Source organism: Agelaius tricolor, unplaced genomic scaffold (assembly GCF_023055355.1).
Source record: "Agelaius tricolor isolate 1412-34295 unplaced genomic scaffold, bAgeTri1.0.p SCAF_4, whole genome shotgun sequence".
Classification (NCBI taxonomy): Eukaryota; Metazoa; Chordata; class Aves; order Passeriformes; family Icteridae; genus Agelaius; species Agelaius tricolor.
Window position 1 is genome coordinate 39115709 of NW_027269264.1, and position 71811 is coordinate 39187519.

General features: G+C 38.6%; 2 protein-coding genes across 3 annotated transcripts; both read left to right on the forward strand.

Annotated features, from left to right (window-relative positions):
- Positions 1-910: 910 nt before the first annotated feature.
- ELOVL7 (ELOVL fatty acid elongase 7) lies at positions 911-32697 on the forward strand. Of its 2 annotated transcripts, XM_071425359.1 has the most exons (9): positions 8092-9291; positions 11231-11345; positions 20382-20470; positions 22413-22603; positions 24801-24881; positions 25382-25438; positions 27122-27227; positions 30146-30282; positions 31565-32697. In XM_071425359.1, exons 3-9 carry the CDS (start codon positions 20407-20409, stop codon positions 31766-31768), a joined length of 840 nt encoding a protein of 279 aa, XP_071281460.1. In that variant the 5' UTR covers positions 8092-9291; positions 11231-11345; positions 20382-20406; the 3' UTR covers positions 31769-32697. The 2 variants fall into 2 exon arrangements, with proteins under 2 accessions (XP_071281459.1, XP_071281460.1); XM_071425358.1 differs by lacking the exons at positions 8092-9291; positions 11231-11345 and adding an exon at positions 911-1083.
- A 3068-nt stretch (positions 32698-35765) lies between these two features.
- Positions 35766-54250, forward strand: DEPDC1B (DEP domain containing 1B). Its single transcript, XM_071425360.1, has 11 exons — positions 35766-35813; positions 36256-36521; positions 40386-40521; positions 42744-42871; positions 45593-45723; positions 46761-46808; positions 47250-47390; positions 49566-49732; positions 51217-51393; positions 52063-52248; positions 52564-54250. Exons 1-11 carry the CDS (start codon positions 35766-35768, stop codon positions 52723-52725), a joined length of 1590 nt encoding a protein of 529 aa, XP_071281461.1. The 3' UTR covers positions 52726-54250.
- The last annotated feature ends 17561 nt before the right edge of the window (positions 54251-71811 follow it).

Genomic DNA, 71811 nt, shown 5'->3' on the forward strand with positions numbered 1-71811 from the left:
TTCTTTGTGCCCCATACTTGTCTAGATGGGAGTCACTGGGGACAGTTACTGTCACGCTGAACACTCTCTAAGAGAGGAGTACTGCATTTTTTGGGGTGGGAGTGTTCCCAAAAGCAGCGAGCCAAAGCTGGCTGCTTGTGTTTTGTTTTTAAAAAGGAATTTTTACACTTTCCTGGTGTTGCCTTGGGTGACACTTAGCTGCCATGGATCCCAAAGCAACACCAAGAAGCCACATTGCAGTTTTCACTCCTCCATGCTAGTGAGATTGAGATCTAAGGGCATTTGGAGAACCCCTTAACACCACACCAGTACCACAACAGTTAAAAAACCAGTTGTCACAGGACCACCAAACAGTTTAGCTTGGAAGGGTCCTTGAAGAGCACCTATTTCCAGCCACCTTGCTGTGGGGAAGGACAGCATTCCCTAGACAAGGTTGTTCAGAAGCCCTCTCTGGGCTGGCGTTGAACACTGCCAGAAATGGGACATCCACAGCTTCTCTAGGCAAGGTGTGCCAGTGCCTAAACACCCTCACAATGGTGAACTTATTCCTAATATCCAATCTAAAGTTACCCTCTTTCAGTTTAAAGCCGTTCCCCCTTGTCATATCACTACATGCCCTTGTTAAAAGTCCCTCCCCATCTTTCCTATAGCCCTGCTGAGGCTGTAAAAGGGACTATAAGATCTCCCTGAAGACTTCTCTTCAGGCTGAACAGTCCCAATTCCCTCTGCTTTTGCTCACAGGGGAAGTGCTCCAACTCTCGGATCGCACTTGCGGCCTTCTCTGGTCTCGCTCACGCAGGTTCCCAACCCTCAGCCCTGAGCGCCGGTCGGTGCGGGGCGGAGCGGGGCGGGGCAGTGCAGGGGCGGCCCGGGGGCGGTGCCGGGGCGGGGCGGGCGGTGGGGCCCGCCCCCTCCGCGCCCTCCCGCGGGCCGCGCGGTGCCGCCGCGCAGTTGCCGCCCGGCGGTGCGGGGACAGGTGGGGCGCGCTGCTGCCGCGTGAGTGGGTCCGGCGGGAGCGGGAAACCGGAGCGCGGGGCAGTGCGGCGATCTTGGGAGCAGGAGCCTTCGGCGTTCTTCCGCAGGGTCTGTCCCGCGCTGGGGCGTGCAGGGCTGGGCGGGGCGGGACGGGACGGGACGGGACGGGTCTGGGGCTGCCTCCTGCCTACCTTCCTTACAAACTCCCTGGTTGCTCCCGCGTACCTCTTCTCTCTTCCGCAACCCCTGGCTGTTCCGCGCTGATCTTTTTTTGCTCCGCAACTTCGTCCTCTGGGTGCACCTGCATCCCTGGTCCCTCTCCCTGTCCGCACCCTCCTGTGCCATACTGCCAGACTCTCAGGCAGTGCCCTGTGGTGCTTCCTCCTCCAACCCCACTGAGTGTACTTCACCCTGCGGTGCCTTGCCTCCAAGCTTTCTCACTGTGCCCTATACCGCACCGCGTCTGTGCTTCTAAACCCTTTCACCCGGTCTGGCACTAAGCAGGACTTGTTCCTCTAAACCCTCTGGCTGTGCCCCACACCTCCCGGTGCCTGTCTCTCAAGGACCTGTGGCTATGCCTCCCATAAACAGAGCTCTTCTTCCTGTCATGAAGAACAAGTTACATCGTGGCATGTGCATGGCCCCACTGCATCAGGGACCTTATTGTTGAAAAATGCTTTTTTCTTCCCACACCTTTTGATCCCATAGGGTGATCTCAGGCAGCAAGAAACGGAGGTTTTTCTCTTCAAGGGTGAAGGCTGGAGACAGTCAGGGGAGAGGTGTGGCCCATGTGCTTAAGATGGTGATATTAAAATGTAGGGCTGGAGGGGTGATGTCTAGCCAGGGGTTGTCTGGCAAGCTGGAAGGGTGGCTGACTGGCTTGCTGCCTTCCTCGTCTTTGGAGACAGGTCATCTTTGCTGCCATGTGGGGCAGGTCTGTCCTTAAGGACTGGCCACATAGGCAGTGAGGCCAGGAGCCAAGGAGGCAGGTCAGTGCCAGCTAGGGGGGGTTGATGAGGCTACATTGGAGCTGCCTCTTAGACTTACTTGTCCTTTGCAACTGTAGCTGTCATGTATATTGTTATAGAATTGTAAGTTTGTGGATACTTAATTTGTAAATACGTTTTGAATTGAAACTTTGGTTGGGTCTTGGGTGTCGCTTCACCAAGACAGAATAGTGTGATGCTTGAAAAGTCATAGTGAGGCAGCAAACCAGCTCTTACTGATTTTTTTTTTTTTTTTTTTTTTGCTTGCATAGGAAATCAAGGTATGTCAATTAAAGTTGTTCAGACAAACAAGAAAACTTACAGGCATGTATGGATACTCTCTTACTTCATTGTAATTCAGTTCTTCCCAGACCCATGTGTAGGTCTGTAGTGAGCACTACTACCATGTGGGAGAAGTTTCAACAAGTATTTCTGGTTGTTGGGAGCAGCCTGGGAACATGCTGCCTGATTTATTCTGCTGCTCAACACTTGGGGTGCTGCCTGGAATGCACTCAGGCTGCCTTGGAGCTGCCTCAGGTAGAGGTGGAATCATGGTGTATTGACATGGCATTAGGCAGTGTGGATGTACCCTGAAAACACTTCCCTGAAGAGTGGGAGCACTTGTACTCACAGGTTTACCTGAAGAAAATGTACAAAGACCTAGAATTTGAAAACCTAGAGAAAATAGGCTTAAAGTAAGGTGCTGGAAGAGTTTGCCCAGTGAGGCACTGGAAGAGAAGCTGTGGATGCCCCATCCCTGAAAGGCCCAGGCTGGATGAAGCTCTGAACAACATGGTCTAGTGAAAGGTGTCCCTGGCCATGGCAGGAATTTGGAACTAGGTGATCTTTTCAACCCAGGCCATTCTATGATTCTTTGAAATTCTTGCTAGGCAACACCTCTGTTGATAATACAGAATAATGCAACTTTATGGTATTTCAATATAATGTGATCTTTCTACTTAGAACTTATTGGTAGAGCAAGACAGGTTCTGGTACAGGAAGCAATATTCATGGAATGTGTTGGGAAAGATGCCACAGCATTAGTCAAGTAATACGAGCCAAATAGGATTTAACTCATTATGAAACTCAGGAAATACCATGAAATGCCTATCAACTAGTGGCATATCAGTAAAAGAACTAGTCAGGGCATTTTTGTATCTTGACATGACTTGATGGCATTTGCCAAGTGTGCACCCCGTCCTCTCTTTGCCTTTCCTGACTTTGTTTCTCTCTGCTGCAATAAATTGGCAAACTTCCCCCCCCCCCCCCGCCCTTCCACTGTGGACTTCTGCTCTTCCTCTTGAAACTGCTTCTGCACAGTGTGTCTGCTTCCTCTGGTCTGCCCGTATCTGGTTGCCTAACACACAAATTTCTGGAGGTGTGGGCAGCTGCAGAGTGAGGCAGAGGCACAAGCAGTGCATGGGATGGGCATGTGTGGGGTGAGGGAAGTGGGAGAATGTCACCTCTGTGCCATGTTCAAGGACAGGAGATGGAAGGGAGCCAAGATCCCTTTATGGATCTTCATTAGCTGCTTGTGAAATTGTGTTTGTTGTACTGTGGATCTAGGTTGGCAGACTTCATGTGGCATCTCTCCCTGCCTGACGACTGCCTCAGCATGGCTGTCAGAGGCTGCTGCCCCATAATTTTCCTGGTGAAGGCTGGTGTGCTGAAATAAGATGGTGTAGATATCAGTTATGGGTTTAGACCAACTGTGTTGTTCTGCCTGGAGTGGCTCAAGGACAACTTGTAAAATAGGGATAGTAGAGCTATAGTATATAGGCAAATATGAATAGATAGGGTGTTGACATCTTCAGTGGCACGGCATATTTTATACAAATAATGTCATAGCCCAACACTCATATTCTCTTCAGGCTAATGGATGTCTGAAACTTTAAGCTGCTTCTCAAAGCCTGGGCAGCTGGAAAGGAAGAAATACTTCCTTTCTGTCCCTTACTGCAGGTCTTCACTATTCTTGTTTTCTTTCATGAAGTCACAGCATGTGACACACAGGCAGTGTTTTTATCAGTTTCTTGTTTCCCAAGTATGTATTAAATTCAAGAAATGGCAGACTTAGGTGTGTTTTTGTCTACTGCAGTATATGGATTGTTAATTTCAAATAGCAGTTTTGGTAGGCCTGAGTACTTAAAGGAAAGTTGGTCTTTGCTTGACAGCTGCTCTGAAAGCTGAGTGGTTACTCTGCATTGTTCCACAGTGCTAGGGAGCAAGTCCCATGTGCTTGCCCTGGGACCTCACCCACTACTGAGGCTCACTGCTGCATGTAAAGGGCAAATGCAGCCTAAAGGGTGGAAACAAAACCTTTTACTCCTCAAAAAGATGAGATTATTAGAACAAAAGAATTAGCAAATGTAGTAGTTAATTTTGTAAACCGATTGTACTTTTTTTTAAACAGCTCAGTTTAAAGGGTACCTCTAAAGCTAGAGGGAAATGCAGAAATTTAAGTGCCTGTTGTCACATTTCCAATTTTCCAAAAGTTTGGCAAAGTTGCCAGTGAAGTAGCAATTAAGATTTTTTTCTATGTATATGACATTTAGTTGAAATTCAAAACATAAAAAGTTAAGTATATGAGTTTACACTGATGAGAGACACTAGAATAACTCAGGTGTTTCTTATCGTTACTTGTCTTTGGTTTCACTGTTTAATACTGACCATTGACATGCAAATATTGAATAGTTAGTTGGTTTTCATTTTGTTTTTTGGTAATTTTTTTCTATTTTTAATGAATTCACAAAGTAAAATGCTTTCAATGTGTCTGTCAAGATGTCTTTTTTTCTTCTGCATGTTTTTTGTTTTTTCATTCTGTCTGCTTATGTTGGCTACACAAAGCAATTTATCACTGAAGATGTTGATTAGAAAACACCTATAAGTGGTTCATGAATGGAGTAATGTGAGATGAATAAACAGTTTAGAGAACCACAGATTTAAGTGTCTTTAAGTGTTATCTTGGTTCTTGATGAGAGTCTGAGGAATTGAATTTCAGTAGCATTTAATTTCAAAATCCTGAGGTAGCACACAAATCTCTTAAAAACTACTTGTGAAGCTTATGCAGCCCAAAGCAGACTCTGGCTTCCACCTGCAGAGAGGCACAGATGTCACAAGGAAGACAAATATGGGTGTCAGTAAACTCTATGAATCACCTTATTTCCTAGGAGCAATGGTATCCAGATTGCCCCTTTACACTGTGCCAGGATAAAAGCAGCAAACACATGAACCCTTGTCTCCACTCTGCTCATGATACCTACTTAGGCTGATGCTGCAGTTTCATCAACATTTCTCTTATTCCACGTGCTTTTCTTTGCATGTGCTTCTTGTGTCACTTTTCTTTTGGGCTGGAGTATTTCTTGGTGAAAGCTGGTACTAAGAAGCACTGAGGAAACAGTCTGGGTTAAAAAAAACCCTTTCTTTTTCTGTGAGGCCTGCTCTCCTGCGCTGGGTCTGTTTCCCAATCTGTTTTATTATGCAGCCAGAAAAATGGTTGTTCCAGCAGAAGTCAAGGGTGACCTAGGAGCAGCTATGAGTAATGGGGAGAGAGGTTGATTAAAATTACATTGCTACTATTAAAAGTGCTCTTTTAATTGCAAACTTTCCCTGTAAACAACCAGACTTGCTCTGCTTGAGCAGGCTGTGCTCAAGAGAAGCTGCTTGTAGCAGCTTTATGAATTCCTACATGCTGCCTGCCGGTGTTTAATTGTATTGTGAAATTCTTTGTAGTTTGGATTATGTTTTATATTGATATGGGCCTTGCACATTGGGCTCTGTGCCTGGAACCTCTATTCAAAGACTTTTTTTTTTTTTTAAAGCAATGCCTCACTGAATGCATGTGAATGTGAGCATAAGTTTCTCTAGTGCACTGCAAAACCCTGTGCAAAGAAATAGGATGTACTGTGCAAAAAGCTGCTAAGTTTCAACAGGCATCTCATGGGCTGGAATTCAAGAGAATGCTCCTATCCCAGTGATGGCATTCAGGGTTTATGGCTATGCCTGAGATAAAAATATAGCTTACTCTATTCCTTTTATTCTTTGTTTTCTAACAAAAGAAGGGGAGGACTCTTGCTGGACTCTGACTCACAAAGATCAGTTTGTTGATTTGGAAATAATTTGCATTGTATCATCAGTACTGAAATGACTTAAAGCCAAGTCACAAAAACCTGATTCAGTGGTTCTCTGTATGCTTTTAGAGTATGGGAATGGTTCACATTGGTACTGTGTTCTTTCTTTCAGGAAAGTTGTGGCATTATGAATAGATGGAGATGGGCATTTGGAAATGTCTGTAGTCAGTTCAGAGAAGTAGTAGCTGGCAAGGTTTCCTTTTATACAGGTGAAAATTACTTGGATTCAAGTATATTGCAAGAGAACAGTGTGTTTTTCAGTATTTGCATTCTTAACATCCACAATAATCCCTTTTGTATTTGTTTAAATGTACAGTTGGAAAAATCTAGATTAAATACATTCTTTATCATTTTGTAGTCAGAGTTCTAGCTTGTTAGTTCAGTGTTGAAGAAAAAAAATCACTTTTTAGTCTTTAACTCTACAGAAGGGGTGTGACAAGCTTAATTAAATTATTATCACCACTATTATTATTACTTTGGAAGTGCCCCTGTCCCCCTTTGTCTCTTGTGAATGAGAATTGTAGAATATACAGTTGATCAAAGCCAAGAGGATAATGAAGTAAACTCAAATGTTCACTGTCGACTTTGAAATGAAACCTTTCATAAAATTACTTGTAAGTGCACTTCTCAAAAGCCTTGTTACAATCACGGTCATTATTTCTGCTGTGCTGACAATATTGTTTCTGTAGCACCTGTTGTTCTGTAACAAGTCAGGTTGTTAGGGAATTTGCTTAAGATTGTTTTTACATGAAAAAGGAAAAAAAAATTAAGACAAGACTGTAAATAACCTCATGCCATAGCTTTAGATGTTTAAGAAGTTCACTCAGTTTAACTTCTAACTAGGAGCATGGCAGATTTTAGAAAGAGAAGAGGGAATGTAAAATACAGGTGCCATTGGAATATTCTGTGCCTCTCTTCAACTAGTCCTTTAATAACTGCTTGAAATCTTAAGGGGTAAGTATACTCCATCTGAATTTCAGATCATCCTGAAACAGCTTTCTGTAAACTGAAATGATCCACTTAATCAGTCAGTGAAACTTATCAGAAAGTTGTGGAGAAATTGTTCCTGAACATGGACCATGTTGAGTTCTGGTTTGCTCTGGAATTTTTCTCAGTTTTGAAATGAGGTTGCTATTTTATTTTGAAACTGAACATCTCATGTACCCCATTTGAACTACATTTAAAAGTACGGAATGGAAAATTGCCTCTGGAGGTGTAGAAATTGTGCAATCTGGTGTTCTTGCTTTTATGCTGTAGAGAGTTTACGCATATTGTTGTAAAATGTGATATTTCATCAGTTGCTTTCATCCAAGGTGCTGAAGCATCACACTTGATTGAATCTAGAAAGACTTCTGTGATAAGTGAGGGAGTCACTTTTACAGAGCATGAAATTGTATGACCTTGGCTCATTCTTTGAGATTACTTCAGTGGGAAGAGATCCAGTCTTCCTTTCCAGTCAGTGGGATGGCATCACACTTTTTGGATATGGTCAGCTGGATGAACCTGCACCTGAATAATGTATATGTAAGACAAAGAATATGTGCAAAAGCAAATTGTTTGGCTTAAGTGTGAGCAATAGAGTCATTGTGAAGTGAGGCAGAAGAAGAGTAGAAGCAAACCAGGTTTGCTTTCATGATGAGGGCTATGGTGTTGCTTTAGGTTCAGAAAGGGGGGGTGTGGCCCACTAGTTTTGCATATTAACTGGAGTATTGAACCAGCACAAAACACTTTGGCTTTGTTTACAGCTTTGTTATGTTAATTGGTAGAAGACATGCCCCTTTTTCTCTGGGGGCTGAGAACTTCAAACAGAGTGAACCAAACCCACTGATGGACCTCTCCTGCAAGGCATTGAAACCTGTATGTCAAAAATACTATTTTTGATAACTTAAATGCATAGCTAGACATAAGTCTAATTTTTTGTATTGGAGACAGTCCAGTTTTATTCTGTTATACTGCTGTAGCATGCTGAGTAGACTGTTAGACACTTGTCTGTTTCTAGTACACTGGTGTTTTAAAGGAACATTAGTATTAGGCTGAGTACTCTGCTGCTTGCCAAGCTTCTTTATTGGAAGTATTATTGTCTCCTGTGTTATTCTGATGTTGCATTTCCATTGCCTAATGCACTTTGTTGATAGGATCTCTTTTTTTTTTTTTTTTAAGCTATTTATATTTGGCAATCTTTCAGGATCGAAAAGAGGACAAAAAAAGTGCAGTTGCCTTGCCCAGAGATAGCTGGTTCATCCCTCCATGCTGTCTGGATGAACTGTTGTATTTTAAACTGCCGAGATGTCTTGTGATCCTGGGTGGTCTCCAAGTGATTGGAAAGATGGTTAAAAGTACATTCTATTGTGGTAGTGGAAAATATTGATAGAAGATGGAAAAATCCTTACATACCTGTGATCAAATTTGTGCAGGGATGTATTGTTTGATTCTGCTTCTCTGTGAAGTTACTGTTTGATGTTCCAGCTCTGAGTTACAAACTCATGGTCTGCACAGTGCTGCTTTTTGTGCTGTTCTTGAGCTTCCAGGAAGTGCAAAATAATGAAGACTTTTAGAAATCACTATTAGCAGGGAACTAAGGTCTAGATAACTAGATCTGGAGCAGAAGTATGCCTTCATCGCTGTGTATTGTCATTAATGTATCTTTGCCCACAATATCAACCTCTATTTTGCATTTTGTTCTGTAAACTCTTGCATATTGATTTCTTGGAATTTGAATGAAAAATCTATATATTTTAAAGCTGAATTTTCATAACAAGATCTGGTTTTAAAAAATCTTTGCAGATCAAACCAGTTAATGTTTTTAGGTAATGCATGATTTTGCTTTCATGTGAGCTGTTGAGGTTAGGCTGTCTTCTGAATACTGTCCCTGCAACATTGTGTTGCCCACGCAGCCTTTTTCTTTAGTTCCTACAGGCCTTTGCCTGCCCTAGGTCACTGTGTCTGGATGTTTCCTCACTCCAATGCTTACAGGCAAACATGAATATTCCTATTCCATACTGTTTCTTGAGTTCTGACCTCCAAGTCGGTCACAAGAAGCCTTTGAAAGTCCAGCACTTCCATAGTCCTTAGAAGGTTATCTGCATAGCAAGTGGAAAAGAGTATTTTGGAACTGCTGCTAGCACTGTCTGAAAGCAAAGGTGCTCCCATTCTTGTGTTCACCCCGTGTGCCCAAGCTGCCAAACTGGATCTGCCTCCGACAGGTGAGTCATCTCAAAAGCAAAAGTTACTGGGGAAAGTTATCAGGCAAGTAGTGTAAGCAACATGCAGGATGACTAGAGTGGTACCCAAAAACTTACTCAAATTTTAAATAGAATCAAGTGGGAGTTTATAATGTACTAATTTCCATGCATTCATCTCTGGATTCAACATATAATCACAATGCAAGTGGCTTTGACTTCAGGATGAGCCTGTGCGATAATTTCCTCCAGTTATCCTTAAACTTCAGATGCCTATTTGCTGTCTATTTCCATTCTCCACCCCGTTGTGATTCCTCCATTGAGTAAGAGGTATAATAGAAACATCTGGCTTTTCCATTTCAGAAAATTGTATTTCACTTTTTCCCTTCCATAGTAACTTTGGTCATGTGTAAGTGTAAGCTAATTACCTTTTTTTTTTTTTTTTTTAAAGTGGAGGTCTTCTTTGGGATGTAGAAATAAAAAATTGAGTGCCATCAGAAATTGACTTTATTGCTCTATTTAGTTGTTCTGACTGAGAGGCCTGTGTCTCCAAACAGTGGTATAATGTGCCTTCATGGGTTGCCTGATACTAATACTCTTGAGTGTGCTTCATACTGATTAACCAAACCTTTCATCATGCTGAAGAATGTTAATTTAAACAACAACAACCTAAGTCCTGTATACCTCCCTGCATAACCCTCAGTGATTTGAAACTTCCAGCTGCAGCTGTATAAATTACCAGCTCTGGACTGGGAGGATTTAGGATGTGGCAGTGTAGTTGCTTCCTGGAGTGCTCCAAAAAATACATGTGCCAAGACTGGACATGGGAGCGGCAGCTTTTTAATGATACGGTCAGCATGCTTTCTTGGGTAGGAGGAGTGTTCTGAGACTTTAGTTTAAAAAGCACTTAGGACATTTCCTTTAAAATGGCTTTTGTCACCCCAAAGTTCTGCCACCACCTGTCACTGTGCCCGTGTCACACCTCCTCGAGCTGACGTTGCGCTGCACGGGTCACTGCCAAAGGTGCCAGCACAGCTGGTTCCCGCTCTCTTGGAAGAGCTTCCCAGGCAGGGTGCAGTTGCTGATGTTTACAATGCTCAGCAGCATGTCCACTATGGTGCATGGAAGCTTAAAAAGAGGGGGAGGGAAGGGAGGGTGTCAGTTCTAGGTCAGCTGCCTTTAAAATTTATGCCTGCCTACTGCAATGCAAGCAAAATAGGAGCAGAAGGAATGCATTATTTTGCTGCCTAGGATATCGGCCCAGGACCCAGAGGGTGGGTAGGTTGAGCAAGTGCAAGCCAGTGGGAAACAATGGTAAAGCAAATTAGCTCACGTCAGCATGGGAGAGTGGTGTGGGAGCAGTTCAACTACTGTAAATTGCTGCGTTAGAGGGTGTACAAAATAGTATGTTGCAACTCTGCACGGGTGTTATCAGTGTTACTACTTACTAATATTCTGAACCCAGCAAGGGTAGAGCTGGTGCAATAAAAATTCCATAAAATGGCATTGATTTTGCAATGTTGTTTTGCCATGGCAACTACAGTGACAAGAGCTGAGTGTATGCTATACACAAGATGTAACTGTGGAAAAACACCTCTTCCTTTAATAATTACGAATATTTTTCACTTTAGTTGCTTACCTCTTCTTTCTTAAGGTGAATATTGTGTTCTTAAGGTAATTATTTACTTTTCTTTTTCCATATTCTCTTTCTATGAAACTCTTTTCTGATGTATTTTCGTGTTACAAAGACAGCTCAATCTACCTGTCTTTGTCTACTGCAAGTGAAAATTATGGTCTAATTTTTTTCCCCTAGTGCTGAATACCAGCTGGTATATTACCATTGATTACTTGGTTATGACATGTCTTCGGAAATAAAAAAGCTTGTCTACTTTTTTTCCATTGGCATTGGCTAGGTTAGCAAGTTACTACCTATGTAATGAGTCCTGTTCCCTTTATTTTTAAGGAGTCTTCTCTGGAAGCTGAAGTCTAGCTCTGCTTTTCTGTTTCTGTTTAGCTTCCATGGAGTGACCCCCACTGTGACTATTTAATGACAATTTTTGCTGTTGTTCTACTAAGAGGTGGGTAAACACAAACCAAGTCCTTGGTAGCAAACTGCTTCTATTGTGATTAATTCAATGTATGAGAGCGTTATATTCGGTTAATTCTTATGCATTAGCTCTTAACTGTAAATTAGGGTAGACGATATGGTGGAGTGACTCAGTGACTCAGCTTGCTGCTAAGAGAAGGGGACAGTCTCAGACATTTGACATCTTTGATCCCTTTCATTCAAAGTATTTAGTTGGCACTTGCACTCCCTCTCTCTTTTTAGAGCTTACCTATAAACTGAGTATTAAAAATGTGCTTCCAAGGCAGCTTAAAAAACCCAGTCTGTGTTATCTTTTGCAGTGCATGTAAATAGCAGTCCTTACCCCTCTAGTTCAGTACAGAGCTCTATATTCTGTTTTGCTTGGTTACTAATGATGTGTATGCACTTTAGAAACACCACAGCTGTAAATAATTCTTACATATCCTTATCAGAACTGTCTCTGCTATAGCTGTTTGTAGAGGAAAAACAAACAGAATGGGTAAGAGCTCTGTATGTTAGGGAGATGTTGGCTTGTAGATGAACGAGCAGGGAGCACAGGGGGTATGAGTTAGCATGATTGCACAGCACAGCTGAAAATACTAGATTGTGTTACTGCTTCCTAGCCTTTAGTTCATGTTTTGTGAAAGTCTGCTTAAAATGACCTAAAGCTTAGTTGATCTGGTCTTTCAAGTAAATCTGAAATGGTGCTTTCCTAGTTGTACAATAAGGTAAGGAGGAAGCAGGCGAGTCTAAATCCTTTGGGAAAGGAGGATATTAACCTGGGTTGGATATGGCCCAGTTACTAAATCAATGCATTACCAAAGGCCTTTGATAAGTGTAATGATATACCACTATCTAATGGAAGTGAGGTTGCATTAGCAGCCTTATTTTGACTTCTAAGTGAAAGTTGTCATGCTGCGTGTGCCTCAGGAGTCACTGTGTATGCAGGTCTAGGTGACACTGTGAGCAGGTGTCACTGAGCTAGAACCAAACTCAAAGGGGCCGAGGGTAAATAATGCACTGGGGCACCAAGGAGAAGAGCTGCTGCTCTAAGCTCTATGAGGAGCCACTCACTGCACTAGAGTAGGGAGGTGAGACTGGTTGGCTGAAGGATGGCTGACATTTAAATGCTCAATAAAGAGCTTTTGTTAAAGGAAGGGGAGCACTGAAAACAAGTTGAAATCTTAGGAACTTTACGCCTGCTAATGTTGTTTGTTTTCTCTGAAACATTGAAAGTATGGGGAGAGAAAGTTGGTGAAGATACAGTGATGTCAATGGTGCTCAAGTCCTAAGTGAAACTAAGGACATTTTCAGGGATGTGCCCAGAGTGTTATACTTGATTTAACCTGATAAGTAGATTCAGACTTGCAAAGAAACTTCCTTTCAGGCTATGGTTGCAAGAACTATTTAGACTTGATAAGTCTTTCTATTGATGTAGAAGATTAGTCCCTAGGATCATTTCACATGTATCCCTGCAACCTCAGGTGATATGTTTAAGATATTTAAGATACTGGTGATGACAGATCTTTTCCTGCCTTACTGTAGCACAATGTAATTTTTGTGGTTTCACATCTCATCTTGTAGAGTGTCCTGGTGGACAGTGGGATGACTTTCTGAGGTGGAGCATGTGAAGTGCTTGACTAGCAATCAAGCCCAGGAGTGTCTATGAGTAGGTGGGACTGGATGATGATGTGGCCTCCCTACATGACTTCATTATCAGCTTAAAGGGATCCATGACAGGGCTGTTATTCCCACTTTTCTCCCTTTCTATGGCATTTCAGTTTGTGAATTTTAATGTTTCCTTTGCACAAGCCAGTTCAGCCTTTCAAGTCCGAGTTGACTGAGAAATAATAACTTTTTTTCATTCTCAAAGCCTAAGCTTTAATTTAGATTGGTGAACTGCTGTGGCTTATCTTGCAGCTGCCTGGAGCAGCCCCACTGGCAGTGGTGCTGTGGGACTGGACTGCACAGGGGGCCTTCCTCATTCAGACACTGGTGATTGGTTCAGGGTGTGTGATCCAGGAGAGTGCCCGTGTAATTCTGGCTGGGAGCTGGGGTACAAAGCAGGGCTATACTCCTGAAATTGTTCCCATAAGAAGGGGATTTTCTGTGCCTGTTGTTACTGTTCAGCTTTGCCATGGAGTTTTCAGTATCTGTTCCTTTAACTATTTATCGAGAGGTGTGGAAGCAAGTCCAAACTGGTCATTATTTTACACAGCAGCAGAGTGGGAAATGCATTGGACAGACAAAAAACCAGTGAGAAGTGTAGTTGAAATGAAAGCTGTTTTCACTAGTTGTGCTACTTAAAGTACTTTAGTCACATAGGTGAATAACAGATTTGATGCTAGTTTAAAAAGTAAAGGATTAAATAATGAAGTGCTATGTAAAAAGATCAGTAAGAGTGACTATACAAGATAAACATCAGATATCTTATTGAATAGTTCCAATGAGGAATTTTAGAAAATGTTCTAATAAAGCTTCTTAAGCCTCAGTAATCTGTTTTTAGGATGTCCACTGTCATCTAGCAGGGGCAGTGTTTATAAGCAATATTATCAAAGAGGAAAAAGCCATATAATTTTAAGCAAGATGCATGTGAGATGAATCTCTCACCAAATGCATGTGAGATGAATCTCTCACAAACTGGGCTGGATGGTTGAGAGAAGGCATAAAAATGGAGAAGGTGACAGAAACTTTTCTCAGCAAAATCCGTAACAACAGGTGACACCCAGCTGAAGTTTAAAACTTTGTTGCAGAACATGGGTGAGTAATCGGTGTAATATAATAGGCAGTTTGTAGTTGCTTGCCATGTGACATAAGGGAGTAGTGTAGTTAAAATAACTGCAATTATGTAACACACAGCCTTGGGAAATAGGAAGGGCAGAGCTGGTATTTCCCAGGTAAATCTTAAGATACCATCTGCGAAACGTCCTAATTTAATTACCTTCTGAACTTCAAGAGCAGAATTAACAACAGTATACAAAGTGATTCTGAAACATGAAAGTTTCATAATTGTGCCTGAATATGTAAGCCAGTATTACTGCCATTTCTTAAGCTATAATTTTGAAATTAGGCCTGCATGTGTCAATGTTGCTGTAGGCTCTCCCCCTCTTCCACTGGGGTCTGCAGGGTGGATGATCCTCCGGTCATCACTGGGCGAGGTGTGATACTCCAGAAGCTTTGTTTTTGAGACCCATCCTGGGTGTAAATTAGACCACTGAATTCTGCCCTGGGTTGTCATAATCTCCAGACATTTTCTAAAGGATCATTGTAAAAGTATCTTGTCTGTCTTTTTAGAAATAAGTTTTTTTCTCTAATGTTTATTTTTAATGTTAAGTGTTTTAAGTTGATGTGAATTGAAAATTGTTTTTTGGAGTGACAGAGCTTATATTAGATTGTTTCATTCTGAGGGGTTTTTTGTTTGGGTTTTTTTTTGTGCATTTTTTTGTGAAGTTCTTTTATGTGCATATTTTATATAGTACCCATTAAGATAAAACAATTTTTGTAAAATTACTATTTAAAAGTAAATCTTGATATCTGTTTTATTATTTAAAAGCTATGTAGGGGGAATAAATGAGCATAAAGAATGGTAAATATCTTTCATGTGGGTTAACCAAAGGAATGTGAGAAACTTCTTGTTCTCATTTAAAAATTAAGAATATTTCAGGCATACCAGTAATTCCCATTACAAAAATCACTAATAGTTTTGTGAGCTAAGTGAACTTGAGCGCTTCCAACAGCTTGTTTCCTTACCATTTCTCATCAGACATTCTCATATGGTTTGCTGTAGCATTTGTGGCATTTCTGTTGGTGTAAACAATCTTATCTGCCCTTGTCTCTCCAGTAAAGGTAATGGTCCAACATGGAACTGGTTCTGCCAAGCTGTATGCCTTAGCTGAGCTGCAGTTAGTGGGCTCTTCCAGCTGTCTGCTGAGCTGCAGGCAAGCAGAGCACAGCAGATTACTTTGCTCTTTAATACAAAACTTTTTCTCCTTTGCCTCACTTATATCTCCTTTTCTTACAATGGTGGAGGCACATTTGTTTTAAGATACCTTCAGAAATTATGCTGCTACACTGACTTGAACTTAGGTACACAGTATTATTTCCATTGACAAAAACAAAAGTAATGCTTATTTCTTTTGAAGAGCTGAATATCTTGCATATGTTTTTTTAGGGGGTTTTGAAAGTTGTTTTGCAACTTTCATGTGCTTTGCATGTGTTTGAGAGGACTGTCTCTGTTATTTAGAAATTTTCAAGCTGGCCAGACTCCTTATATGACTGTATTTTTGAGTTTATGTAAATTGTTTGCAATATATTGTTTAAAATGACCCAATTTTGAAAATGAGTCTGCTTGTGTTACCTAATTTTGAGAGAGTTTGCTACCAACGGGTAGGAAATCGATTGTGCATTTTAATGGCATTTTAAAATTTTGATATGAGCAGAAAAGGGAGGATTGGAAATAAAAATGCTGATGCACTGACGCTGTAAGTACATTAGCAGGTAGATAAACCACATGTATGTTTTCCTGACTCAACTAGGGCTATACAAATGCGTAACGGGCAGATGAGTTTATAGTATGAAGAACTAAGCTCTGCATTTAACAAATGGCCTTCTCTGGCCCCAACTCTTCGACCCCTTAGGTGAACTCTTTCCAGTCTCTTAGAAGATAATTTCTGTAGCCTACTGCCAAACATTTTGGAAGATTGCATTACGGTCAAAGCATTATCAGTTTACTGCTTAACAACACAGTTTTACTATTAAAAACCAGTCTTTCAGAAATGGTTTGGTTTCTTTGGTGAATTACAAGCTAGTTGTTTATCTTGTGTGTAGGTATGTGATTTCCTTTTTTTTCCACTCTTCCATTAAAAAAAGCAGGCCTTGATCATATCATTTTCCAGTGTTTATGAATATGTGTGAAGTAAGTGTAACAAGGTAAGACAAAATATTTTTCATGCTGCCATTAACTCTCCTTTTGTAGGTGGTAAAGAAAAAATTATCCTGAGAACCTAACATTCTGTTCACAGAATTGGATTTATGAAGGAAAACTGTAGCTAGGTAAGAAAATAGGTAGAATTGTAAAGCAAATTGAAAGTGAAATAGTAATGTCATATATAAAAGTTGGTTTTAAATAAACCTTTTAACTGTAGGAAAGTTCTGAACAGCACTGTCTTTCTTGCAGACATTATTTCTTAAAGTAATTGGAGTTAACTTACTATATTTTGCTTACCTTCAGATTCAGATCAGTCACTATTGAGTGGTTAGGCTGGGGCTGCTTTCTGTGTAAATCCTTCTCTGTTTACTGAACTTACCCTTTTCTGAGTTACTGAACTCCAGCGTTACTGAACTCCAGAAACTTTCAGAACAAGTTTGCTGACTGTAATGGAGTTGTTTCTTGCTTGACTATGAACAGAAGAGAAATCTTGAAGGCTGAGAGCCTCTGCTGTCTAAATTTTTGAGGACTTTTAAAGGAAGAGGAGCTGTGAGTGCTGGGGTCAGGAGAGTTGGGACAAATCCCTCACCATCAGTATGGCAAGGGCCAGTTTCACTATTTTCATCATCTGCCTTTCTACTGGAGCTAGAAGAAATCTATTGGAAATAGTCAGATTCCAGATAAAAGTCTTGCATTTGGCCTCAATGCCTAGCAGGCATAAGAGCTGCATTTAAACGCTGACAGCACGTTTGTCTGACTTCTGATATAAAAACTAAAGTGGAGGAGTCAAGTGGGTAAATGTAAAGAATTGTCTATTTGTGAGTTTGCAGTTGTTGAATGACAACTGTAAGAGTGTCATGATCAACACCCCAAGGCCATTGTAGTGGGTTGACCCTGTCTGGGTGCCACATGCCCACCAAAGCCTCTCTCTCACTCCCCTTCACAGCTGGACAGGGGAGAAAAAATACAACAGAGGGTTCATGGGTTAAGATAAGGATTGGGAAAGATCACTCACTAAATAACATCACAGGCAGAACAGACTTGAATTAAAGGTAATAATTGAATTTATTACTAACTAAACCAGAGCATGACAATGACAAGTAAAATGAGACCTGAAAACACCTTCCCCCCACCCCCCACTCCTTCCCACCTCTGCCTCGTCCCCCCATGAGTGGTGCAGGGAGGTGGCACATGGGGGTTGTGGTCAGTTCATCACATATCCCTGACGCTGCTCAGGGAGAGGAGTCCTTCCCCTGCTCCAGCATGGAGTCTCCCTAGTGGGAGAACTTCTCCAGTGTGAGTGCATCCCATGGGCAACAGTTCTCCATGAACTGCTGCAATGTCAGTCACTCTTCCACGGGTGCAGTCCTTCAGCCACAGCCTACTCCAGTGTGGCCTTCTCTCTCCATGGGTTCACAGCCTCCTCTCAGGCATCCACCTGCTCCAGCATGGGTCTCCTCCAGAGGCTGCAGGTGGACCTCTGCATTCCAGGGCCCTCCAGGGGCTGCAGGGCCACAGCTGCTCCCCATGTCTGCACCAGGGGCTGCAGGGGAACCTCAGCTCTGGCCCCTGGAGCATCTCCTGCCCTTCCTTCTGTGCTGACTTGGGTGTCTGTGGGGCTGTTCCTCTCACATCTTCTCACTCTGCTCTTCTCTGGTGGCAATTACAACTGCACAAACATCGGGTGTTTTTTTTTTCTTACATCTGTTACCACAGAGGCATTGCCACAATTTCTAATTTCTAATTGGCCCAGCCTTAGCCAGTGGCACATACATCTTTGAAACCACCAGAGACTGGCTCTGTTGGACACTGAGGAAGCTTCTCAGGCTCTCACAGAAGCCACCTGTAGCCCCCCCACCACCAAAGCCTGGCTATGCAAACCAAATACACTGATACTATATGGCAATTGTTTTAGTGCCAGAATCTACACTGAATTTTCTGGATTTTTAAGAGCATGTCTTGAAGCAGATTTCTTGTTTAACTTTAGTCTTGGTCAGCATATTGAGCTAGACAGTCTGAGTTCCAGTAATGCAAGGGTGAGAAAACTGGGTGGCAGTGAAATCAGGACGCTACTTTTCTTACCAAAGAACCAGTTAAACATAATATGATTATTTGTACTCAGTGAATATATTTGTTGAAAAATTGAGCCATGCTCTGCACAAGATTTCTGTGGGCTTTGGCAGAATTCTATTATAACCTCTGCATGAAGTACAGTTCAGTTTGCCATGCCTTTTCTCTTGACATACTGTTCTCATGTGTCTGAACTGAAAGTATACTGGATTAAAAGGAGAATTTATTGTAATCAGTCTAGCAATTTAATACAATAGTTATTTATAAAGTAAACATTTTTAATGGTTCCTCCCCAGCACCAGTTATGGCTGAATTGCTTGGCTGTCACAGTTGAGCACTCTGAAGTACCTGGTGTTCAGGACAGGGCTGGATTTATGTGTGTTTGATATTGTCCATAGTTGGCTTATGGAGCAAGGTGACAATAATATTTATAATTTGCCTCTAACCATAAAATGCTTTCTCTCATGTGATTGCTAGTGTCAAATGCAAGAGTGCTCCTTATGCTTACGTTAGTAAAGAAAGAGGATGCCCCCTACTTCTTGTTTTGTCAGCATCTTAATAAGCATAGAGTGCTGAAGCAAATACTGTAATATGAATACAGGATGCATGAAAATGCTCAGCGTGAAGGCAGTGACATTGAATTGCGAAATGCTGATGCTGGAGGATGATATTTCTGGAAAATGTGAACTTAAAAGAGACTTGCAGAGGGAATATTTTCCAAACCTGAAATTGGTGATGGTTTCAGATATTCAGAGACACAGGACAGAAGTGCAACCAGGAAAACAAGTGGGCAGCAAAATGAGAATGGAGATGAAATAGATCAGTTGAACTCTAATGGAGGCAGGCTTGTCTGTGTTGCATCTTGCAATGAAGGGTGATTGTAGTGGCTAAAAATTCCTGTGAAATGGCAGTGAACAGGATGTACTTGCAGAAGTGGAAATAAGGGTGAAATTGTTTTTCTGGACTGTTAAGGTGAAGATAAATGAGAAGATGATAGTGGAGAGATCTGAGGAGAGCAATGCATTACCATCATGAGGGAAGAACTGGCTCTCTCAACTTGCAGCTGGCTTAGCTGGAGGAGATGCAGAAGGGCTGCTAGAGGAAGTGAGCTGGTTATCAAGGTGTGCTGCAGCCTGAAATAATAAATAAATACTACTAATAAAGGTGAATACAGTGTGAAGATTGTGCAGAGATATTGAGAGAATTCATATGGTAAAGTGAAACACTAAGTGGGGTACGAGAAAAACATCATCAAATGTGCTGGGATTTTTAAAAGTTATTTTCTAAGGGAAATGAGGCAAGGGAAGGGCTGATGAGTGCTTGATTGTGGAGCAAAAATCAGTATTCATATAGGAATACTTCTCTGAAAAGTTTTACATAAGTAGGAGGTACTGCATGCAAAATGGATGTGCTGGATAATTTTTGGGTTAATGGTGCTGCCGTTGGTACTATGACATTCCATGATTCTGGTGTGGAAACAGTTGATTCATCAGAGTGGGATTTGCATACTAATTATAACTTGGCTAATTATTGTATTTAAAAGGAGTATGCTGACTTATTGGTACCTTTTCTCCTTCCCACATACCTTAGAAATACTTATTATTTAGAGTTTTTTTTCCAATAATAAATATTGCAAAGCTGAACTTCCTCATATATCAGCCGCTTGGACTTTAAGTGGAGATGGTGATAAAAAATAATTTAAGCATCTATTGTTTATTCATATTTACCTCTTAACTGTAATGGTTAACCACAGCACAGTTTCTTGAGATAACACTTTATGGCACGGAAGCACCTGGTTTGTATGTAGAGATTGCAAAATCATATTGTTGTGCATAACAGCTATAAATTAGACCCAAGGATAATGGGATGTGGCCAGCTAATGCTTGCTGATCTGTATTTCACATATGGTGCTCTGTTAGTCTTTTCTCTTTTTTTTACCACTCTGCTTCCTGAAAATCTTTCCCAAAAAACTTTATTAATCTTTCTTTATTGATAAAAATCCGTATTTCTGTTTTGGCTTGTTTTCTGCAGGCAGCATCATAAAAATCAAGTGAAAATGGCCTTTAGCAATCTGACATCAAAGGCTATACTACTGTATGATGAATGGATTAAAGATGCCGGTGAGTCATTTAAATCTGAAACTTACTAACTCCCAGTAATTTTGAATAGCAATGTGTAGCTATGCTGGTGTGCTGTTTATCAATTTAGGAGTAGCTTCGTCATCCTTTGAATATCTGTAAGACTTGCCAGGTTACCTATTAAAACGGCAGTCTAGTTTCTGCATTTTAAAATAGGAAGTAAACAAAACTCAGGTAGTTTATGGAATTAAAGTCAGAGTAAATAAAGTGCAGATAGTGATTCTCCTGTCAGTGTCTCTGGTTGCCTGAATATATAGTTTGAGTTTTTCCTATGGTGCTGAATGTATAGTTTCAACTCTCTCTCATTACCAAACAATTGCATTTTATCAGTTAATTAATGCACATTGCGTCTTGCATTTTACTTTTGCAAAATGAAAAAAAAACCTCAAGCCCTGATAAGTTTCAGTATTTTGAAATTAATCCTCAGAGTAATTAACTCTGTCACAGTGGTAATTTGAAAAGGGATGTTTGTCTTGTTGCAGTTAGTAAGGGATATTAATCACACTTTGATTTTATGTTGCCACTCTCTTATTCTGTTTGCTTACCAAAAGCTGATAGAGAAGACCTCAATTTTGGCGTTAAGACCCATCACTCTCAGTGTTTCTCACTGTGGTAGATAGATAGTGACAGGGATTAGCTAATTCCTGGAAAAAAAATTGAGAAGTGGTTAAGGTTAGATATATATGATTACTGATTCATCTTTTCTAGCATAGCTGAGCACCATTTTTCTTGTTTTGTAAAAGCACAGCCTGCAAGTGAGCAGGGAGTTTAATTAGTATGACTCATGGGATGAAGTGGATTGGGAGGGAGCGAGCATTTCTGCTGCAGTGTCCATGACTCCAGAACCTGAGTTGTCTCCATGCCCAACAGTGCTTGTATTTGGCATTTTGTATCATAGTGTTAGTGGTGGAACATGGTTTTCTCAGGATCAAGCTGGGAAGAACAGCGGGAAAGGTTTGGTAGGAGCAGGGCAAGGGTGGATACAGCAAAAACAGTCAGCTGTGAAGAGATGGTGGTTCTCCTGCAGCACACACAAGCAGATTCCTCATGCTGTGGGTCACAGTCCTCCTTGGTCTGTGGGCAGCAGCACTGGCACATCACAAGCTGTGAGCAGCATTGTAATGTGCTCTCCTCCTCAATCTGTTTTTACTTCCAGTGGCTGTTAACCACATCAGAAGGTCTCATGGGTGAAAGGTTGCTTGAATGCTGTGGGTTAAAAATCCGCTGACTTGAAACATTTGGCTATGAATTAAACACTTGACAAAAATAACACTAGTATAATTTTACCCTTAAAATACTGCAGCAAACCATGAAAGCAACAGAAAGCAATCAGTAGTTAAGTTTGAGATCATTCTGAGCCAAATCTTCTAAAAGTCAGTGTAAAGAAAATCAAAGAAAATTACATGAGGTTTGTGTAAGTTCACCTGCTTATGGAGAAATGTGGCAGTCTTTGGTGATCTGGGACTCTGTGATGAACCACAGAAGGGTGCAGTGAAATCATGGTGATGCTCAGATGAAATACCTGCCAGCCTCATCTGCAGGGAGAGGGAGTGGGGTGTGCTTAGGAGGAGGTGCCTCTGCAATACAGCTCTCTGGCATAACTGTGGAATAACTTGCAACATTTGCTTGTTGTATTATAACTCTCTTGTCATATGAAAGTGTGGGCTTTGTTGTGCTGTAAAGACAGAAATTCATGTCACTCGTGAGTCTGTGTCTCCTTTTCATTATATGTGAAGAAAGAAGCGCTGAGTCCTACATGGGTTAAATCATGTTATCCAGTCAGTATGGATTTGAGGTGAATGGACTCTGAAATGTGATCAGTGACAGAAAAACCTAGACCATCAGGAATTAAGTACTTTTCTGTAGCTGTTTTAGTAGGAACTGTAGACACCTGATTTTTTTTTTCTCCCTCTTCCCCCTCTAGATCCAAGACTGGAAGGCTGGCCACTCATGTCTTCACCTTTTCCAACAACTTTTATCATTGGAACCTACGTTTATTTTGTCACTTCCTTGGGACCCAAACTCATGGAAAATAAAAAGCCTTTTGAACTTAGGCAGATCATGACATTTTATAATTTTAGTGTGGTAGCCCTCTCTTTATATATGACTTATGAAGTAAGTACTATGTTTGTAATGTATTTATATATTTCATGTCTTTAACTTCTAATAAATTTGTTAATATAATTTCTACACTGCAATTCTCAAAAAAATGTTATTGTCATGGCAGTAATTATCATCCTCCAAGCTGTATGCTAAACTTGTAATTCTTGGAAAAAGAGAATAAGTCATACCCAGAAAGAGAGAACATGAAACATTTTGTGTTATTATATATAATTTTAAAAGTTCAAAGTTTTCATCATTTAAATTCTTTGTACTGCATCAGGAAAAGCAGACAATATGCTTTTCTTAGTATTTTGTAATTGTTTCTGTCCTCCTAAAGGGAAGGAACAACAACTGATATTTCAAACACTGTATAGAGTATGTCTGCTGTGAAATAATCTTCAGTTAGATCTGCCTTTTAAATGACAGAAATCAATGACAGAGGTTAACAGAATCTAATTCAAGGCATTTTTGTCCTTTAAATGAACAAACAAAACCCCTCTGAACAAAAAACCTCTAACCTCTGCCCCGTGCTTTCCCCTCCCAAGCCCAAATTATTAGTATCTTTAACGCTGCTCTTCCCCACAACCCCAAAATAGCAAATTCTCTTTTTTTTTTCAAAAGCAATGCTGAGATTTTGCTGCTGTTGGGCTTTATTTGTTTGTTGGGCTTTGGTGGGGTTTTTTGAAGTGTAGCTATTTGTTGATGGTATTGTGTGAATGACAACCTTACACGTTTGCTTGGTGAAGCACCATTGTGCTGGTACTGACCCTGTGTGTGACCCCCAGGCCATATGGCTATTTCAGGCTTGGCAAACTAGTAATAAAACCTGTCAGATTATTTTGCCAAATTGGCAGGATATATTCCTGTTAGCTTAATTTGCATGAATCTTATCATGAGTTACAGTGAACTACCTGACATTTCTTCCAAGCTCTCTAAAGGCACTGCAGCAGCAGCTGTTTTGTGTCATGACTTCATGGAAAATGATGGGCAAGATGAACACTTTTGCTATTTAGACAATTTTTTGAAAAAATTGCTGAATTTTCTTTTGGAATTTGGTTCCAAGTTTGGTTTTGGTTATAAACCTCAGAAACAAACAAAAAACTACCAAAAAACCTGAAAAGAAACAATAAAAGAAAAACATTAAACTTCTTTTAGTGTCTGACACTGGCACAGTATTCAATAAGTCTGCTGTCAGGACTTCCATGTTACAATTTCATGAAAGAGTGCATGGACAGGGTGTAACCAATTAAATGTCTGCTATTGTCTGGTGGTCAGCAAGAAGCTAATTATTTCCCTTTTTGGAACCAAGTCATTTGGTGGGTGTTCTAGTGCTGGTGTTCTAAAGAAACCTGTTTTTTTTAAGCAATCAGTTCTTCCTCAATCAGGAAGTTAAACGGGCTAAAGCCTGCTTCAGTTAGGAGTGGTGAAGATCTTACCATGCATGAGTGGATGATGACAATGGGAAACATCATGAAAGTATAAAATACAGTACAGATGTCATAGTGGCTGGCAGTAGAATAAGCCAACTATAATACTAATATCGTTGCTCTTGTCCAAACTTTAATATATTCCAAGGGAAAAGATTTTATTATATTTGGTACATATAGTCCTTTGGTCGTGTGCTCTCAGTTGTAGCTTCTGGTCACTCATATGAGTGGAAAACTAATTGGACCATGAAGTTTAACTAAGCAGAATTTTAGAGACTATGGTATTAAATATACATCATGCATATTGATTTGTTCCTTGTCTTTAATGATAATTAGCAATGGCTCTCTGTTGTGCTGGTTTTGTTAGAGTACTAAGATGCTGTGTTGTATTCCTTTTTGTATTAAGATAGTTAGCTGTGATAGCAATTTTAAAAATAATTATATTTGGTTTTGTGGTCTTGCTTACACAGTAAGTTGTTTTTTAACACTGGTTTTGAGATGCATCTCTTTCTTCTCTTCAGTTACTAAAGCTGAAATAATGGGTGTAGGAAGAAAATTCTTGTCTATGGGTGTGGTCCTGGAATTAGAAATTCATTAATCTGCAACAGCAAAGGATTTTTGTGGTAGCTATCCCACACACAGGTAGATGATTGACAAAGTTGCTGATTTAAGGTGTTTTTAATATTGTTTTTCCCCTCCTGCTTAGTGATTGCAAAAGTAATCCAAAATTAATGAATTTTTCAAAAGATGTAAAGTTAATCTTTGCCCCTTTTTTCCTCCAGTTTCTTATGTCAGGCTGGGCCACAGGATACTCATTCCGCTGTGATATTGTTGACTACTCGAGGTCACCAACAGCTCTAAGAGTAAGTTACCAAAGACAAAGGTGAACTGTTATCATAGAACAATAGAATTGTTTGGGGTGGAAGCGACCTTGGAGATCATCTAGTTCCAATGCCCCTGATATGAGCAAGGACAACTTCCACTAGACCAAGTTGTTCAAAGTAGTGTGTTATACATTTACATTAGTTTTAGAAATGCTTTTTGAGCAGCCTGCTTTTTGAATGCACTCTTGCAGAGTGGAATGCACTAAATGGAAATACCCTCTTGCATAATGTAGAGCACGTGAGTTAACTGGAGGGATGGTTGGTTGATTGGTTGGATAAAGAAAGAGGCAAGGAATTCGTTGGTTTGTTTTTGTTGGTTTCAAAATTCCTTTAAGTTTAAAGAAAAAATAGTCAACCTATACATTTAAATATTTCTGTCAAACTTGGAACATCACTTGGCCAATACTTTCCTTTATATAGATACTCATCTGTCCTGATATGACTTTTATGGTTTGACAATTTGATTTTTATTCTTGCAGATGGTGCGAACTTGTTGGCTTTACTTCTTTTCCAAGTTCATTGAATTATTAGACACTGTAAGTATTTGTAGCCTAATAAAAGAAGTGGTTCTGTTTTCTTTTCACAGGAGAAGAACTGGTACTGTTCAGAGCTTAGGATATAAGTTGCTTTTTATTTAATCCTCCAATCTTCAATTATTAGAATACCATCACAATGTTTACCCCTCTTGTCTCTTTGCATCTCACTGTCTTTTTAACACTGTTCTTCCTTCATTATCAGGAAAAATGTTAATGAGGGAACAACAGTATTTAGGAAGTCTGGATAACTTGTCTAACAGTTGAATACACTAATCTGTTATGCTTGTCTCAACACTACAGATAAAAAACAGTTGATCATGCTGAATATTTTTTTCACATCATCTTCAGATTTTATCTTCCCCATTCATATCATCAGCAGCTCTGAATGCAGGACAAAATTGCCATACCTACTTGCTCTAAATTCCTGAGATGTCTTGAGTGTTGGGATTATAGAGATGTTTGATGTCAGGCTGGCACTCTAACCTGTTTCAAGCAAAGTCTGAGCAGCAATGCATTGAAGCAGAATGCAGACCTTGCTCAGCACTAGCAGCCATTTTCCCAAGACTGGCACCAGATAGGACTGACTGAGGTATTTTCAAAACAGCTTCTGAGTGTTGGAAGTAGCTGCAGTTTTTGCTCTGTTGTTTGAGATGCAATAGTGATGGTTCAGGAGCTGACCCATGAGCAGTGAGGATGTTCTACATCCTCTGAGCAAAGCTGGCCGTCTGACTTTTCATCTGCAAATGTTCATGATTCAACACTGGGAGATCTTACTGACTAAACCAACTGGAATGGTAATGGAAGTGTCAGGAATGCTAAAACTGGAAAATCCTGACATGTATATTCCTCTATTTGCCTTTATTTCCCACAGGTTATATTGCTCCTTTTTAATTAGTCACAAGCCTAATTAAAAAAAAAAATAGTTTTGTTTGAATACACACAACTAGGCACTTGTTTCTCATCAGTTTTTTTGTTTTATTGCAAAGGTAAATTCTTAGCTGTATTTAAATCAGCTGATTCCAAATGTTTTCTCTGGCACACGAGACTTCTTTTCTTCTGTGTTTGTTTGCTTGCCATCTGATACTACCCTTTCCATGACCTGATTTCTTACATTTTTTTTGCTGTCTTCCCTTAACATTTCCCTTGATGCCTGCCCTTTAAAATGGAGCCTGTCAATATCATTTAAGAATACCTACATATATTTTGTACAATTTTAATGTTTTCCAATGGTAGCTAAGTCAGAGTTCATAATAAAGTGCTATTTCTCTAACAGAGGTTTTTCCACTGTTAGTCCTTCAGGTAATTTTCTCAAATGGCCTTTCATTAATGGTTCAGGGGTTTAAAATCTGATGCTTGCAGAGACTTCTCAGTCCAGGCAAGTCCATCTTACATGGTTTCTTGCACATGTAGGTGATGGCTCTACCTTTGACATTTGGTTTCAAAGCTTGCCTTGGCTTTTGACATTTCACAGGTGGATTTTACTTATCGGTTTTAAGTTTTTTTGGAAACTAGTTTGCATAGCCAGACAGTTGCTCAGTTTTCCTTCTTCTCCCAACACTATAACTGTGAAGAACTTTTAAATTTACAGTAGTGAGCAACCAGCACTAATGTGTATATCTTTCTTTAAATATGTTGGACTTGATTATCTTCTGTAACATTCTGTTCATTAAAAATCTGTTTCAGATATTTTTTGTGCTCCGTAAGAAAAACAACCAAGTTACATTCCTGCATGTCTTTCATCATTCCATCATGCCATGGACCTGGTGGTTTGGAGTCAAATTTGCTGCAGGTATGGAGAGAGAGTGGAGTTTAGGTTGAACGTATCTTCTGGTAGTGAAAGTTACCTATGGTAGACAAAAAAAAAAAAAAAAGAGAATTGCACACCTTGGAAACACCAGTGTTTTTAAATTTAGACTTCTGCAGTATTTTTTGGAACTAGTGAGATCACCATAATTATTTAAATGGGTGGGGATTACTCGTTTTTACTATTTGATGGCATTTTGTTCAGTGTTGATTTCTCATGGGGAGAAGAGGTGCAGAGAAGAGAGCTGGGTACAAGCAAAAAACATTAGATGAAAAAGAGAAGTCATTGAAAAATCATAAGTGCTAGGGGAGATACGTGAAGTAAATAACTCTGTTGAAACTGCTTCAATGTCAGAACCCCTTCAACCCCTACAATGTTAGAATGGAGTTGGAGGGGAGGACTATGTTCATTCTTTTTCCTGTTTGAGAAATTACTTGGTCTTTGTTGCACTTTCTTTTACTGGCTTTAGGTGCATGTGTGGGATTTATATACACCTGATACTTCAGCTTTCATAAAACTACAGAAATATTTTCTGGACCTTCTTTAATAAAGAAACATATTTGAATTGTTTTGAATTTAAATTCTTTGACCACTATCAGCTTACCTTCATTTTTTCCTTTCCTTCTCAGTGTGTCTTTGCATGCATTTTTCTGTGCCACATTACCAGTGTGCACCACTAATAAATACAACTTGCCATGAGACTACTCTGAAAAGCACAGAGTGGAAAAATGTACAGGCATTTATGAATCCATTTCTGGGACAGCTTAGGCTTTTTTAGGAGTTTCTACTGAGAAATAGTGGGGTTTCATACATGTTTACCTAGAAATATGTTTTGTGTTTTTTTCTTTTTTTGTCCCAGAAAATTTGTCATGAATTGATTAGCAGTTATTCCATTGTTTTTCAGTCTGATCTGTTAGTGTCTATTTTATGTCTGTTTTTTTTTTTCTGGAGTGGTCCAGAAAGCACTCTAGAAAATTTGTACATCTTTTGAACTTTTCCAGTGTGCAGCTTTTCCTTGTGTATAAATGGATATACCTCTGTTGTATTTGTTGAGTTTCTGTTATTAGGAAAGTGCTGAATTGATTACGTATTTCTCAAATCTTACTGAGTGACTGGTACTAAGTTAATAATAAAACTGTGAATGGTTGTCTCAGCATACACCCCAGTGTGTTTATAGGTCTGCAGAGGGAAACCTGCAGCAAATAACAGTTCCTCCTCTTCAACCTTGAAAATTTTCCACTTATAGGTGATTAACTTTCTCCTTTTTATCTGGACGTTGGATCAGTATACCAGCTACAGGCTTCTGATTTTGCATCAGATTCAAATTTCCCATGTGATAATTTGACAAATACTTTCAGCAAAGTGTGTAAAAATTGTTTTGTCCCCCGCTAGTAATAGTCCCTCATATTTATGCAGAGCTGTGTGTATTCCAAAAACTCAATTGCTTATCTTTACATTTATCTTTCCAAATACTGTTGTTTGATAAGTTGATTTTTTTTTCCCAAGAATTTCAGTCCTGCTGATGTTTCCTTTGTATTCAGTTTCATCAGTGCTTGTCCTTCTAAACAGCAGCATCTGTAAAGTTTTCAACCTGTTTGTAAAATACCAACAGTTATGGATGGAGTTGCTATTTTTTCTCTGATCTGATATAAATAGGGAATCATAAAATGATGCTTAGTGTTATTTTTTGGGGCATAATTTTGTACTGTTGTGTAGGTTCCTTTTTTCTCTCCTTTAGCTATTTATTTTTTCTTCTGCATATTCACTGCACAAGCCAAAAAAAGTATGTATATTTGAACTGTAAGAACATTCAAATTATTTTTAAAAATACAAATAGCTATGTTTCAAAGAAAGTTTGCAATCACAGCTGGAGGAGTTATGCCTTCTCAAGCTGGAAGATTAGTGTGAGCTACTAAAAACACAAAATATGTTTTATTTTTAATTAGAATGATTCTAAATGGGAAAATGGCACTCCTTTTCTCCTTTTCTCCTTTTCTCCTTTTCTCCTTTTCTCCTTTTCTCCTTTTCTCCTTTTCTCCTTTTCTCCTTTTCTCCTTTTCTCCTTTTCTCCTTTTCTCCTTTTCTCCTTTTCTCCTTTTCTCCTTTTCTCCTTGATGATCATTGTTTTCATGTCCATGTTTCTTTTAAAAATACTTTGCTGTCTGCTGCTTCTTGGATCATTTTTACTTCTAATTTCTTGCATTCATTAAAATAAAGCTACTTTGAGCAGGATCATGTAGCTCCATGGTTAATCCAATGAAAAAGGAAGTATTTCCCTACTTGTTCTTTGAAATGCTCATGTGTTAATGGTTTGTCATAAATTTATCCTGGAATGGGCCCTACTTAAGTTTCCCTTTTACTGTAAGTATGTTTTGAGATTGACAATGGATCTGTGAGACACTTGTCCATGATTATTAAAACTTACTGTCTGAAACTGTATATCATTCCCTGTGAATCTACAAATCTGTATTGAGAAGAGACTTATTACTTATCCTTTACAACTTTTTGAAGTTCATCATGATGTCTAGAAAGCAGGCAAAAAACAGGAGGAATGCTGTTTTGAATGTGTCTCTATCAAATATAGGTTTTAATAAAAAAATGAAACCAAAGAACAAAAAATTCCACTAAACTGTTTTTACATGTAATTAGATCAGCTGGGTTTTACTGCTGTTTTGGGAATGCTTAGATAAACTTTTTCTGAGACAAAAAACTACTGTGATCCATCAGAGCTGGTATCAATGCAATTCAGGTAAAATATCTTGCGTGTTAGTCAAAGTCTAGGTTTGGTAGTACATGTTTTTCATACCCTGGCTCAAGACAATCTGCTAGGACTTCAATGGCTTTTTAAATACCTCCTGTATTACCTACTGTAATACCTACTACTATGTCTTGTTTTTCTACAGGTGGTTTAGGAACATTTCATGCTTTGCTGAACTGTATTGTGCATGTTGTCATGTACACTTATTATGGAATCTGTTCTTTGGGACCAGCCTATCATAAATACTTGTGGTGGAAAAAGTACATGACAACTATACAACTTGTGAGTAACTGTCTTTGACATAAGCACCTCTCAGAAACCTAATTGCAGCTAACACAGATTAAAAGCAATAAATTTGTCCTTTCAGTTATGCCCGTGTGTGGAGCTTACAGTTGGTATAAGATTTACTAATGTTTTAATTGAGGATAACAAACAAAAGGTTTGAGCTCTCCACAGTAATATACTAATATCTGCCAACTTCAACATTCACTGTAATCACAGATTTAGACAAATAAGCTTTTCAGTTATGCAGTACTTGGTAAATATATTTACAAGACTCATTGCTTGTATAAAAATTATTAAAATATAAATTTACACCAAGAAAATACAATTAATGTACAGAATACCACATGTAAGTAGTAACTACATGTAACAAAGAAAGGGAAAAAGTACATATTTGCAACTTGATGTTCTTCCATAGAAAATGTTTGTGTTTAGAAAATTTACTTCTCTTTAATGGTCTCTCCAGAGCATTAAAATATACCCACTCTTGCAGTGTGGGTATATTAAGTGTTTTATCCGCTTTAGGTCACTTTCAAAAGGTTGCTCTTCTGAGTGCTTTTTCATGCCCACCTCATTTAATAGGTGAATTTTCAATGTTCAGTTTCTGGCTAAACAATTGGCTTAGAATGAGCAAAGATGCTGATGAAGGAGGTAAAGGAGCACCCTGTCTGCTTGCACCAGGGCTGGTTTTGGTAGAATAGTTCATGTAACCATGTGCAACTCCAAACAATGTAGCCTGAATATTTATAACTTGGTCTTTTTGACCTAGAGGCACCACCAGTGAACTTTTAACTTGGAGTTCATGCGGAATGTATTTTGTCACATACTAGTGTGCAGGGAAGGTGGGAATAATTGTTCCTTAACCCTGTAATGGTTACTTTCTTTTTTTTTTTTTTTTTTTTTTTCCTGGCTAATTTTTCTAAAGGAGCCTCCCATTTGTCACTGGACAAACACCGTCTGTCTCCTCCTTTTTTATCTGAACTGGCCAGGGTAGAATCCTAATCTATTTCAATGAGTTTCTTAGTTTGTCCCAGACTCTCTCTTCCTTTTTTCTGTAAACCTGTTTTTCAGTGGAATAATATTGTGGGGAGATGGTCTACAAAGGTGCATCTGTGTCATATTAGGAACTTGTATTGTTGTCCCTGTTGCTCCTTGTTTTCCACCCACTTCACCCCTACTATCTGTTTTTCAACAAACAAGCTATGCTGAAATTTTTTAAACTTCTGTAGTAAGATTTTAATTTATTTTAAAAGAACTTATTTTCTTCACCTTTTTCCTCCAGGTCCAGTTTATTATGATTACAGTCCATATAGGACAAATCTACATCATGGATGATTGTCCGTACCAGTATCCAATTTTCATGTTTATTATCTGGCTTTATGGCTCCATGTTTTTGGTCTTGTTTCTCCACTTCTGGTACCATGCTTACACGAAGGGACAAAGACTGCCAAAAATGGCAAGAAACGGCATCAGCAAAGATCAGTGAAACAAATTCTTTTCTCTAAAACCAAAGAAGTCTATGTGTCAATGGGGAAACTTGCACTACTTGACAATCAAGACATTTAGGTGCGCACACTACATGGTGTATATTTTGTATGTTTTCTTCCAAAACAGAATTTGTATTTTTACCGTAAGTTATTTGGGATTCAGAACATGGGAGTGGGGAAGAACTGCGGATCTCTGATTAAAAAAGAAAGAGATCTCTATCTAGAAAATGCACAAAAATAAAGATAATTGGAAAAACTAAAATGTGTATGACAAGTACTGAGTACTTTGAACACACTTTGAGGGGGATAAAAAATACTTCACTTTTAATGTTGTAAGTTGCTAAGACTGTCAGCTGCATTTTATTATAAGAATGATTCTTCAGTAAGTACTGTTTATAGAATCTAAGGCATATTAATATAGTTAATACATAAACATTGTTACATCTGTTTATAAACTGTATTACTTTAAAGGAAGGATTGTATGTTAATCTGTTAAAAAATAGCGTTTCATTTGAAGATCACAGATTTTTGGATTACTGTCTTTTACTAGGAGAACTGAATTCATTTCATGTTCTACTCAGTTGAACATTATCATAAATGTTGGAAAGCTACTAATATGGGGATTATCTGAATTGTCTTGTAGCATAGTGATCAAAACATCTTACTGATTTGTTCACTGTAGTAGCCAAATATTCTTATTATTCAGTGTGTCTATGGATATACCTTAAATTGCTAGCCTGTGCTGCTTGTGAAGTGGGGCTAAGTGGATTATGGAATCTTTTAATTCAATAGCCAAAATCTTAGTAGTCAAATGAAATGTAAAAAAAAGTTGATTTAATGATTTAAGCTGAAATGTTGCCTACCATGATTGTACTGTGCTCTACTTTCTTCTATTTCCATTATCTATTGAAATACATGTCTAGAAAGAGTTTGTGTCATCTTGTTTTTTTTATTATTATGTCTTGTTTTTATCAGCTAAAGGTCAGTTACTCCAGTTGCCTTGTCTGGAACCAGGGAAAAAAAAATATGTGACATTCTCTGAGCTTCTGAAAGTGGGGCAGGCAGTGGTGACTGGGCATGGCTCCATTCTGTGTAGAATTACCCAGTATGTTGTTTTCCAAGGTTAGAAAGATTGTTAGGGTCACATTTGTGTAGAAATCATAAGAACTTGCTATTTGCAAGTTGCGTTTGTACTGCATGAGTTTTTTAAGGAATTGGTGCATGCAACAGACCTGGAAATGAGGAATTAAATGTGTTTAGATTAATGTTACCATTAAAGGTACTGTTTTCTACAACACTAGAAAAAAAGTAACTTGCAATATTTGCTTTTTACTTGATCTGATCTGTGGGATTTTCAAATACTCAAGACTTTGAGGCAGATTTTAATAACCTCCCTGTTGCACAATTCCAAGAACATTAACTTTGTTACCTGAACACTTTCATTTTACTGACATTTACAGTGCATTGTAAACGCTAAAGGAATATAAACTTTAGGCTGGACATGAGTTGCAAATATTTTCTTTTGAGATTACATCAAGTTTTTTTTAAGCAAATAAAAAATAATTTATATTTATCTATTCACTATTTAATCCCTGTAGCTGTCAGCTCTCATGGCAGCTTGAAAGTAGATCTCAAAGTATTGGGATGACTTGAGGTTTAAATTGCAACCCCTGAATTTTAGATGCTTGATGTTCAAATCATCAGCATTCAGTTCCCAGCAGTTCATGTGGAGAGGTGCTCTATCACATGGTGCCAAACAGCTGCGATGCTGATCAGGCACTGCACCTCTCTTTAGTGAGAAATGCAGTCCACCCCTGATTCAAGTCTCAAGTCAGACAGCTCTGGGCTGTATGTATGTCCCTGGCCTGCAGTGTTAGGGGGGCTTTCCTTAAGGACAGAGGCCTATTGCTGTTTTTTTTCAAATAGCTGGAATGGTTTTTTTTTCTTGTTTTTTTTTTTTTTTTTTTAATGCATATATATAAAAAATATTTATTACATAAGTAATGATGAAGGAAGTGGGGCATTACTGTTGGAGGAAGTGGGACAATTTGGTTCTTTTAGGCCTTCTAGAGCTTGTGTATTCAAATGTGTTTGGGAAATGCAGGCCTTATGAGGGAAAGGCTGTAATAGCTAGTCTGTGGTGAAAACTGGATAATAGTACCCTCTGCTTCTTGTGCAAGGAAGCAGGCGTTACTCTGTAGTCTTGCAGATGATTTCTGTGCTGGTAGGGAAAGTCCTAGTTATGGTCTCTGATTTTGCAATCATACCTCCTTCCCTGCCCATAAATATGGATGGAGAAATGCATCCTGCAGCTGGCTGTGCAGGGACAGGTACTTGTTTGTTGGTCTGGGAGCTAGATCTGCAACTGATTTTTCAAACTCACTTGGGCTTAAATAGGAGCTGAGACTATGCACAGTGAAAACTAAGGAGTGCTGCATGTGGACAGGTGCTGAGCAGAAAGGAGCCAGGAAAACTTCCAATTCCAGAAGCTGTACACTAGCCAAAGGCTTCCAGAGTCAGTTGTTTGAGATTAAGAACTAATAAGCAGGGGCAGAAACTGGAGATGCTAATCATTCTGTGGGCTGTCAGCAAGTGCCGTGTCAGATTGCCACTGCATAATATCTTGCACAGTGGTTTAGTCTTATTTTAGAATTATAAAGCATTTGGAGAGAGAGAATGCAGTGTTTCACAGTGAGTTGTATGGATGCAGCCTAAGAGGATGCCAATGACATCAGCTCAAAACAAATCCTGTCCTCCTACACACAACGTGAGAATCACACAATCTTTATCTGAACCTAAAAACTGTGCATCTCATATATTTAACTGTATACTTTCGAGTGAGGCTGGAAAGAGGAGTCCAACAGTCAGCTAAATCATCCATGTTATGGTGAATGTTTACTGACAGTGAGGGGAATAAGGCGATAATTTTGTTTTCCTTAGACCTGGTGGGAAAGCAACACTGGTGTTACGAGTCACTTCTCCCCTGTGTGAGTCCTAAAAATTGACAGAGATAGCTCATCTGTAATAGGTACCACAGGAGTTTCAGTTACATCCCTGCCCATGCAGGACAGGTGACTTGGTATCAAAATCTCCGACCTTAAAATGGAGGTTTCCTATTTACTTTCCAAGTAACCCTTTTTAAAAAATACTCATAAAGAGCTAATATACAACAACTCAATGAGTTCTGTGGCACCAGCATCAACCCCTGTCATCTACTATCAAATATCAAATGTAATTGCAAGTAATTATCATCCCACATACTGCCTGAATTCAAAACAAAATTCTTCAACAAAAAAAATGGATTGGAAACAATTTTAAAATATTGAAAATTGAGTGTTTGGAGGGGGTTTTTTTAGGTTGATTTTTTTTTTTGGTTTTGTTTGTTTAATTAATGCTAAGGCTGTGTTCTCTTTATCCAGGGCAGCAATTCACTGGCCAATGTTTTCCTGACATGGTTTAACTTGTTACCACACACAAAATCGCCAAATGGGCCAGGTTGGAGGGCACTACAGCAGGCTACCTGGTCCAGCCTATCTACGCGAGCAGGGCCACCCTAGAGTACAGGACCGGCACAGGACTGAGTCCAGATGTTCCTGGAATCTCTCCACGAGGGAGGATCCAGAACGTCTCTGGGACATCTGTTCCAGTGCACAGTACCCGCACAGCAAAGAAGCTCCTCCTCATGTTCATGGGGAACTTCCAGTGCATCAATTTTCTGCCCGTTGTCTCTTGTCCTGCTGCCGGGCACCCCCGCACAGAGCCGGTACCGCGCGGCCCCGCGGCACCTTCGCCCGCTGAGGCGCTCGGACGGGGCCGCCCCCCGCGGCCCGGGACGGGGCCCCACAGCGCCCCCTCGCGCTCGGCTCCCACCCCGCCCCCTCCCCGCCAATCAAGCACGGCGCGGGCTCGTCACGTGCTGCGCCCACCGCCCAATGGGCGAAGGCGGCGGCGCCCGGCCGGATTCAAACGCGGCGCGGAGCCGGCGCGGCCGCGCCCATGGAGCCGCGGCTGGTGGGGCCCGGGCCCTACCGCGCCACCCGCCTGGTGAGTGCCCCTGCCACCATCCCCGACACCGCCGCCTTCCCGCGCCGCTGTCCCCCGCGGCCACTCGCCCTCCGGCCTCCTGGTGCCGGCCGGTGCTCCCAGGCCGCGTCTCTGCGGGGCGGGGGCACCCGGCGCTGGCGCGGGGCAGAGGCCGGCCGGGCGGAGGGGCAGGTTGAGCCTTTTGTCCCGGTAAAACCTAAGGGAGGCTAGAGCTGTATCCCTAGGTCCGCTGGTAGTATGGAGCTCTAAATATTTCAGCTTCCTAAACCTGGTGTTTGTTCTCGGGTCGCCACAGTTTAAATCCTGGGCTTAGGTTTCGGTGGTGTTGTGAACGCAGACGGTGACAAAAGGGTGTAGCTCTGCTTACAGAGCCGGCTGCGTTCTGGCCGCAGGAAAACCTGGGAGGAGAGCTCCCGTAACGACTGGCTTTGTTCTTTCCCAGTGGAACGAGATAATCGAGCTCTTCCGTGCTGGGATGCCCTTACGGAAGCATCGCTGTCGTTTCAAGAGCTACGAGAGATGCTTCAAAGCCTCGGAGGCAGTGGAATGTTTGCATGAGCTGCTTGGCTCTAACCAAAACTTTGGCCCAGAAGTGACTCGCGATCAAACGGTGAAGCTGCTTAAAAAATTCCTGAAAAATCATGTAATCGAAGATATTAAAGGAAGGTGGGGCAAAGAGGACTTTGAAGACGATGGCCGTTTATATAGGTAAGCCTGTATAGGGTGATAAAAAAACCCTGTTTTTTTGGAAACAGGGTATAATAACTCTTGCTCGTGTCTTACAAGTATTTTTGTAGAATGCCTCTGAAAAGTGTTGACACGTTTTCCCCTTTTCCTTTTAAAGACTTTAATTTTCTTAGTAATAGGTAGCTGCCGTGACTTAATGTTTGGCTTCAGTTTTCTTGTCTGTTCTGAAATGTTTTTGAAGGTCACTTCTATTCAGTTGCATTCTTTGAATATCAACAAAAGCTTTTGCAGTTTTCACGTGGTATTGAGTTCTCATTGCTGATGGCAGACATCAGGTTTGTTGGTGCTGGAAGAGTACATATTAGGACACACAGGTGGAAGTGAGAATGCCATTGGTCACCCAGCTCCAATTGTCCTCCTTCACCCCAACCCCCTGACTATTTTGGTGGCTGTCTCCACTTCTTCTGAGAGAAGAGAAAGGCCTTCTGAATCTAAGATATTTATAACATTTTTTATGGTCCTTGGTTTGTAGATGGACAAAGGACAAAGATTAAATTGCTTATCCTCAAGGTTGGCTCCTTACTTATCCCTGTTGAGCATCTCAGCTGGTGGCTTGTTAACATAGGAGAAGAAATTTCAGTGTCATAAAAGCTTAGCATTACTGGACTGGATTCTTTGGCCTCTTGTGACCTCAGTAAAGGTTTGAGTGGACAGAAGTTGCAGGGTTTGAATTTCTACCATCTTCTAGTGTCCTGTTTGGTGCAGAAGTATTAAAAAGATGACCATTACTTCAAGTCTAGGTTTGTAACTTTTATCATGGTGACCCTTCTTTTGAGGAAGTGGGAGTTCTCATCATGCAAAACATTAGGGAAAATAGGCTAGCAATAAGTTTATGCTTCTACTTATTATAGCTATTATTACATACTCAAATTTTACATATTCATTTTTAAGTAATGATTTCTTAATATTTTTTGGGGGAAATATATAGAACTGAATTCCCACTTGATGTATATTGAGTCAATTTTTCATTTTGCTCTATTGATCTTTTTATTTCTGGCATTAATTCTTGTCAAAAGATTTAATATGGGGTTTGATAACTGCTGGTGTTATTCTATATTTCTTTGGTTTGGTTTTGCTGTATTTGTGTGGCTGTGGGGTTTTTGTTTATTTTGTATTAGCATGAGTATATATTCAAATTATTTTGTTCTTTTATTTATTTGTATTTTCAGTCATGACTTTACTAAGCTGCAGGCTGGGGAAGTTGGCTAGGTGAAATATTTCTGTTCTTCTAATTTTCTGCGTGCTCTGCCTACTGATCTGCTATTGGACAACAGAAATCTTGTTATATATTTTGTTGTGATGTTCTTTCTCCCCCCCCCCCACTGAAAAAATAACTAAGTAATTGAACTTTTTTCAGTTAAAAATGCATACCTTTCATGCATCCTGAACTGGAGCCAGCTTTTTTCCTCACTAGGCTTGGTGCTTGGTGCAATAATAAGCTACATACATTACTCGCCGCTTTAAGTATCAAGACATGCTTCTCCCCTATTTAAGTAGCTAAACACAGGTTTTCCAGCCTATTCTAGTCCTGTATTCAATGTCCTGGCAGCTCCCTCTGGTGGGCTCTCCTAATGCTACATGTACAATACGGGGTGTTTTCTCCTCACAGAGGAGGAGATGGAGGTAGTGGTACGAGTCAATTCTACTGACAGTGCTAACTTTGGAAAAGTTACATGCTTCATACCTTCTGTATAAATTTATGTTAACATGCTGTAATGGCACTCTGTGGTACACAGTTGTGTCACTCATTTACTTCACATGTAAGTGTAGCTGCTCTTGTTCATCCACAGAGTATGCAAAAGAAATATTGCCAAAAGTTGGATTGCGTGAGAATATTTGGCAAGTATTAAACATGAAGATGAGATCAAATGTGACTTCTAAAAATAGCAAAGTCTTATCAGTGTGTCCTGACTTACTGGCTCAGCTGAGTCTACAATAATGAATGAGAAGTTACAGTTTTGGAAGCTGTTGGGCTTTATACATTTTTTTTGGAATCTAAGCCATTCTATCAAAAGCAAAGGGGTTAGCACTCTTGCAATGATAGCAATCTTTTGGGAATTCAGCAGTCATATTGTTATATCTTGGACATCACTGTTAGTTGACCTCGTTCTGTATCCTTTGTTCTGGACACAAACAGGTATCTCTAGTTCCTCTTTTTAAACTCCCCAAACTAGTGTTGCTGGCTATAACCAGTTCTGATCTTGATGTGTCAGCCTTGGAGTGTTTCTCAGCCCTTTGCTTTGAGTGACATTAATCCTTCTCCATCTAGATCTTGCTGTAATGCTACCTGAGAAAGGGGAATGCATCTCCTTTTTCTGACTGTAAGAACTTCTTTTACTGATTGGTTGCAAATCAGGGCAGCAAATGACACAAAGCTAAAAATTGTGAAGAACTGGAGAAGAAACGGGAAAACTACTGAGGATAGTGTAAGGCAAAGGAAGAAGGTTTGCAGATTGTGATATATTTCCTAAGAAATAATGAATATCTGAAAAATGGTTGAGAACACTCAACAGCTGAACATCTGCCATGTAGTCTGGTTTACCATTAAAAAACAGTAAATCTTGCAGGATGAGAGTCAGGTGCGTGCTGCTGATTCTGGGGGTTTGTCTGATGAAGGTGATATCTCTGTGTTGCAGATGTGCTGTTGAAGGGCACTGTGGAATATGCTCAGTGTGTATGGTCAAAACAATCAATGTGTTTAACCATGCAGTGTAACAGTACTGGACTAACCAAACTGCAGAACAAATCTAAATGAAAAACTTATTAAATGTTTGAAGCACCTTTAGAGGATGGGGTGACATTTTGGAGAAACTTGAGAGTTTCTCAAGAATTTTTTCTGGGAGGATATATATGTATGCTCTCCAGCAGTGTGCAAGCTTTTGTTGCAAAGTCACAGATGTATCTGTCTTTTACGTTCTGTTTTTAAAAAGTTAATGAGGCTTAAGCAGTTGCTTAAAGCATGAGGAATCTCAGCATCTAAAACCTGGCCGTGCAAGTCGACAGGATTGGATCTGGGCCAGCCTGAAGAGGTGTTTCCATTGAACTGATTTGTCTTTCTGATATGCTGTCATTAGTTCCTTTGTACATGCTCTGACCTGAACTTAGCAATAATTTGGTGCTGATCAAGCTGGATAGTTTGTTTTCCTTCTTTTCTACAAGGGCTGGTTTAGGGGCTTATTTCTGCTAATGTCTTCAAGGCACTTCTTGAAATGCCTTAAGAAGTCAAATAGTTACCTGCAAAACCATCTGGAAAAAAGAACTGCAGGATATGATCCAGAAAAGAACTGCAGGATAAGATCTTCGCACAGAAAGCATGTAAACGCAGAAGAACCTGGTAATGTGGGCAAAACTTTGTGTGGACACTTGCATGCACTCTAACTAAATCTGAGTGTTAGTCATGTGACTTAGCTATGTAGCTTTGCTTTAGGAAATGCATGCTAACAAAGCACTTGACATGGGGGAAAACATCCCCACGGCTTTTTCAGCAGAATCAACATCTCCTAGTGAAGACCTATGTCATTGTCCATGCAAAGACAGCTAGTGCTGTAAGAGACGCACTGGGTAGCAGACATTCACCCAAGGCTCAGCTATGTCGTGGGAGGTACAAAGGACCTGAACTGTTCTGGAGCAGCAGCTGGAGGGCAAACAAGACACTCCACGATGTTTTACATATCATGCAACACCAGTCTACAGCAAACTAAGTTGGGCTGTGAATGTCCAAAGCATTTGTTGTATTTTTGCATGTGAATGCTGACTACAGTTTTGCATTGGTAAATAGGAATTAGATTGGCATTTAGAGACTTTAAAAATGTTCTCTAATTGTAGATTTCCTCCTTCCTCGCCACTGAAGTCATATCCAAAGAAACCTTCATGTGGAAAGGAAGTAATTAAATTTCCAGACTGGAATGAACCAAGGGCTGGCCCTTCTCAAGAACCCATCCCAGTGAAATCCGTCACAATGGTAAGGCACCCAGTTTTATTTCCCCAAACAAAAGCATATTTGGAAAGCAAAACTGAGCTGATGACCTCTATGCTGTGTCACAAAATACTTGCTTATAAAATTAAATGCTAAATACTTTTATTCTAAACTTTTGTGAAGGCAAATTTTTCTTAAAATTTGCTGGAGAGGTAATATTTTAGTGTTCTTTGTGCTACACATTGCAATGTCCTGAGGAACCTGAGTTCCACATGGGTGTATTTTCCCATATTTCATTCCAGTTTGCTGAAATTCCGATAGGGCATTTATTATATTACCAGACAAAATAGTCACACTGTAACTCTTATTTGGACACTTCAGATACCAGAATATATGCAGTTATTACAACCTTCCTAGCTGCTGGAAGTACTGGTATTGACTCAATTTCCTTTTTTATAAGGAATATATTTTCACTAAGGAGAAGTGGTCCTGATTTTTCAGTTATCCTTTGTAAGCTCAGGAAGTCATCTGGCCTCATACTTATGTGGATTGATCCAGCCTTTATAAAGTTATTGAAAAAACTTGGTTTTATTAGTAAACCAAAATTGTATCAACTCTGTTCACCGTGACATAGTAAAAGACTAGGCTTCTGGAGTTGTGAATATTCTGAGGTCTTCCTTCAGTGTATCTTATATGTGTGCATTCTCATAATTTGTGAACTCACGAATTATTTGTGATTTCTTTGATTATTTTTGCCTTTTTATTACTGCCCTTCAGAGCAGGAGTCTGGCCTTAGATTTTTTGATAAACCATAGTCTATTTGGAAAAGTAGCTCCTACCATTTTGCTGAACATCTAAATGTTCTGAATGAATGGTTATTCCATACTTACAATCCAACTGTGTGCAAATCAAGTGTACTCTTCATGTACAGCAAGCTTCTGAAGAGGGAAGGCATGGTCCTTAGTACTTCAATAGTAGATGGAAGAAAAGATGGTGCCAAAGATAGGAAATGAGAATGAGAAAATGGAGTATTTTAGTTACTGAGCAAGTATCTGTTGAAGATGTAATATATTACAGTCTCCAACTGTGCCCTGAATTTCCATCCAAGCATCCTGGCCTGATAAGAATTAGCAAAAGTCTGCATCTGATTGGATGCAACAGCATAGAGTTTGGCATAGCTCAAAATCTCTTCTGTTGGCAGTTTGGATTAATACAGTGGACTGTAAGTGAGGCAAAGCTATAAGCTTCTTTCTGCTGCCTCTTTTATAATTAGGTCTAGCTTCCACTGGAATACTGAAGTAGACAGCTGAAAATGGTGGTACCGTGAGTTGCTTCAGCATCAATCTGAGCACTTAGTGGCTGTGTGTAGATTGATGAGCATGGTTGTGTGTCATGAAATACTGATGTGAAAGACCAGACCCTTAATTTCAGAGGGTGCTATTTGCTTCCAACTAGGTCTAGTCTAGTCTGCCATGGAATGACAGACAATTAGTGCTTGGAGTATTTAAGTGCATTCCTGGAATGCATTTTGTGGTTTGGTTATAAGGAATACTTTTAATGTGCTTTAGTGCTGGTCTGTAGTGTAAATTAAAGAGCTGGAATGATTAGGAATTTTCCCTTGAAAAGGATGCTGCTGATACAAGCTGCAGTGTATGTCCACCCATTGATACCTTGATGACAATGTTCAAGAATAAGCTTGGATATGAAGGTTGCATAAAGGATAGTGGTCTTCTGCGTTCTCTGTTTTACTTTACACTTCTATAATGGTGGACTAGATTGGATGGGTGCTTTCAGATGTAGTGATTTGCTTTTACTTTCTTTATGTATAGAACCTGTTATTACACTTACTGTTATTTTAGTGTATGCTGAACAAGGATTTTTTTTCTAATTCGTTGGTATCATAATTCTCCAGTAACTTTTCCATAAACAGATGTTTAATCTTAAAATGGCAGATGAACTGATTTTAATCATGAATAGGACTTGAACATAGGATTAAAGGCCATTGACTCCTGAACTCCAATGGTTATTCTGACACATATAATTTTTCAGGTCTTCTCAATTCCATAATTCTTCTCAAGTTGTGGAATTGAGAAGAGATGTGTAAGATTGAGAAAATGTTTCATTTCTCTTAGACACAAATACTTACCTTGCATCCTGAAGACTTCACTGGAATTTAAGAACACTTGCAATTCTGTACTATAAATGTTTTATACCGTTTAACACTTGAAAAGCCACCAGTTAATGAGGAGGGTTTTTTCTGATTTCAGAACTCTGAGATGTGGTACAAGCGACACAGCATAGCTATTGGGGAAGTACCGGCATGCAAACTTGTGTTCCGCAGAGAACTAACACAAAAAAATATAGAAGAGATATGGAAATCCATGACTTTATCACGGTGAGTATACTTATGAGTCATTTGCTCTTATAGTAAAACTGTGTAGTAGGTAATAGTCTTGTCTATCTTCTCTGGTAACACTTGTAATTTCACCCACTCACTTTTCATCATTGCCTTCAAAGCCATAGTGTCTAGACTAACTCTACCACTTGTTATTTGGCTAACAAATTCAGCAAATAAAGTCTGAAAAAAAACTTTACTGTCCTTAGTACCTTTTGACTTCTGCATGTTGTGTTATACGATTCTTTGTTGTGTGGGCTTTGTCTTGTTTAATCACTTTTTTCCTCTGTCTCTTTTTCTTGTTGCTAGGAAATAAAAGCACTTATGTAGAAGTGCTATGGAACCTTTCAATGGCAAGTACAATACTTTGTATGAGATACATGGCATAGCTAATTGAGTGCTGAAGCTTTGAGATTCAGCTTAGAGATTCATTTACTACATTCAAATGGAATCTCCTACGCAAAGTTAAAGCTATTGCTTCGGACTATTTCTGCAGAGGAAGAAATAGTATACACTAGCTGATATTACAGCATGGTTGAGGTCTTACTAAGGATGACTTTAGTGTAAACCTAGCACATTTATTTGCACGTAATGCGTTCGGTGCTGAGGTGAGCAGTTTTGGTGACAGCATGATGGGCAGCAGAGGGCATGTGTATTCTGGGTTTCCTGAACCAAGGAAACTTCAGGGGAATGGAGAGACACCCTGGTAGCCTAGAGCTCACATGGCAGCAGCTGATAGGACCTGGACAAATGAGACCAGGGGCAGTGGTGGCCAAGCCCTCCTTCACATAATGGTCCCTATAGAGCTCTAGCAACCAAAAGACAATGGTGGGCAAACAGGGTTGGCACAGCAGATTGTGTGGAAGGATGCTGAAACCCTGACAGCTTGATCAGGGAGCAGTAGCATTCACGTGACAGAAAGTCCTGGACTCATTAAGTTTGATTGACACTGGAACTCCCACAGCTCTGGGCTGGAAGAGTATGACTGTGGGAATAGGGAGACTCACAACTGACCCTGAATTTGTTTGCAACTTTCTTCTTGAGCTGGATATGCTTAAAGATATGAAGCCCAAAGGGATTCATTCCAGGGTGCTGAAAGAGCTGGATGATGTTATTGCACTATCTTTCTCCTTATTTTTTCATTTATCTTGGGATTCTGGACAGGCACCTGTTATCTGGAAGCTGGCAACTATTTTCTCAACTTTAAGAAAGAAAAGAACAAAGACCCTGTTGATTACAGGCCTGTCAGTATCACTTCAGTGCCTGTAAAATTATGGAAAATTATCTGGGAGTTAATAATAAAATATTTGAGAGACACACAGTCATTTGTCATAGTCAGCATAGTTTCAGAAGGGAAAAATACTGTGTAACCAATTACATTTTCTTTTATGACAAGGTCACCCATCTAGTTGACCAAGGGAAGCCAGCTGATGTGGTTTATTTGCATTTAAGCAAAGCTTTTGATATTGTCTTTCACAGTATCCTTCTAGATAAACTGTGCAGCATGCAGCTTGATGAGCCCCATAATATTGTTGGGTGAGCAGTTGGCTCTTGGGTCAAGCACAAAGGATTGTGGTAAATGTGGTTATCTCTGGAGGGCAGTTATCAGTGGGGCCCTGCAGGGCTCCATTCTAGGGCCAGTGCTCTTTCATGTTTTTGTAAATGATATGGATGGGGGAATTGAATGTACATTAAGTTTGTCCATGATACTAGGTTAGAAGGAACTTTGAACTCCTTCAAGGGTGGACAGGGCCTGCAGTGAGATCTGGAGAGAGTAAAGAGCTGTACAGTCACCAAAAGCTTTGAGAAGGCTGAGGGGTGCCCTCAGTGCAGCCTACAGTTTCTGGAGAGGAGAGTGGGGGGAGATGTGGAAGATCTCTGGTGACCAGTGATAGGACATGAGGAGATGGAATCAAGCGGCTGGGGAGGTTCGGACTCCACATTAGGAAAAGGTTCTTCACTCAGAGAGTGACTGGGCACTGGAACTGCCTCCCTGAGGAAGTGGGCACAGCACCAAGCCCTACAGAGTTCAAGGAGCTTGTTGGCTGTGCTTTCAGTTACGTGGTATAGTTTTAGGTATTAAAATTACTAGACCTTTTCTAGGCACTGAAACAAAACTTTTTTAGGGCTATGAAGATTGTCAAGGGTCTAGAAGGGAAGACATGAGGAGTGGTTGAGATCTTCTGGCTTCTTAACTTGGAGAAGAGGAGGCTGAGAGGACACTGCAGTGCAATCTGTGATGGGAAGTGGAGGAGAATACACTGGTCTCTTCTCTGTGGTGGCTGGTGACAGGACTGAGGGAATGGCCTGAAGTTGTCAGGGGAGGTTTAGATTAGATATTAGGAAAAGCGTCCTCATCCAGGGGGTGGTTGGGCACTGGAACAAGCTCCCCAGGGAAGAGGTCACAGCCTGACAGAGTTCAAGAGGTGTTTGGACAGTGCTCTCAGGCATGTAGTATAATTTTTGTGGTTGTGCTGTGAAGAGCCAGGAGCTGATCTTTGAGAATCCATTCCAGTTTAGGATATTCTATAAATCTAGGCAGTTTTGTGAGAAGCAGGAGTTGTGCTGAATGGTCCTTATGGCTGTCATCCAACTGGAGATATTCTCTATGAAATTAAAGTCTCTTTTTTTTCTGAATTGTATCCTAATTGTATCCTAATACTTCATGTTTGCCTTTTCCAGATTAAATGGTGTATGACCTATGTTTATGTATTTTTGCAGATTACAAAAGGTGTTGGGTTTGGATTCTCTGGATGAAGTGTTAGACACAAAACTTGTGAATTCAAAACATATAGTTCAAAATGTATATAATGTCAATAAGCAAGGCATTGTCACTTTAGAGGACAAATCAAGTGAGTATTTTAGAAATTTTCTTTTTCTTTTTTTAAAATATTGCTATCTACTTGGTAAAAACTCTAGTTTTTATAATGCTATTGTTTTTAAAATGCTGTTGTTCTCCTCTGGTATCCCAATAGTAAGAGTCAGCGTTTATTCTATATTTAATCTCATAAACAGATTCTGGCTTTAGTAGGGTTGAAAAATGAATGTAAGACAGCAGCAACTTTTTACCATTTATGAATATAAGGATATTAATCACTTCAAGGTAACTTTCTTGGCCCTACCCTTTTAATTACCTGAACTGGAGTGTTTACATGAAGAAAAAATGTATTAAAAATACATTGAGAGATCCAAAAGGTACATTGAGAGAGTTTTCAATATTAAAGATTGTGAGAGAGCCAAGACGTGCATTGAGAGAGTTTTGAGTTTTGAAGATAGCGCCATGTTTAAAATTGTTTTGCACATCAGAGAAAAAATAAAGCATCTTTACTGCTCTGATCTATCACAGTATTATTGCCACCAAGATTTTCATAAGATTTGTAGAGAAATTTAAATATGACATTAAAACCTGGTTTGGTTTTGAATAAAACTGCCTTCAGAGCACATCTGTGCTCATTTCAAAGGCAGTTGGACCATCTCAAAATATTAACTTTCTCTTAGCAGAAATGGCAAAACTGAATATGAGCGCTTTTCATCATCTTGGGTACAAAGTAAACACTTCATTGTATAGCACTGGGGAAGGCTGCATCTAGAACTGGTTTAGTCGGATTTTTTTTTTTTTAGAGTAGTTTAAATATTTGTGATATGACCTGTTTTGCTGATTGAGCTGCAAGGGCAGAATGCATAACTGTATGATCGTAGTGCAGGTACTGAAGTATAGATGTAATTCAAGCTAGATCCTACATTAAGGTATAGCCTGCCTTTGGAGTCACTTGATTTACTACACAGGAGGAATGTTAAATTGTTTTCAGCTTTGCTTTTGTCTAACAGTTGAATATTTTTCTTGTTTTTTCTCTTTTGTCATTTTAATTTCTGTTTCCTCCCTTTGCAGAGGAACTACCTCATTGGATATTATCTGCAATGAAATGTCTAGTAAATTGTAAGTAAATTCAGAAGGGGAAAAAGATCCCACAAACAACCCAACCCCAAAAAATAAATTGAACTGACTGTGTCTACACCACTTTATTAAATCCTGTATACAATCATTTTCTAAAAGGAAGTTGGAGAAGACTTGTCAGTGTGTATTCTCCTTCCAGTGTAGCTTATTTAAATTAATTATATAAAGGTTTAACTAGTCTATTAATGTTTTTCCTGTACTTTGTATCTTCACTAGACTTATTGGGAATAGATCAGTAAGTAGTAGATAAATAAAATTTCACTTATTTTGAAGAATTGATCTTTTTTTAAATTTTTTTTTTCCCCTCTAATGATCCATTTTAATGGGCTGGATTAGAAAACACTGATTTGCTCAGTGGCTGAAAATCAATATTCTCTCTCTCTTTTGCTCCTTTTTGGCTTTTTTTTTTTTTGTTCTTTGTAGGGCCCAGCTGTTCAGATCTGAAGCAGCCTACATACTCAGGCTTTGAAAGAGATGTCTTCAAAACAATAGTGGACTACTTTAGCCAGATGAAAGAACCTCTTCTCACATTTAATTTTTTTGATATTTTTGTTAGTGTGTTAGGTAAGTAGTTTGGAATCTAATGAAAAAAATCTTCTTTAGAGTTAATTTTCTGAAGTTATTTTACCTAAAATAATATCACAGATGAATTATTTAGGGCCTTTCCATTCTACATAGAGAACAGTTTAAATTTATTTCATATCACACAGTAGTTTTATTTTTGTGTCTTTTTAATCACATTGGTTCAAAAGTCTTTCATTGCTTGTCTTTATAACATTAAAGGCCTTGCTCATTGCTTGTTCATTGCTCAGCATGCAACAGATGGATTTTATTAAATTTTTCTTTTTTTACAAGTGCTTAAATGTCTTAAAAACTCTCAGAAGCTTTTAGAAATTGCTTGACTGAAGTCTAGATTAGAAAGGATTAGGGCTTTAAGCACAGTTTTTAACCCTGGAAATATGATATTTAAAGGGAATTGAAATACTATGTTGCTTTAATTTAGAAATGGCATTAACTAATGTAGTGCTTAAAAGAAGCAATGTTTTAGTTATTAACTAGAACTTTCCAGAGTTCACACTATATTAAAATTGACAACTCTGATCCTACAGGTGGCTTACTGAAAGACAGTAAATAGTAAGACAGTCAATATTTGATTATATTTTATGTAATCAAATTTCAGAAAGAACAACTGAATTGAAAAGTAAACCCGCTTTGTAGCATGTTAGTTTTTTGAGCTTCTTTCTGTGTAAACAACACTGTTTTTATTAAACTATTGAGATGAGAAAGGAATCTAGAATGACACTTCTGGTTCTGGAATTTAGTATATATACTTTGTGAGTTGTCAATCTTGCTTCATATGGAATATAAATCAATTTTCTGACTTCTTTTTTTTAGTCAGCTCTTGTTTATATCTTTAAAACTTATTCTTCTGCTTTCATACTCTGTTTCTGTTTTGCTTTTCCATGTTTTTCACATCTTTCAGGTTTTACTACTATCATTTCACACCATTTTGTAAATGTAAAATTAGAAGAAAGATTTCATGCCAGTATGTATGTGGAAGCAATGAAAATTGTGCCATGTTTCAAGAAGTCAAACATTAATTTTGTGATCTCTTTAAAAAATGTGAAGTGCTGATATGGAATCATTCCTTACTCTTCTAAGCATATGCATCAATATGCATGCCAAATCTTCCTTTGAAGTTAGAAAAAGCTTTACTATGAAAATTAGCTTCAGTGTTTTACCCCTCTCCTTGGAATGTCTTACCTATTCCACACTTCTTTTCCAATAAGAAACAGTTTCCATGTTTTACATCATGGAGTTTACCAGAATGGTAGATGAGGAGATAGCAGTGGATACTGTTTATGTTGAGAGCAGTAAGGCTTTCAACGCTTGTGTTCCATTTCATCCTTCTAGGCATCCTGAGGAAGTACAGCCTGGATAGGTGGGTAGTGAGGTGAACTCAGAAATGGGTTCAGTTGCTGGGCTCAGAGGGTTGTGATCCGTGGCATGAAGTCTGGCTGGATGTCAGTCAGTGAGAAGCACCCCAGGGCTGGTAGTGTGGCCAGTAATGATTATCACTTTGTTAATGACCAGGGAGGTGGCACATTCTGTCCTAAACTTGGGCACAATGCCCTAAACAAGCATGCAAATAACTAAAATGGGGAAGAGTAGCTTATGCAGCAGTGTTGTAGTACCATGCAGGGTAACCTCGACTGGCTGCAGAAATGGGTAAACAGGAATTTTATAAAGTTTAGAAAAGGAGAAATGTCAATTCCTTTCCTGAGGAGGAATATGCAGAGTTAGGCACAGATTTAATATCTATAGGTCTGAGGCACATGTATAAGCACATTTTCTTTCCCTGTGATTGTTGTCACAGACTTAACATTTTATGTAACATGGTTGCTATATCTGTGCATACCATTCAGTTGCGTTTAGTGCTGAGGTAATAAAAGAGCAAAGGATGAAAAAAATGCTGTAATTTTTGGTGTATTTTAATATTTAGAATTATTGGTTATGGCTATCAATGTCTTCCAGTGCATCAGAAGAAAATCTTCTAAAAACTTAAGTCCTAGTAGTCCAAATCTAGTGATATCTTTCTAGTCTCATTGGGGAGTGGAGTTCTAAGGCAATCTTGAGTGAGAAAGAAGGGAATTTTGGGAGTTAGATTTAGAAATGTTATGGAAATATATATATATAACTGAGAAATGTTTCCCAACCTTCTGATCTCATATAAACCAGGACTGCTGCAAAAACCCAGCAAGGCTGTAGAAGCTCTTCAGATATCTTGCCTCCTATTGCCACCAGAAAATAGGAAAAGACTACAGCTTTTGGTGAGAATGATGGCAAGAATTAGTTTAAACCAGGATTTGCCACGTCTTTCTGAATCAGTGAGGACCAGAACTTTGGTATGTATAAGTGTAAGGTAAAAGGTCTGGACAGACTTTTGGACTACAGGTTAAGGATTCTTACTGGAGAGTATGAACAAAATACAATTTGCTTGTTTGAGGAACTAATTTGTCTGTCCCAGCTATTTGGAAAGCTAATCTGGATTTGAATAAAGTGGGATTTCATGGCAATTTGTGAGCACACAAAGAAATTGCTCAGAATTTAGAGGTTTCCTTACCTTTCCAAGTTAAATCACCACTGATTTCACTATTGAGTAGGAAAAAAGCACAAACAAACAAGAAACTCCCAAAATCAACCAATAAAGAAAAGCAGATGAGGTGCCTCTGGTGTTCTTTATAACTTCAGACAGTGTGAATGAAAAAGACTGCCTGTTTCAATCATAGCTAGAAATATGGAGCTGAATGTTCTGATTGACCTGTTTTCAGCCATTCAAAAAAATTAAAATCCCAACTGTTTATTTCAGTAGTTGTTTTTTTTTCACCACACACAGACGTGTCTTAAAGTAAGCTCCAGTTTTTGCTAATTCTTCTGTAGCAGCTTATGTAGTGATATCACTATGCTGATGTGTGCAACAACACCTTATTACAAAGTCATTAGGCATAACTTAACTATTCTGACAAGCTAACAACATATATTTATATTGTTTAATTTAAAAGTCTTTGAAAATTAAGTGCAATGGAAAACTAAGCTGCAGAGCTATTCTGTAAAAATCCTATAACAGCATGTACAAATCTAAATGTGCTCCACAGCAATTAAGTTTTTAGTGAACTCTGAATAGTATTTGATTAAAATAATTAATTTTTTTACTGCCAAGGTTATAATTTAATTAACTGTAAGTGGTCTTTCATTAAAATTATTGTTGTAATTGAAATGTTGATTTTAGAAGTGAATCCTTATAGTCTGAGTGTTTTGTATGAAGTGTTAATTCAGCAATGTAATGTATGGTACATGACAAAAATCTTTATTACCTTCTGTGATTTTAATGTTACAAGTGACTGGTGCACAAACAGAAACTCTTGTAACTGAGTGCTTGAGCACAATAGTACCTGAAGTTAACTGGACCTGAAATTTTATTTGATGATTTCCGAATAGTGGTTTCAAGTTTTCCCTCTGGTGCCTAATTTCTATTAAATTTCTGTGTTATTTAAAAAAAAAATCTCTAAATACATATACCCTCTTTAAATAGCCATGTGAAGTGGCTATTTGACAAAGTCTTGAGAATAAAATGAAATTCATTCATTCCATATCTAAAGTCAGGAGTGGATTATCTGTATGAGGCAGGAGCAATCTTCAGTGCACTCACATAATGTCACTGTACATAATACATTTAAAAAAAAAAATTGATATGTTTGAAGTACAGTAAGTATTGTGATGTTAAAATATTTGTTCTAAAAGTTCACTTTTTAAACGTAGCCTGATTCTCTACTCCTCACTCCCAAACAGAAAAATACATTATAATTATGTGTGTGTTTTTTTCCCTCAGATGGTTCAGGCGTTTTCCCGTTGTATTCTCTGCTCAAAGGATGAAATTGACTTGGATGAACTTCTTGCTGCTAAACTAGTATCTTTTCTCATGGATAATTATCAAGAGATCTTAAGTGTTCCTTCTGCTTTAAAGTCTTCCATAGAGGACCATGTTGTACATCTCCAGAGAGTCCAAGTAAGTATCTAGTGAAAAAACCTCTTTTGTCTCTCTATTTCTAGATTGAACTTATCCTTTGTTTTCTGAAGATAGACAGTTCTTACAAGGTTTTGTTCTGTTTCTGTTAGCTTTTGAGATCTAATTAATTTTGACTAGTGATATTAAACCATAACTATGCGTTTAAATGAAACGAAACAAATATTGAATTTGTTTAGAGACAAGAACTCTCAAATATGTTTTCCTCTTTGTCAGCACTATCTTCCCATGGAATGAGCAAACTATGTTTGTGGTAGTGAAGAAAACAGAATTATTATAAAGTGTTTTCATTCTTGTTCTTTTTTTTTTTTCCCTTTAGAACCATCCTTACTTGCTCAGTTTTTTCATTTGTTTCCTGATACCATAATTTCTTTTTGTTCAAAGATGATTTTTAGTTCTTTTGTCTATTTTCTACTGGAAAAGTAACTTTAAACTTAAACCAAGAGCTGAACAGGCTTCCTATGTGACATGTATTTTGACTTACTAGAACTCACTCAATTAGGGCTCGAGATAAAAATTACAGTTCAAGGTCTCTATTCAGTATTTCCTCTACTTAATGTCTTGGAGTGGTCAATTGATTAAGCCAATTTATGCAAGTGTTTTGCAGAAAACCTAGCTATTCTTTTTGTTTTTTTTTTACTGTATCTTCAGATAAAATATGCTGGGGCTGATAGTGATGCAACACTTCCTCCTCCATCATTTTGTCACCAAATCACTACAGGTGAATTTGAATACCAAAGGGCAGCTGGCTCTCAAGAACCACTGGCAGCTTTATTGGAAGAAATTGTAATGAGTAAAGAAATATCTGTGAAGGATAAAAAGAAGAAGCTCAAGCAAGTAAATAAAATTTTCTCCACAGTTTCTAATTTCAATTTGAAAATATTTATCAAGTCTTAGACATGCATTCTTCTAGAGAAATACTGAAATTGAAAACAGTGGCTACACATGGGGATTTCCAGATTTATAATACTTTAGAACAAGTATGCTGTGATCAATCAACCCAAATCAGAAATACTGCCTAATTTTCTATATAGCAGTGTAGAAAGTCCCTTAGAGATATAATTTCCCTGTTCCAGAAATGCAGGCTTCACTTTAATAGTTTATTGTACGTGTTTGAACAAATTCTTAATTTGAATTAATGTACTTTTCTAGTTTCAGAAATCTTACCCTGAAGTGTACAGAGTACGATTTCCTAGCCCTGAAACCGAAGCGATGCTATTTCCTGAAAAAACTAAACAGAAACCACCAATACTGATGTGGGCCTTAAAAAAGCCTTTTCAACCGTTTCACAGAACCAGAAGCTTTCGGATGTAAATGGTTTGAAATATATCAGCAGAGGAACAGAGACACAGTGTATCGTCAATGGATCTCATGCAAAAGGAGTCTGAGCAGCATGTGGTTACTCAAAAAAACTACTGGGGATACTGCTAAGATCATAGAAAATGTTGAAAGAAGAGGAGAGCATTGAGGTTGTAGTAATGTGAACCACTATCAGTATTTTTGTAAAGCATTATTTTTTTAAATGTATGTTACTTTAAAACAAGGAAAAAAAAACAGAAAAAAAACTAAACAAACAAACCCACCGCACACTCAAGGGGATTATTCTATATATGGGTGATAATGTACACTTGCTGTGGTTTGTTTTGACTATCATTTTAAGGCCTAAATGTATTTGAATGTAATGTATTCTTTGTAACTAGTCAACAGCTATTTTCCCTCCCTGAAAAGAGTGTCTTGCATAAACTAGGCTGTATTAGTGCACATATAGTGTGAGGAATTAACTTACTGTACATGCTTGAGTAAGTATGAAACACTGGATTTTGCTTTGCTTTTTGTGAGAGATTAATATTAAGAGTTAATGATGCAATCAATTGGCTGTTTGCACCCCTCAGCCACAGGGGTGAGTGTCTTTGGGTATGTGGTTATGAAACTTTTTGGTCTGCCCAGGTGCAGAGGGGATGAGCACCCATTACCAGAGGATGACCCTGTCAGACCCACCTTTGTGTAGTAGCAAGCTGGGGTTTGAGACAGATAAGGGAAAACACCTCCAAGAGGCATAACTTGCAATGTTGCTGGGATCCTGATTTTTATCATGCCAATTTCCTCCCTTACACAACTGGCTCAGGCAGAAGATTCTCTCCCATCCTGAGAGATACAGGAACATTCACACTTAGGCCTGAGGGTATTTTTCCCTTCTGTTAAGGCAGAACTGGCTCAACTAAGCTGGCATGACAGACGTGGGTCGTGTCTGCCTCCAGACTTACTTCTTGGGCCTTCCACCAGAGGACTGCAAATGATCCACAGTGTAGCAAGAGACATTGTAAAACTCCTCCCTGAGGAGAAGTACCTGGGCATTCCCACCTGAACCTATGGAACCCATTGGACTTTGGGTTTCAGGGATTTCCCCTGGCCTTGATGGATTGAAACTGTAACTGTTACTTTAACCACTGGACATCTAAATTGCAACAATAAGGTTTCACAGGGTGGTGATACCTTTCCTCTTCCCTATCTGTTCTTATCCTTTCTTTTTATTTTCCTTGTATATTTTCTCAGGTGTAATCATTTTACTTTTATATTGCTCTATTTCTATAGATAATAACCAAATCTGTTACATACTTCCTTTCCGTTTTAACCAAATTATTCCAAAATAAACCTGTTATCTGTCTGTCTGTCTGTCTACCTATCTATCTATCTACTCTTTTTATTTATAAAACCCCCAGCATTCATTCAGTGTTGCATCACTCTAGTCTGCCCTGAGGGATCTATTAACAACAACCTCAGTTAACCTGCCTCAGGGGCAGGTTGTAATGTTGCTGACCGTAACATGGCAGATCTATTTTTGAAAAATAGTTCTCAATTTCCTGATTCATATGGTGCATTACAGGTTGAGTGTACTTCCTTTGAAATTCCATTAACTTTATGTAATGCTGACCTATTCTGATAGGCAATGCAGCCTTTTCCTCCTATTTTCTTACTGCAAATTGTACAAAGCTGGGTGCTTGACAATAGAATATACTTTATCAGAAAATTTTAAAGCCTTGAGGTTACCCTAAAAATGGAATTCAAATATTGAAGTGGCATTGTAGTGTACATGCATTTATTGATTTGATTAATTTTGCATTATGAAATCTAGTGTGCCTATATTGCATTAAAATCTAGATTGTGCATATTACATAGTTGATTCTGAGACCACTTTTTTATCTATTAAAGCATTCTCTTTTCCTGTATATACCTAGAGTCATGATTTCATGCTATTCATTAGAGATTTGAAAAACAGCATTTCATAGCGTATTGAATGTCAGGGTAGTCTATGCTGGAGAGAAGACACCTGACATGTCAACAGATTTCTGAAATTTTAGTAGAAAATGTAATGCAATATTGACAGCATTTGTACCTTGCTAACTTCCTGACCAGTCAATAAGTTTCATTATGTACATTACAAGGTGGTTACTTCTTGGGTTATTTCTTGGGCAGTGTGATATTGAACAGTACATGTTTTCATGATGTGTTCTCACAGAGATACTTGGACTTCATATCAATAATCTTAAGCAAATTTGATACAGAAAGATACACTTTTTTATTAAGAAAATATAAAAATTACTTTTAAAAATGGTCTGAGGCCATTTCTAACCTTTTGTGCTAGGTCTTCAAGAGTGAGAAAATCTTAGATATGTCATAGTATTCAGTGTATGTTTATGTGCTGTCAAACTTTGACTGCAATCAGACTACTTACATATATTTTGTTACTTCAGTAATCCATGGAGTATAATAATGAGCAAGGCTGCTTGGAAGCAAGTCTTGCATAAAAGTGGAAGCCCATCCTAAGGGATCTCTGCCATCACTTCCTAAATTGCAGAGGAGAAGGTGAAGCCAATCTATCTGCCCTTTGAAATAATCTTACTGCCTGCCAATAAGCCTTCTGCTGTCCTGTTGAAATTTTCCCTATTATCCCTTTTAAAAAATATGTAGCCTTCCTGAGACTATTTTAAATAGCAATTAAAGTTTACTAATTAGTTTTCATGATGAGAAGCTGAAGATAAGACTTATGTTTTTATGAATTATCATTCTTTTGTTTCAGAGATCTATGACTGTGGTAAAAAAAAAACCAAAAAGTCCATTTCCTCACAATTTCCAAGGCTGTGAAAAATACAAAATATCTTTGAAAAACTTGAAGGAACTGTAGGGAGAGAACTTTATTTGAGATCATAATCTCACAGACTGAATTTTAACTGTGCTCCTGTCTTGGGAGACATTTTAGAAAAGCTTTCAAGAACAGAAGTTATGTGAGAATGGCTCCTTATTACAGCTGAACCTAGTGCAAATATGCAAGATGAATAGGGTAGGAACACAAAAGTAAGGTTAGCTAGGTAAATTTGCCTATTCTTTTCAGGGTGCAGGTTAGAAAAAGTAAGCTTGAAACCTAATTCAGGGAAGACTCTAAGCTTGGTAAAATATCTCAGAAAAAACCAGAGATTCTCTAACTCTAAACTGTAGGCAATAGAAACTTTTGATATTAACTTTCTCAGGAATTTAGTATTTACTTCTGTGTTAAAGCCCTGTGATGTCTTGATATTGCCAAGACTGAACATCATAGCCTCCCCTGGGTTTATTTCCCTTGAACCATGAGGCCCACAAGCCAAACTTTGTTTTGCTTCTCCTAGTGACTGTTCTGAAGCCCCTTACTAAATGGTGCTGACATTTTTTTAAAGCAGATCAGGAGGAAGACTCAATAAAGGCAGATGTTGCTGCTTTTTGGTCTGTTTAAACCTATGTTTGTCATCTAAGTGGAGCATCTGGTGTAGTCTTGTACATAAGTAGGAGCTAATTCTTCTTAAATTTGGATAATAATTAACTTTGTAGTACTACAAGTACTTTGTAGTACTTGTAGTACTAGTGTAATGCCATTAGTTGTCAAGGTTGTATTAGACTTTTTGAGCAAGATCCTTCAGCAGAAACATTGCATGGGAGGGGTTTTTTGTGTCTTGCTTTGTTTTGGGTTTTTTTTTGTTTTGTTTTGTTTGGTTTTTGTGGGTTTTTTTTGATTGGTTGGTTTGGTTTTGTTTTGGTTTTTTTGCTGTGTTCTTTGCCTCCTGCAGAGCAATTTTTTTTTCCCTCATCCTCTACTCCACCTTGAGCATAACATATCTCCTGACCTACTGGGTATTAATGACATATCTGTGACAGTTTTGCTGCACCACTTCCTCAAAGAGGAAATAATGGTATTTATCTTTCTTTCTTGAGAGGGGGGCCGAGTCTTTGCTTAACATTGCTCTTTCTCCTTACACAAACACAGCTTGTTGCAGCTCCTAAATTAACAATCAGCCGTCTGCAAAACCCTTTAGTCTAGTCCTGTACTTTTGATTGAGTAATAGCTGCAATTCTTATTTGCTAATATGTAAGGATCATTTAATTGCCCATATTTTATGAGAGGTGTCTTTAACTCCTCATTGATGTGCCAGGATTGTGATATCAGCTCTTTACATTCATGACTACAGAGAATGATTGATGACTAATGTTATTTTCTGAAATTATTTTCAGATGTTACTTCATTTCATATAAGAGGAAGCTTAGGCAAAACCTATGTGATCTTGCCTTCGTATTCTACTAAATGGAAAAAGGAACTAAAGTGTAGTAGATAGTATGTTAATATACCACACTTTATAATTTATTGTGGTGATATATCATAGCCTTTTCTGTCCGCTTTTATGTGAAGATGTTATACATTGTAAGAGAATTTTTCTCTTTCGCAGAGACTGTGCTAACTCAAATAACTGGCTTTATTTCTTGATCACAATTTTTGGGGTTGCCTCTTGCCTGAGAGCCTAGGATTCTAGCTCTAGAAAACCTCATGTCTTAGATTTAAAATCCATAAACTCACAGATACAACCCTGTAGGTATTTCACTACTTTGGAACTTTTGATGTACTTTATAATAGCTGCCATGCAGTAACACTACTATTTTCATGAATTCATTAGTCTTGAAGCAGAAGTGGGAGGAGAGAAGCTTTTCAGAAAAAGAAAGTTTTTTAAATGGGTTTTACTGCAAATCTATTTCCAAAAATTTGCAAATCTGTTTTAGAAGGTGAGTGTTGCATTCTACTGACTAAAAGGAATTGACTGATTTACTAAATATAATTGTATAAAATTATGTGACATAACTTCCTTTTCATGAGTTTTTGTTTGTGTATTTAACTCATGTTTAATATTACCAAGCTAATTAAATAACAAAGAGAAGATTTAGTATGTGTTTAAAAAGAAGGAAGCTGGTACATGTTTGTGAAGTCCTTTCTAAAAGTAATCAAAAGAGGCAGGATATTTAAACACTGTTGATTCCAGACAGTAATTTTCGATTTCTTTGGTTGAAAAGGCTTTTTTCAAACTTTTCGTATCTAAAGATGAAAAAAATCTCTTGATTGTCCTGACAAAGTTAGAAAAATAGCACAACAGTGTCAAATGCACCATTTTCAAGACAGTAATTGAGAATGAGCCTAATAGCCAATAGTAAATGAGTCTGATGGCAAAATGGAGAAAAAATTATTCAGAATTTTTGTGGGAAAACATAAAGTGCAATAGTAGAACTAAAGTCTATTAAATATGTTGTTTTAATTGTTTCTAGAGAACATACTCTTGCATGACAGACTTGCTTTCCTTAGCAATAGAGCTTACACATTTTTTTTATAATGTTTGTTGGGTTTTGCTGAAAATTTAATGAAGGTGGGTTATTTATATAGAAGATTTAGGTAAATTAACAATAGACATAGCTCTTGTCTGTTTTTTTACAAATTCCTTGGAAGAACTGATAGAGCCAAGGCTATGGCCAAATATTGTGGATACAATAAGCTCATTATAACATTTCATAGCATTTGATAAAATTATTCCTGGATAATGTCAGTAAGTGTTTAATGATTAAGAACTGCCTAATTGTACAGCTAAGGGATAATATTGGAGAGATGCCCTATGGGTTTTTGCATCAAATCAATATATTTTCCTATCAGTTGGTTTTCTTTGAGGATGTGAAAATAAAAATCTGTTAGCATCGTTATATAATCTTATCAGTGTTTTCAGACTGTTCAGTAACAAGAGAGGCATTAATATGGAACAGTGCAGGTTGAAAATAAATTCTAACATGGTCACTTCTTACTTAAATGTCTGACAAAAAGATAAGTAGGCCATATAAGAAAGAAAAGAAAAGGAAGGAAAGACTATGTTCTGGAAAATCACAGATCTGTAAAAAGTTTCTTTTACAGTCAACAAGGCTTCCTGACATAATGCTGAGGCAAAGGGGCTAATGTGGTTTTTGACAGTCTAAATTGGAGATTGTTATATAAAATCAGATGACTCATCTCATGGGACCTCTACTCTCAGTACTGTCTGACATTAGAGAATTGCATTTTTTGCAGCTTTTATAAAACTAGATTATGCAAGGTATTTGGAACTATTTCGTTCAACTGAGAATTCGCATTACATCAGTCTTTCCCATTTATCAGAAAAAAACCCCCAGAATCACAGATCATTTCTTGAACTCTGAACTTTGTTCAGGAATTCAGTTGATTATCTTGTGGGGTACATTACAATAAAGCAGTACGTGCTAAGCAGCAGATTTGAGTTGAGAAGGGAGTATAATACTCTTTGGGTAGAAGATGGAGCTGGATGTGTTTTGGGATTTTTTTATGTTCAGGCTACTGAATGATGAATATGATGAGTATAACTCTTCCTTGTGTCTTCAGAAGAGATTTTTGATAGATATTTACTGAAACCCAAGTCACTGAGCTCAAGGCATAGTGAGAAAAGGGTAAGTATAATGACTCATCATCTGTAGAAGACTGGACAAAATCTCATGGCTCTTCAGTCTGCATGCTATGGATTTTCATATGTGAGTCACCCATCTATTTAAGTTCATTAGCTTCAGTCAGTGTCTTGATATTTAGTGGGTGATGTGAAACAGTTTATTTTTTCATTTCTCTCTTGATTTTTGAGACACATAAAGAAAACAACTACTTTTTCTTCTTCAGTCAGATCCCAGTGTTTATGGCAAATAAGGGGTCACATTTTGAGTTGCCATGGCACGACTAATTCTGAGGATAATGGAAGTCATCTCTGCTCTGCCTAGTAGTCTGGGCAAGGTATGTCTCTGGTATGCTGCAGTTGTGTTGCCTGGGGTTGAGGCAGAGAGTAAGATACACAGAAGCATGATCTGGTGGCTGGTATGAATTATAGTAACATAGATGCTAATTTAAGGCTGTCTAAGGCTGTGTACTGCTGCTTCTTTTTGAGAGATTTTACTCTTTATAACTGTGATTTGAAATCACTTCAAGGTTTTCTGAAACTTCAGTGGTGACTGAGAGAGTAGCTTCTGGGAATCATTCATGGGCTTTCCTGCTGAATAGAGGAAGAACTGACCTTGATACTTCTAGGCAGACTCCAAAGGTGAATAAAAGCCACGATGTAATGTATTTATAGCTTTTATGCTTTACCCCCCTTTTTTTTTTACCTGAGTGCTTATTCATGTGAGGATCTTGCCTTTTGAATGACTAAGACTTGTGTGATTTTAAGGATATTTACCGTGCTAATTTTTAAACTTAATTTCATAAAAAGCAGTAGTTCTGAGTCCTTTAGCTGTTTTTATATTCAAATACTGGTGAGCGAATAAGTAGTGGGATCCTTAGTTTCTTGTTTATTGTAATGTCTTGCAGCATATTAATTTCCTGTAAGAGATTGTGAAGAATCATGTCCTTTTTATGTTGAGATCTATGAAAATTATTTTGGGACACTAAAAATTCCTGCTTTTTCTCATGCTCAATGAATTTTTAATACTTGTGTGCCACTTCAGATGCTTGATAATTTATGACCCAGCAGAGGTCAGCCTTGTGGCATTTTTCAAAACAAATGCTCAAAGAAATTAAGTAGAGCCAAAGTTCTTATTGTAATAAGTCTTTGGAATTTTATTTCATAAAATAAATTCCTGCAAATTAGAGTTGATGTGATATTCCTGTGTTGTAGCTAGATGTATGACTTAAAAATCTCAGAGAAACTTCTATTTATGTAATAGGGATATTAATAGCTTTATAAAATTGTTACAAATAGTTTAAAATGTTTGCCTTTTTGGTATTCTGAAATACCTACAAGGACAGTATTTTTTCTTTTGTGATGCTTAAAAAATTGAAATTTAAGGAGTTGAGGGAAAACAGTGTTCAAACCCTACTTCAGCTCAAAAGCACTAATGATTTGTTTACATAGTAAAATGCTATTCCCATTTTGTATCTCAGTAATGGCTTCTTTAATACTAATAAGGGTCTAATTTTTTATAAACTTGATGACTTGGATCATAATCCTCCTCAAGAACAGTGGCTGTCCTGTCTTAAATTGGATTACTGGTTTGTAAGTTCTGCTTCAATAGGCAGTCTCAGAAGTGCCTGATTTAATTGCTCTTTGGTCTGCTTGAGCATAATCTCTGTACCTTGAACTAACACCAAAGTAGTTTTATCCAGGTAAACAGTAGAACTGAACATGCAATAACACCATTGTCAAGGCTGCAGCTGAGTTTTCTGCAATAGAAGATGATAAAATGACTTGAGAATGACACTGGGAACTGGGAAAACATGTTGTTGCCTTTTGTTTAGCCAGTTCACTTTCTGAACTGCTCAAAGATGTTTTACTCCTTTATTGTTAGTACATTTTTTGTGCACTCTGAAGCTGGTTTCCAGATGTTAAAAACCCTGTGATAAGAACAATATTTCGAGGCTTTGCAGTGGCTGATAACATATCCTGTGTCTGTTGCAGCAGCTAGTTGGCATATGAAAATCAGTCTCGGGAATAAACACTCTGCTTTTTAATGCTTGCTTTTCTTTAAGAACCTCTTCCACTCTGCTCTGGGGTTTTTTTTTTTTTTTGTGTGAGGTGTTTTTTTTTTGGTTTTTTTTTTGGTTTTTTTTTTTGTTTTTTTTTTTTTTTTTGCCATCAGGGAGTCAAGGTCAGCTTGGAGCAAAGTAGCTACTATGTTTATCTTCTGCAAAAGCTTGTTACAAATCACTGAAAAACGGTCAGAGAATTATCTTACAAAAATCTTCTCCAATTAGAGAGAGAAAATAATAATTTTAAAACAAAAGACTTTATTAATTTGCTGTGACCAGAATACTGGAATACGTTCTTTTTGAATGTTTTTTTTTGCTGGAGATTAGAAAACCACACTATTAACACAAAGAATCCTATTTAAGGTTAATCAGCAACAGTGATGTTGTTCTTGTGCCTGTCCACTCTATTGAAATGAAAATAGTGTTGAATGCTTTGAGCAGCCGGTGCACTTAACTGTCTGTGCTTTTGTAGTTAAGCCCTAGCCTTAATGGGTGTGCAAAAGAAAGGATATTGTGAAATAATTTTGTATTAATAACTATCATTTTATGTGCTTCCTAGCTCTTGGCTCTAGTAGCTTAATATGTCGTGTTTTGTCCACAGCACAATGACTGTTGTCCAGTACTTCTGTTGTTATATAACCCTCAGATTTGTGAGAAACTCTTTAATTTAATATGCCTTCCTCTAGCAAAAAGAAGCAGAAGTAGGTACAGGAACAGGTGCTCTGAACTGACTTAGCTTGGATCCAGGCGAACTAAAATTAACACAATTGAACTTAGACTGTCTAAGCAGAAAAGCACTGAGATATTTGTACTGTGCTGCCCTCCACAACTTTGCAGAGCGCAATGCAGAAATGCCTGGTATGTTTTTTGGAGTGAGAGGCCTGCTTCTCAAGGTGCCACACCAGTGTGTAAGCCTCAGCTAGTAACCTTTCAAATCTGCATCGAGAAAGGCTCTGAAAACTTATCTCATCCATACACTTACTTCAAACCAGAAATTTGTGTGAATGGAAATACACAGCTATCTTTAGGTTCTTCTGGGATGCTGTCAACCAAGATCTTCCTAAATCTTCAAAAGATCTAAATGCTTTTACCCAGTATGTGTTTCTGAATTTCCACACATAGAATTAACAGAGCAAACATAAATCCATTTCTGTTCTTAGCAACAGAGGATGGTAGATTGTGAGGCAGATAAACAAAATGGCTATTTTTCTGGCAAAATCCAGTTTCTTTTTTCCTTCTTTGGGGCAAGAAGAGGGTGTGGTTGGTTGACCCTGCCTGGTTGGCACATGCCCACCACACCTGCTCTCTCTCTCTGTCTACTCTACTGGGCAGGGCAGAGAACATATAACAAAAGGCTCATGGATCAAGATAAATCTGGGGACAGATAACTCACAAATTACTGCCATGGGCAAACGAGCCCTGACTCCAGAAAATTTATTTGATTTATTACCTATCAAATCAAAGTAGGATAATGAGAAAAATAAAACCCAAATCTTGAAACACCTTGCCCCCATCCCTCCCTTTTTTTCAGACTCAGCTTTACTCCTAAATTTTCTGCCCACCCTTTCCCAGTGGTGCAAGGGAATGGGCAATGGAAGCTGCACTCAGTTATCTCTGGCACTCCTTCCTCTTCTCACTCTTCCCCTGCTCCATCATGGGGTTCCACCCATGGGAAATAGTACTCCGTGAACTTCTCCATTGTGGGTTTCTCCTATGGTGATACAGTACTCCACAAACTGCTCTAGTGTGTGTCTCTCCCACAGAGTCTAGTTCTGCAGGAACTGCCTGCTTCAGCGTGGCTCCTCCACAAGTTCTGCCAGCAGACATGCTGCAGAGTGGGCTCCTCTCCCTGTGGGGCCATAATGAATATTAAATTAAGAGAAAACCTGCAAAGCAGAGATGTTTACCTGTGGGTAGCTAGGGATTTATCAGGGAAGAGGAAAGCCCATTATCTTTTACTTCTTTTCATAGGTCTCTTTGAAGGCCAGAAGTTGGCTGAGTGGCTTTCACCTGGGAATATGTTTCTGTCTTCGCTAAAATGAAATATAAAACTGTGGGAGGGAAAAGGTGTCCAAGAGTTCTTTGTGAAGACCTGCTGAAAGCTAACATGTGCTCTGGAGGCATCTTTCATGCAACTTTTTGAAGGACTGTTAATTTGTGATACACAATAATAGAACCATGTGATGTTCTGTTAGCAGAAAAACCCTTGCAAATTTACTTGAGAGAAGTAAAAAAACTACTAAGCATTTTCAGGAACAAAGCTGAAGCTATAAATGGTTCTGTGTTACCTGTTGGGATTAAAGGCATATCTCCACTGTTTCAACCTTTCTAGTAACACATGCATTTCCATATCTAAAGAACAGGGAAGTTGCAAAAATATGCCACCAAGAGTGCTTTTAGTCTTGTGTTTGCCTTTCTATATATTGCAGAAAATATTGTCTGTAAGGATGCTTGCTTTGCAGTACTATGCTGCAATATGAATTGTTTGACTGCTGTGGGTTTCAAGAAAGAGATTGATGGGTAGTCTGCACCTGCAATACCTCTATGAGCAGAGATTCCTTTCTATTTTGGATCCCATTTTAGAAATCTTTGTAGCAGGACTGCTATTTCCTCAGATTGCCTTAAAAGCTTAACAGGCGCTAATTGGTATGTTGTTTTTGTGAAAGCTTTTTTGAGAGATACAGACTGGTGGGTTAAATTAGGAGCTTTTTTACCACTTATTTTTCATAGTCACCTATCAGCATCTGTGGGGAATATTTTGCTGTTACTCTGCAGCTGCCTCAAAAATGTATGGAGCATAGGTATGCTATCATCTAAGTAATACATAGCAGGTTTTGTATTCCTGGAGCCTTGACCAGGGCAATATCTTTGCTCATGAGGTCTAAGATTTTGGCATTCATAATTGTAACTGATGGATGGAAATTCTTGTAAAAAACCAAAAATCAGTCCAGGTTCTAACTGCTATTCTCTTGCAGGCAATGTGTGAGAATGATGTTTTATTACAGGTAGAAGTTCAAACTATATGAAAATAACTGGAATTTTTGTTTCATTTTTTATCAAAGAAGTATCTCTAGGATGATCTGTATATGAATAACAAACTGCATAGGATTTGTTCATATGTTTTATTTCTTCAGAATATGCTCTATTATTACTGTAGCTCATGCAATCTTTTAGTATTGTGGATTTTATTTTCCTTTTTATGCACCCTATTCCACCTTCTCTTTCTCTCTCGTACCTCAAAGATGCGTCTTTCAATGAGCCTGTGTCATTGTCAGCACTTTGGGAGCGTCTTAGAAAGATCCTGATATTTTGTGCAATTCTAGTCTTCTCAATGCTGCTGAATTCAATCTTATGTTTGGAATTCTATTCTGTTTCATCTTCTTTTTTCAGGGGACCTTTGAAGATACTGTGCCTCTTTTGGAGGGTCACTGAATCTTCGAGGGACTGGTAGTGGCATTATAATCCTGGGAAAACAATCATTTTGCTGCAGGCTGTCCTGATTTTACAGGAATTTCTGAGGCATTGCCCTAGATGGTAAAGAAGCAAAATGTTGGGTTTGTTTTTGTGTGGGTTTTTTTTTTTTTTTTTTTAATCTTACACACACACACTACTAGTAGTGCTTGAAATGTCTCACATTAATCTCCCTTTGGATTTTTACTGAAACATGGGGTTCCTTTGCTTGGAGCAGTTGCCTGTGAGTCTCACTGATTGGCACCATGCAATTGCCTTTGCAGGGCTGCCAGCCGTCCAGTATGTGCCACGCCTTTGAAAAGTGCAAGAACATATTTCAAAGTTCTGTTTCCAACTGCATTTCTTTCAGTTAATAGGTAAGCTTTTATCCAGAGCTGCACACCAGTGAGATTCTTCAGGCTAATGTCCAAGCATCAAAACTTACATCGGCTACAGCTGTTCAGCATTAACCCCAGTGTGCTACATCTCTCTCCTTGCAGCAAGTCTTTTGCTCCTCCCCTTCCACCCCATGGATTCTTTGCCTCCCCATCTTAAAAACCCAAACTGACTTTGCTTTTCTGACTACAGCCTCTTGAATTATTTCGGTCTTCCTCTTTCTTGTGAATACTTCTGTTTTTATTGACTGTATTTCTTTATAACGGTTTCCTAATTGCTGCCTTGGTTCTTACTCCTTTCTTGGCAAGCAAAGTTAGGAATCCTAACAAACTGTCCTGGGTAAGGGCTGTCATGTTTACACAGTTACAAATTCTTTGACTTCAATCTGGGTAGCTTGTCCTAAAGATTGTAGTGTGTGTTCTCTGAGCTGAAGTTTCAAAAAAAAAAAGCTTCTTGCCTTTACTATCTAAAAGTTGAGAATTTTCATCTAGTATGCCTAAATGGCATTATTTCCTTCTAGATTTGTCCTTTTAATTTATTGTACAGTTTGTAATGATGCTCCTAACAAAAGATTTGCATAACATTCAGAGTATTTCAAGAGACAACTGCATCATTATGAAGGGAGAAATTGTGGTAACAGGATCTCATTGTGTAAGAGATGAAGCATAGCAAACTAAATCAATTAGAAATCCAACTCAGACAAATCTGGATTAGAGTTTAGGAGCCAATTATTTTTTAGAGTAGTGGAGAAAGGTAACTACTGAAAATACTTACAAAGGTGTTGAATCTTAAACAACACCTTAAACAAAGGATCTTTAAATCAATATGAAGTAGTACTTGAAAAGTTTATAAAGTTTTTGTCTTTTTTCCAAAAGCTCAATTTTTCCTTTTCTGAGTCAGCCAGCCATTATTCCTAATTAAAACAATAATTGTTTTACCTACATTAGGTGTTGCCTTCTATACTGGACTACCTAGGTCCCTTACATTAATGAAACAGCCTTTCTGCTTTCCTATTGCATGGCTCATTAGTAAGATTCAGTTTCAAATGTCTCTCACATTGGATAAATCCCTCAGATCTATTAATAGATATTAATAGATATTAAGATATTGACAAATACATTCACTAGAATCATTTAAGAGTTTGTCTCTAAAGTTTGTTAGATAATTTTCATAGAACAATTTCTTTATTTATAAATAAAATTAAGTATGAATAAGTATCTCTTTATTTAGACCCCCTACAATATTAATCATGTGGATGTTATTGATCTAAAACCCCTACCTCAAATGCATGTTTTCACTGGCAAGACAAGTTCCAGCTGTTAAGTTCTATTGAGGTAAAAAGGAGTAGACACAAAAAAGTGGTACTTTCTCCAGTCCATTTTTAGCCTGGGAGAATGAGAACTCCTTTGTGCTGATGTTTGCTGACATTAAGGTGAGATGAATGAAACTCAGTAGATGGAAAGCTGTGGTTCAGCCATTGATGAAGTCTACTTTTTAATGGCTGTGATTTCACACTGTGGGTTGGTTTTTTTGTTTGCTTGACCTCGGGTTTTTTTTAATTTATTTTAATTTGTGGGGGTTTTTTGTTCTGTTGGTTTCTTTTGTTTTTTGTTTTTTTTTTTGGGGGGGGGGCGGGGTTGGTTGGTTTGTTTTTGCTTGTTTGTTTGTTGGGATTTTTTTTGTCTTCAGTAGCTCCTGAACTTCATCATATGTATTATAGAAACAGGAATTATGCAAGAATGTGTCTAATGTCAAATCTATACATATTGAAAAGTGCCTGATAGTCAAGTAAATATGCTCTAAAGGTCAGCTGGCTAGAATACACTGTCTAACATTTTTGTTTCCAAGGAACTTGAACAATATTTTTTAAAGAGGAAAAGATACTGTGCTCTTCCATTGTGACACCTAAAAAGGTTATAGTATAAATTACATATAAATATCAAGACACATTTCAACACTGATGATTTTGTCTCATTTTTTTTAAGAACAAGTAATACCAGTGAAAAAAACTTGTACTCTGTACCAGAAATGAAAGATGTTTCTAAAGGAACTTGGAATCCTATTAATTACATTGTGGTTTATCTGTAAAAAAATCTCCTCCTCCCTGGTGTATTTCTTGAAGAGCCATTTTCTTGAATATGAAAAATGGAGAGTTATTAAAACTTTTACATTGGACATAAAATAACTTTATTTATATTTATACATCCTTAAATATGTTTGGATTGGGGAACAAGAAGCTGGAAAGATGAGCTGTGGAATGGGATCTGGGGGCTGAACATGAGCCAGCAGTGCCCTGGCAGCCAGGAGGGCCACCCGTGTCCTGTGGGGCATCAGGGACAGCATCACCAGCCAGGCAAGGGAGGGGATTGTCCTGCTCTGCTCTGCACTGGGGCAGCCTCACCTCCAGTGCTGGGGGCAGCTCTGGGTATCACAGTATAAGAAAGTCATTAAATCATTAGGGAGCACCCAAAGAAGGACAGGCACTGATCTCTTCTCTGGTAAGCAGTTGTGAAGTTGTGGATGGCCTGAAATTGTGTCAGGGGAGTTTTAGGCTGGATAAGTTTCTTCCCCCAGAGGGTGGTTGGGCACTGGAACAGGCTCCCCAGGAAAGTGGCCACAGCAACAAGCCTAACAGAGTTCATGGAGTGTTTGAACAATGTTCCCAGGCCTATGATGTGACTCTTGGGGAGTCCTGTGCAGTGTCAGGATTTGGACTTGATGATTCTCTGTGTCCCTTCCAAATCCCAATAAGCTTCTGCGATTCTAAGCACTTAACTTTGAACATGTAATAACAAACCACAGACCAACTTTTTGAGTTTGTTGCCTTTTTAGTATGTGTCCTCTGGTTCTGGGGTGTCTTTTTGGGGGGAAATATTTTCTGTTATCCAAAGGGAGCTTATATTATGGTTTTCCTAAATCATTTTTTATATATAGAGTTCTCAGCACCTCTAAACTCTGTGGTAGCCCTCTCCTACTTCCCATTTATGATGTATCTTCTTGATTACTGAGTGGTCAGAACTGAAGAGATGAGAAAATAAAGTGGCACTGTTCTTACTCTGTTCTTTCCCAAAAGCAATTTAACGTTATTTCTGACATTTGGCAGCTTGCACATTTTGTGCCAATTGTTTCATTATGTTGTCACATTGCTAGATTTTTAGGTTACACAGATGTGACCACAAACCGGTTTTGACTTATGACTGGCTGAGCCTATGGAATGCAGTTGGGGCAACATAGTTCTCCATTTGAATAAGGTGATTTGCTTACTTTCATTGCTGGCTGAATATGCAAAGAGATTCTTGTGGATGCTTTGCAAGCCCTTATTTGTGGCTTGCAATATACTTTATGGGCAATCTGATCTCCAGGGAACCATCAACCACTTTTAACTCTAATAACAAATTCATCATTGTTATCAATTTGTATACTTTCCTCAAATTATCATAAAACCTAATCTGGTTCAACAGTATTTACCAGAGTTCCTCTGTAAATATAGCTTTCTTAGAAACACAGGACAGTGAATTAAATTTCTCTTTTTAATATCTGTGTATTTCAAAAGTTGCCATATTATTATTTTTTTTCTTTTTACGTTGGCTCAGAGGATGGACAATAGCTGCCTAAGACTACCCACTTGTCATTTCTTGCCTTGTCAGACAATCTCTGTGAACCTGTTTAAAAATCAAGGTCATACAGTTTTTCTGTGTGATATCTATAGCTTTCTTTTCTACATTTCTACATCTTTCTTTCTTCTTATCTGATTTTTTGTGTGGTTAATTTTTTTGTTTGTTTGTTAGTTTTAGACTCTCAACCCTTCCTCCTGACCCTGGGTATTGTAGCTGAGGTGCTTAAGGCACAGCCTAAGGATTATTGAGCAACATTCTGTATACTGTATAAATTTATTCTTAAGGAGTCTATAGCAACAGTCTTCTGTTTTCCCTTGCTACTATAAAAAAACAGGCCACGGAAAGATGGTTGAAATTTTCAGTGATTACAGAAATTGGTCCTTTGTAGTACAAGATAATTGACAATCATGGATTAGTATGAAAATTTCTCCTCATATTGACTAGAAATTACAGTATCTTATATTATTTCTGTGTCTCTGTGTATGTAGTAACATGTTTCCTCTGTTAGGAGGAAAGACAAAGATCCACTCAAGACTATATGGCTTCTGCTCATCTTAGGTGCATAATCTTCAGAATAAGTTGTTTTCTGTTGCTTTATACAGTTCTCTAGTGTAGTGGGTTGACCCTGGTTGGATGCCAGGTTCCCCTCAAAGCCTCTCTGTCACACCCCTCCTCAACTGTACGAGGGAGAGGAAATATAACTAAAGTTTAATAGATTGAGATAATATCAGGGAGAGATCACTCAGCAATTACGCTCACAGACAAAAACGACTGGACTCAAGGAAATCAATTTAGTTTATTACCAAACTAGTGTAATGAGAAACAAAAACAAACTTTAAAATACCTTCACCCCCAACCCTCCCTTCTTCCTGGATTTTCTTCACTCCAGAATTCTCTACCTTCTTCCTCACGGTGATGCACCAGGAAGGGGCAATAGGACTTATGGTCAGGAGCTCTGCAGCTCCTTCATCCTCACACTCTCCCCCCATTTCCCATGTGCATCCCTCGTGTGGGATTGCAGCTCTTCATGAACAGTTCCAGCATGTGTTCCTCCAGCTAGGTGCAGTCCATCGTTAACAGCTTGCTCCAGAGTGGTTTCCCTGCAGAGTCACAAGTCCTGACAGAAAACCTGCTGCATCATGGGCTCCTCTCTCCACAGGGTCACAGGTGCTGCTGGGAGCCTGTTCCAGAAGGGGCTTTCCATGGAGTCACCGCCTCCTTTGAGCATCCACCTGCTCTGGTTTGAAGCCCTCCATGGGCTGCAGGTTGTATCTCAGCTCCACCATGAATCTCCATGGGTTGTGGGGGAATCTTCGCTCTTGCACCTGGAGCACCTCTTTCCCCTTCTTCTCCACTGACCTTTATGTCTGCAGGGCTCTTTCTCCTTCATATCTTTCTCTTCTCTCCTAGCTGCTGTTGTGCAGGTTTTTTTTTTCCCTTCTTAATTATGTTATCCCAGAGGTGCTACTACCATTGCTCATGAACTGAGCCTTGCCCAGCAGCAGTTCTGTCTTGGAGCTAGTGGGCAGTGGATTTCTGGGACACAGGGGAAGTTTCTGGTATCTTATGGAAACCACCCCTGTAGGCCTTCACTACTACAACCTGTCCCTGAAGAGCAGTACATCCAGAAACTTTAGGTCTCCTAAAACACACGTTAAATCTTTGGCTTGTTTGCACCTTTAAACATGGTTTAGTTTGTAATCTGTTGTTCTTCCCTGTTCACTGACTAAATATCTGTATGTGAATGACACTGCAGGACACTGATGAACTGCTTTTAAATACTGGGCACTTGATTTGGCCCTGAAATTATTTTAGCCTGGAAGACAACTGATTTTAGTTTGCTAACAAAAATTTATCAGTTACATTATTCTCAAATCTTTTGGTATGTTGTGTGTTGAGAGGAATTGTCTCAGAATGGAAAATCTAAAACAAGTTCAGAATATTATTGCTATTGTGATAATTTATGAAAATTGAGATGTCTTTCTATTCTCCATCTCCAAGTAACCACTGTAGGGAGCATGAAATTGGAATATACACTTTGTGTTCTAGGATGTTTGATCTTTGCTTCAGACATCTGGCAGAACATAATGAGCAAGAATGTCATGGGAATTTTTCTTAAGTACTTTTATCGCATGAAGCTAAAAGATGTACAAAAGGAAATGATTGCTATTCCAAATATGTCATAATTTTTTAAGCAAGAGAAATTATTTACATATATTTACCAAGGAGAGAGAACTTGCAATGGAGAGATACCATCTTAAACAGGTCAGTCAGATATATAGTCTTAAAAGCCAAAGAACTATTTTAAGTGGCAGCTGATTCTTAAAAAACAGCAGAATTTTTTAATTAATGTGTATGAATTTATTTTCTTTAATCGAGTTGAATGCCTTGTGTTAGTTATGTGAAATTTGAAAGGGTTTTCATCACATCCCTCAACTTGTTTGTTCTTCAACTTCAAGTAACAGTTTGAACTAGTAATTTTTGAACTCATCCAACTCTATAAAGATCAGACTGGTGCCTGCACTTTCAGTGTCTACTGTCAAATAGCTTACTGCTATGTGAAACACGGTTAAAGGTTTAGTACCAGACTTAAACAATGGTCTCCCTTACTGCTAAAGCTTCAAATTTCATTTAGGGGCTGATTACACAGATGCCCTGAAGACTAATTTCTCCCACTCAACCTGTGTTCAAATGCAAAGGTCAAGTTTTCATTGTATGTGACAATAAAACAAAACTAGTCATTAGTCTGTCTCCCAAGTGAGATGAACACATTTCAGTTCCAACAGCAACTGAAGAATCTCAGAGAATTCAACAGTTTCGCAAGGCTTTAGCTAGTACACTCTCTCTAAAAATGAACAACACTGAATCCAGGAACTTAATAACCTTTGACGAATTTAATAACGTCTAAAAAAGAAGTTTATCACAAGCATGGTTGAGAAACTGATAGCACAAGGAAGACAACTATTAAGATTGCTGCCTTGCCTGCCAAAGCAACTTACACTAACGGGGAAAAATAATAAAAGTGCTGAAAAAGATCTACCAAAAAGATCTACCAAAAGGATCAGACTCAGCAACATTACCAGTAGT

What these genes read in the sequence shown, in the direction of transcription:
- DEPDC1B (XM_071425360.1), top strand. Translation starts at nt 35,766, where the DNA reads ATGGAGCCGCGGCTGGTGGGGCCCGGGCCCTACCGCGCCACCCGCCTG. An exon ending in CAGTGAAATCCGTCACAATG is followed by an intron (nt 40,522 to 42,743) that starts GTAAGGCACCCA and finishes TTCTGATTTCAG; the next exon opens with AACTCTGAGATGTGGTACAA. An exon ending in CACTTTAGAGGACAAATCAA is followed by an intron (nt 45,724 to 46,760) that starts GTGAGTATTTTA and finishes CTCCCTTTGCAG; the next exon opens with AGGAACTACCTCATTGGATA.
- ELOVL7 (XM_071425358.1), top strand. Translation starts at nt 20,407, where the DNA reads ATGGCCTTTAGCAATCTGACATCAAAGGCTATACTACTGTATGATGAA. An exon ending in CTTTATATATGACTTATGAA is followed by an intron (nt 22,604 to 24,800) that starts GTAAGTACTATG and finishes TTTTTCCTCCAG; the next exon opens with TTTCTTATGTCAGGCTGGGC. An exon ending in TCATTGAATTATTAGACACT is followed by an intron (nt 25,439 to 27,121) that starts GTAAGTATTTGT and finishes AATCTGTTTCAG; the next exon opens with ATATTTTTTGTGCTCCGTAA.